Here is a 57,846-nt window from a genome sequence, read left to right as displayed (position 1 = left end):
GATATGCTCCTGGTGGTCCTTGGTCCCATCGTATCTCATGTCCGTCGGCTTGTCGAAGTTTCTCGGGAGCCGGACCTTGAGGATTGAGGGGTGGAAGGGGGTGACTCCCATGATAATGGGATCTTGTTGTCTCCTGGGTTTCCTTTTCGGGGATTCCCAACGGCTTTCCGACTCGCCTTGGGTGTGCGCCTCTTCGTGCCTTCTTATGCTTCTTCCTTGGCTGTCGTGTGCCCAGGAGGGGATCGGGTGCAGGCGTGGGACCGGCTGACGCCGCCGTGCAAGTGGCTGACATCTTCGTGGGATCGGTCCCTTGTCGCCAGCTCCCGCTCAAGGTTTTGTACTCTATGCCTGAGTTCTTGCATGATCTTGGCGCTGTCGGCTCCCATCCCCCCGAAGGGGCGCCTTTCAGGGGTCTTGGTATACATTTGTTGGTTGGGTTGAACGGAGGATCTCGGTTGTTCGGCAGCGCGGGCTATCGAACTCGCCCTGCTCAAACGGGCCCCACCTCCTTCGCGGAGCTCCTCCGAAGTGATGGTCGCTCCATGTCTGCGCCTAGGTCCCCACAGACGGCGCCAATGTTCGTCACCTGGTGTTTTCGGATAGTCGGGTGGTGATGAGTAGGAGAGAGGGAGAGACCCGGGCGGATGTGGAACAAGGGCTGAGGTGTGCTAGCGACGCCGGAGGTTGGACGGAACGTGCGGGGGAGTGACCACCTGCAAGGACACTCCGACGATCAAGTCAGAGTCCGTACCAAAGGATAGCCGAATTAGGTAAGGGTGTGACGTACCTTGGGGGGAGAGCTGTCCTCTCCCCTTATATACTATGTTGTGGGTGGGCCTAGTGATGGTCTAGCCCATTGGTAGAGGAGCTGTGAGCTGTCGTACTCCACGTGGCAGATCGTCCCGAACTTCGGATCGGGATGTCGGGCGCCGCCCCGAGGACACCGACCCGGGCGGTAGCACGCTTTGGGTGGTAGGTTGGTCGAGTCCTGGGTCGAGTGTTAAGGACCGACCCGTTAAACTCCTGTGCTGGAGTTTTGGGCCTGGGCGGGGCGATGCCCCGACCCAGCGACTTCTTGAGCTGAACTTGGCAGTCCGTAACAATAATATATGCATGAAATAACTTATAAAACATAAATCTTGCGAATACAACTAAAATAGACTATTATATATATAATAGAAATTTAGAGAAATTCTGTTCACAATTTATTTTTTGTTTTTAAAATATCCTCCTCATCGTGTATTTTTTTTTTTTTTTAAATTGCTACTTTTAGCGTTTGAACTCAAATCTTTTGGGTCAAAGTATAAATTAAAGTACTTATCATCTTAATAATTCCATATATATTAAATTATACATATTTTATAAATTAAAAAGGTGAATTAGTATCTATTAGTAACTAGTAACATATATACTTTAATTCCATATATTTTGTTATTATTAATATATATACTTTAACTGCATTAACTGCATTATCCCAGATGTCGCATTCATAATAGTAGTAATTAAATTGAACTGATTATTGATTAATTAAATTATTAAATTATAGGATAAAGTATATATTTTTTATAAAATTTGTGTCAAAAAATTTTTAAAATATCTATAAATTTTATTTCGTTTTAATTTATTTGTCCTGAAATTTTTTATTTACATAAAATATATCCCTAATAACTAAATTTTCACAAAATTTAGAACCAATCTAATAATAATGCATGACGTATATATATGTCTATCTAGTTTGTTTATGTTAAAGATTGTTCTTGTAAAATTGTTGCTAAATTAATCTTAAACTTTTAAAAAAATTAGCATGTCAAGAATATATTTGATGAAATTAAAAACTTTTAGAACAAAATTAAAATAAAATAAAACCTAAAGATATTTTTAAAATTTTAAATAAATTTTAAAAACAAAAAATATACTTTATCCTAAATATATTTTAAACAAAAAAATTTATGTCTTTTTGACTTTTTACGAACAAAAATACCCTCCATCACCACTAACTTTACCACCACCACCACCTCTCTTATTCCCACCAAATACCAATAATTAGATTCAATAACACAATATTCAACACTAACAATAACACATTATTCAAATTCATAAACAACAACATCAAATTCAACAACAAAATCAACACAGAACAACAATGAAATCAGAAAAATAACAAATCAAAATCAGAATCAAAAGTAGAAGCAGATGCAGAAACAAAAGCAGAATCGAAAACAGAAGCAAAAGCCAAATCGAAAACAAAAGTTGAAGCAGAAGCCGAATTGAAAGCAGAAGCAGAATCGGCGAGGTGTAGCGGCGAGGACGCGAAGTGGCAGTGAGGTCAATAGCAGCAGCAGCAATGGCGGAGTGCGACGGCGAGCTCTCTCCCTGGCTCGCGTCTCCTCTCTCCCTCGCGAGCTCTCTCTCCCTCTAGTTTTGATTCCCGACGGTGACGGCGACTCCAAGCTTCGCTGGCACCGTCCCCCCTTCCCCTCATCTTCCCTTTCTCGGTTCCCTTCCCCCTTTCCCCCTCTTCCTTTCCCCTCTTCCTTCCCTCCCCCTCTCGTTCTTTCCTTTATTTTTTAATTTTATAATTTTTTTTATTAGAAATAATTTAGTAATAAAATTAAAAATTTTATTAAAAAGGACGATTTTAATACCAAATAAAAGGTTGGAGACGATTTTAAATTCAAAATAACATTGGGACGAATTTGATTTTGATCCTAAACCTTAGGGATCAAAACATTACTTATTCCTTAATGGTACTGATGAGTTTGGAAAACTCTAAATTAAAATTAGTGATGACTAAACATTATTAAAACAATTAATTTCAAAATTATTAATTTGATTTCAATTCATATATGTTAATTAAAATAATTTTGCTGTGCAGGTTTTGATTGGGCCGAAAAGAAAAGAAAAATTGTTGCAAGCCCAAATATGAATTTTACTTTTAGCCTTGGTTAAATTATTTGGCTAAATCAATATTTTGTTAATGGGCCAGATTCTATTAACATTAATATTAGCCCAACTTAAATTTTAGTTGGAAAACCCAAGGCTTGGTCCGAAACCAATTTTGAGAGAAAGCAAATGTTTTGCTTCATGCTTCCAACGGATCTCATTTATATCATGTGGTGGATTTCAAATTCAATTAACTTGAATTAACTTGCATTGGGAACTATGAGAGAGAAATTGCTATTGATTTGATTGATTGTCTTAATGAGGCACGCTACCTAAAGCAAAGAGAAGTAAATTAATTCATTTTAATTTATCAAATCCATTGAATGCTTTCCTTTTTACTCTCTCTTCTATCTCATCTCTCTTCTTTCTTCGGTCATATCACAGCAACTATGGAGAAAATTTTGAGCTACCACCTGAGAGAAGAAGAAGCAAGCAACAAGACCATTGCAATGATGGCAAGAAAAAAAAAGTATGTTGTGACTGAAATCTTCCCCAAAGGAGGTAAGATTTGGTGAAGTAAGCTCAACCTCTCCATACCAAAAATGGATGAAGAAGATTTCGGTCAGAAGAAGAAGATCCTTGAGGGATGGCTCGTCTCTACTTTTGGGTTCACTCATCATAGAAGGTAGCTAGGGATGCTACGTGAAGGAGGAAGCAAAAGTGGAGCAGGAGGAGCTGTCATGCATCAAAGAACTCATCAAGGGCTAGGGATCCTTCTTGGAGTGCAAGACAAGATGGAGGGCTCGGATTGGTGGAGTTTGGTGCAAAAGGAAGACTCAGAGGTAATTGCATGTTGGTTTTAGCATTCGGTTATCTCTCTTCTCTCTCTGGCCGAACCGGTTTTGCATGAAGAAGTAGAAGTTTAGCTTGCTTCATTTGGTTTCAACCGTAGAGGCTTCTCCCTCTATATAAGGGAGAACAGCCAGGGCTTGAAGCAAGGAGTGAGAGTGCAAGGCACAGAGTTCTCATAGCTACCTAAACTAACAGAAGTTCTTCTCCTTCAATGTTTTTCATTTTGTAATTTTTCTGTTTAATTTTGTCTGTCTTAAGTCTCGTGGAAAAAGGTAAACAGTGAGGTTTGTAAGAAAAAACCATAGAGCGAAAAAAGGCAGAGAGTGCAAAATTAAAAGAAAAAGCCATAGATGTCCTTAGAGGTCCTTTTACATCTGTGTTGTGTTTCATGATTCTGTGGGAATCCTCTTGCAAGTTGGGTTAGCACTTAGCAGTTAAAAGTTTGGCAATAACCAAGTCAAGTTCAGGATTGGGGTTTAGATTCTGGACTTGTCCCGGATAGGAAGGGTAGTTCCTAGGGAGAATTGGTGTATGTAATCATGATGATTATAGTGAAATTCCATCATTGTTGTGATGGAGACTGGATGTAGGCTGCATTGCACTTTGTAGTTGAATCAGGATACATCTTGGTGTGATTCTCTCTCTTTCTTCTACTCCATTTCTGTTTCTGCTGTACAGGAGATAAAACTGAAAAAATATCTCGTGCCAGGTTACGAGATAAAAATAAAAAGTCTCGTGGCTGGGTACGAGACAAAAATAAAAAAGTCTCCAGAAGTTGTTTCAAAGACCAGCAAGTGTTATTAAATGAAAAAGGGGCTAAGATTCAACCCCCTCTTCTCTTAGCCACTGAAAATCATCAGGTACATATGAGCACGATTATTAAATTTTACTTGATGAATCAACGAAAAGACATAACATGTCTACTATTTGTTATTGTAGAGAACTTAATTAGTATTTTTATTTTTTTAAAAGCTAATTAGTCCAAAATTAAAATCGTCAATGACCTAATTATCACTTTACTCAAAAATTTATTATTTTTGGTCAATACTCTAAATAATAAGTACTAATTAAATCCTTAATTTTCAACTTTAAATCCTATAAAAAGAATAATAAGAGTGTAAGAGTAATAAAATATTATTTAGTTAGTAGATACGAGTGTAATCAAGATTCTGTCAAAGATTGACTTGGTGGTTATAAGGTTATGGTAGTTGTTAAAAGTTCCTATATCAATGGCTTGTAACCAAATTAAAGAGACAATTGAATACAAACTGTCATTCTTTCCTTCAATAATAAGTGCTTTTGGCCATGGATCGATAATAATTCTTGATACCATATACGATTTGTAGTAGTAGTAGTCACAAGTAGAAATAATAGAGTGAAAAGCAGAGCAGGAATCAATGATAGTTTGTATTGAATTGTGTATCTTTGGTTACACAACACTGATATATATAGTAAACTTTATATATATATAGTAAACTTCAGGGACTTTTAACAACTAATAGAACTTTATAATCACCAAGCCAATCTTGGATATAATCTTAATTACACTCTTATCTACTAACTAACTCAACAATATCTTAATTATTCTTGCATAGAGCGAGATTGGCTAATATTAATAAAAGTATTGGTCTCCTATTATTTTTCTTTTAAAAAATATCGCAATAGGAATTCTAATTCAATAGCTATAAGGTTTAGGTGGACATGATGGAATCTCTTTATTACGGTATTAGTTACACTTATACAAATATTTCACAAAAAACCAGTGTAACGAATTTTCCCATTCTAGCCAATTCATCCCAAAGTTTATTGAAGACTGAGTTTAGGACCGAGTCAAACCGAATTTAATTACTATGATTAAATTAACACCGTTAGAACGGTAAAAAAAAAAACAATAGAAAAAGGATTTATATCTATTTAAATTATATAGAATAATAAAATATAGAAAAATATTTATAAATATTAAGAGAATTGAAATAATAAAAACGTAATATTCTGTAATAAATATTCAGATATGCTAAATAATTTTAATGGATACTAATTGATTCTAATATATTCTAACAAATATTATTAGTTATTAATAATTTTTTTAAAATTGTTATATTATTTTTAACTACTATATATATATTATGAACGTTTAGTGCTTTTTATATTGTGTTGACAAAACAGTACAAGATTTTTTGTTTTAAGCCACACGTTTTAAGATTTTGATGTAGTCTTGTTCCGAGTCAAATTCTAGATCTCTTCAATCTCTGTTGCTACCAAGGTTCTGAGAACCGGACCGGTCATTGAACCGGTCAAGTGACTGGTTCAATGGTTCATTGGTCTGACCGGGGTCGAACCGTGGTTAAACCGGTTTAATTAAATATACAGTGAAATTATAAAAAAAATTCAATATACAAATCACAACATTGAATATAGCATTACAAAAAAAATTCAGAACCACAGAATCCAGAATCCAGAATCCAAAATATTCTATATAGTATTCAAAATAAATAAAAAACTCAAGCAGATCTTGAGTGAACATCGGATTGCAAAAGAACCTTTTGTACTTTCTGCAACAAACAAACCACACAAGCAACAATCAGCATCCATTGAAAACAATATCATTCATTCATAACAAAGTTCTGTTATAGGGTTTGGAGTTTGGACCAACAATGGGCCTGAACACACACTTTATCAATTGACATAGAAAATTATCTACCCTAGTACAAAGTATAGCAATGCTATTGCACACTAAACAAATTGAAAATTTCTGTAAAACGCAAATAAAAAATCCAAATTTCTTGTACAGCATTATGTTGTTGTTGCTGATCATTTTGTGACTGTTCCATCTAAATTGAACAGCGCAGAATTGAAAACAGAACGAAATAGAAGAACAGAGCAGAGCAAAATTCTCAAATTCAACATACATCAAATTAATTCTCAAATTCAACATGAAACAAATTTATTTAACATTTCATTAATCATATAATAATTGATATATTGAAGAAGAACAGAAGCCAGGAATAAAAACAGAATATGAACACAAGAAGTCAAGAACAGAAGCCCAGAACACAAAATGAACAGAAGAACAGAAGCCAGAAACAAAATAAAAAAATTACAGGAATATAAACGGAAGATCAGAAGCCCAGAACAAAAAATGAAAACAGCAAGAAGCCAAGAACAGAAGAAAGAGCCAGAAACCAGAACTTATTGCAAGATGAAGTAGAGAACAGAAGGCCAGAAGCTCGAGCCTCGAAATAGAGAACAGAACCGTGAGCGACGACCCGCGGCGGTGGGCGACGACCCGCGGCGGTGGGCGACGACCCGCGACGGTGACAGACTATCCGCGACAGTGACCCTCGATTCACGGTGTCAGTTCTCCTTTGCATGCAGAAGCTCCAGCTTAGAAGAGCTTAGGGTTGGGACTTTGGGAGTGGGAGTGTTCTTGCCTTCTTGGAAGAGTTTAATTGATTAGTGATTAGGGATTTAGGGTTGGCTGCAACGCAATCTTCACTCTTAGGCGTTTTTTCTTTTTTTTTTTTTTTAAAAAAAACCAAACGACGCCGTTTTTATTGACTGGGGGAAAACCGGTACTTGAAGAAACCGAACCGGTTCATTCGGTTTGCCGGTTAACCACCGGTTCGACTGGTTTTCTGACCGGTTTTTTGCAGTACGGTTTTATAGGTGGACCGGACCGGCTAGATGACCGGTTTCCGGTTAACCCGGTTGAATCGGCCGGTCCGGTCCGGTTTTCAGAACATTGGTTGCTACCATAGAATTTATCTAGCTAAACCTCATCAAACGATTCCTCAAATTAGAGAGATCGATGAATTTCTGAAAATGACCTTAACCTAGGTGGCTTATTTAACATATATATGGATAATATGAACAAGCCCAAATATTTACAAGAAAAAAAAAAGTGATTTAATTCATTCTTAGATACTTGACATTCTTCTTACATGCAAGTGGATACGTAAATCCCATGATAAATGCTTATGTGAGAGGGATCTAGAAATTTTAATTAGAAAAAGTATAAGGAACCAAGAGGTTACCAGTCAAAAACTAAACAAAATTACATTAATTTATATTAATAATTAATTTTAAATTTTTTAAATTTAAAATTTAAAAAATTTAAAATTGATTAAATAAACCTAATTAAAACCTATAAAAACCTTCATCTTCTCTCTCATATTAACCTACCCACCTCCAACAATCACACAGACAGACATCTCTCTCACCGTCCGGTCCTCTTCGCCTCCCCACCGCGACCCACTCCTCTTCTATCACCAACATCTGCCTTATCGGATTCGCCACCGTCGACAAGAACTGCTTTCCTTTCGTGAACCAGATGTGTTATCGGAGCGGCCGTTGCAGTTGGAGATAGCGGCGAAGATCTCTTCGTCCACCAGTCTTCCATCAGATCCGACGGTTACCGCACTCTCCACGAAGGCGATCGCATCCAGTTCTCTATCGCCACCAGCGACAACCACAAGACCAAGGCCGTTGATGTAACTGCTCCCGACGGCAATCCCCTACACTCTCGTCCCAAGGAATCCGGCGGATCCGGATTTAGCGCCGGATGGAGGCAAAACGGCGGTTGGAGGGTACTATGATACAGGTGATCATGTGAAATTTGGATTGCCAATGGCTTTCACAGTAGTCGCACGGTAGCAACATCATCACGATATTATTGCTCTCTGCGTTTTGGGATATTAGGTGCCGTTTTGATGATTAAAGAGACTGCAAACTATACAATTACAGAAATATAAAAAAAACATTCATTTAATATGAAAAAAAACATTATAATACTTAACAAAAGAAATATCCAGTTATATTTTAGCAAAAATAATTAAATATCTATAAAATTTAAAAAAAATATGAAATTCTTAAAGAAATAGAGACATTCACATTTGCAATATAAAAAAATTCGAAAAATATATAAAAGAACATCCATTTAATATGAAAAAGAAACATTCTGATACTTAGCAGAAGAAACATTCATATATATTAACTCCTAGAGATTTTGAAAGGTATTTTGGCTGATTTTTGGCTAATACCCTTTTGGTTCCCTAGCATTGTTCTTTTAATTAATAGAAGCAAAAATTTTACATATGGGCGCATAAATACATGCGCGCACATATAATCTAACATAATTATATATATTAATCTAAGATTTGTCATTTAATATATAAAAATATAATGATTAATCTAATTTAATTAAAAAATAAATTTATAATTAATTTTTTTACTGTTTATATTATGAAAATATTAAATAATAATTTTAATAATATTTATATAAGACCAATAATAGTATATTAAATTTATTTTTTTAGTACAATATTTAAAATATTTACTTTTTTTACTATAATAATAATAATTTTTCGCACAATTAAAGTTTTTGTATCTCATTTGAATTTAAACATAGTATATTTAACTTTTATTTTTTTTTATTATCTTTAATTCAAAGATATAATCTTTTCTTAAAAAAAATATGTAAATAGAATAAGATCATTGTAGTTTTTTAAGACACTAAAAAATATTAATCATTATATTTTTTGTTAAAACTAACTAATTAAAAAAATAAGTCACTAAAATTTATCTATAGAAATTATATTTTAAAATTTAAAATAAAAATAAATTTAAAATAATTTTAATAATGGAGATCAGACAATTAATAAAACTAATGAAAGCATCTATTATATATACTCATATATTAAGTAAAAGAATTACAAACTCTTGTGGGAGCACTTGCTCCCAGCCTCTTAAACGTGGATCCATCTGCTTGAAAGGGATATTAATTGTTAAGGAATCTCTCGTTCAACAAAATTATACAAAATACTATTAAGTATTAAGTTCTAACACCTTAATTTAAAAGCGAAATATTTAATTCGTAACATACATCAACCTTAAGACTGCGTTTGTTTTTTAAAATAGGATAAAATAAGACATTAAGAATAAAATTTAAAAGATAAAGATGTAAAATTTAGTATTCTTATATTTTGTTTGGTAATAAAGTAGAATAAATTATAAAAATATAATTTATTTTTATTTTTTTATTCAAAAAATTTTAAAAAAATATAATAATAAAAAGTATAATTACAAAAAATTAACAAGAATAATAAAAGAAAAAAATAAAAAATAGAGTAAAGTATCGTTTTTGTCCCCAAGGTTTGGGTAAGTCCCAAAGTTATCCCTAACATTTCAATCGTCCTATTTAAGTCCCTAACATTTCAAAATTGACTCAATGTTGTCCTGCAGTTAGGGATTCGTTAACAGAATTGACGGCGGGACAAAATTGAGACGATTTTGAAACGTTAGGGACTTAAATAGAACGAAAACGTTAGGGACAAAAACGATACATAAAAATAAATTTTAATTTAATTTTATCTTTCAATAATATTAATTTTTTACTGTACATAGTATTCAATTATTTTTCAATTACATCTAAATAAATTACACTTAATCACATTACTTTCATTTTAAATAAATTTATTTTTTTATAATTTTAAAGAATTTTGATACATTAGAGACAAAATGTATAATTTATATTTTATTGTATATATATTATTTTTTCTTTTTTGCAAGTTTATATGCTAGTCATTCTACAAACATTTCATGATAACTAAAAATCTTTAAGAGTAAAATTATAAAAAAATTAATTTATTTAAAATGAAAGAAATAAGATTAAGTGTAATTTACTTAGATGTAATTAAAAAATAATTGAATACTATGTATAGTAAAAAATTGATATTATTGAAGGATAAAATTAAAATTTATTTCTGTGTATCATTTTTGTCCCCAACGTTTTCGTCCTATTTAAGTCCCTAACGTTTCAAAATCGTCTCAATTTTGTCCCGCCGTCAATTCTGTTAACGGATCCCTAATGGCAGGACAACATTGAGTCAGTTTTGAAACGTTAGGGACTTAAATAGGACGATTGAAACGTTAGGGACAACTTTGGGACTTACCTCAAACGTTAGGGACAAAAACGATACTTTACTCTAAAAAATAAATTGTGTCTCTTGTTAGTTTCTCTGTATCTTTCTGTCAGGATAAACACAAAATACACTAATTCAATATCTCTGGACACAATGTCTCTATCCATATCTCATTTGTCAAACATAATTTTATATGTCTATATGTCCCTATCTCAGTGTTCCGTCTCTATAAATACACGCAGCCTAAATTCACACTATATCAAGTCTTTTTGACAACCAAATCTAATAAAGTTGGTCTAACCCCAACAAAAATCAGTTTCATTAGCGGAGCGTGAATACACGCTCCAACTACATAAACGTTCCCGCGTTTTTTTCCTCCTCCATCTTCTTCTTCTACTTTTTCGTGTTTTTCCTCCTCCTTCTTTGTAACATCCCAATTTTTTTAATCAAGTCATTTTTTTACTAACTAATTAATTAATTAAAATAGTAATGATTTAAGATTTGAATTTAAAATTTAAACATATGAAAGCACTAGTGGTACTAAATCTCTAACCGACAATAAACAACCTTTTAAAATATAGTCATAATTAATTCTACATTTATTAGATTTGAATGATATTTAGTTATATGAAAATATAAGAATACTAGCTCTATTGCTTAAGTTCAGTATAAAATTAAATTCAAATTAAATTAGGTAGATAAATAGGTTACAAGTTCATAGTAGAAAATTGCGCTCTTATCAGCCAGCCTGATATACTAACAGTATTTCAAGAATATCTCAAGTTGTGATTATCCGATTGACTTTGTTTAAGATTATTTTTAAAATTAATTCAATTATCTATAAATTTGTCTCTAATAGATATTTCCAAATTCCAAATGTAGAAAAAGTTATAGGACTCACAAAATGACGATTCAGATTGAAGATTTCACCTAAATACCTCCTAACATAATCTGTGTAAGACTCGGTTAATTAACGGCTAATTAACCCATAAATGAGAATTTATTCTAGAAAGCCAAAAATGTTATTTTTATGGCTAAATGTGATAGAGGAGATTGAGACGAGAATTTCGGTACCAATTTTATAGAAATCGGACCAAGATTGGACCGAACGGGCCAAACCGGGCCAATCGGACCCAAAGTGGGCCCTTGGCCCAACTAAACTAAACCAAAACCCTAGTTTTCAGTACTCTCTCTCCTCATTTGTTACACACACACACGCTGAAATGGAGTAAGGGAGGGGAAGAACACTCTCTCAAACTTCTATCTCTCACTTGATCTTCAAACCACCATAACTTTTGATCTAGAGCTCCGATTGCCGCACCGCTTGTGGCCACGCGTTTACCGCGGAGAGCTCTACAAAATTTATACAATCAATCTTGAGGTAAGCTACGTTTTGCTCTTCGAATTTCCAGCTTTGATTTCGAGTTTCATGAGCAAAAATGTTGAGATTGTAGCTCTTTGATGTTATAGGACCCAACCCTCTTGAAGGAGAAGGTTAATCTTGTCTCCTTGGACCTTGGGTATGGTAAGATTCTCAACCCTAGTGTAATTTGTTGTTCTATGATGTTTGGGTATTGAGATGTTGTGTATGGGTATGATGATTGTGGCTTAGGTTATGTGTATGTGAATATTGGAGCTTGATTGGCGATTTTGGAAAGCTTAGGAGAGGGTTTTGTGTGATAAAATCTGTTCTTGGAGGTGTTGATACCTTGAGAGCTTGTGGACAAGTGGTTTGGAAGTGCTCCGGTTGAGCTTGGAAAATCGGCTAAGGTATGGTCTCGGTTTCTCGTATCTAATATGTAATGTGGTAGGAAATACCTAGGCTAGAGGCCCTAAGATAGGCATTAAATTGTTGATGTTGTTGAATGGTTGAGATATATGATGTGATCATATATATGATTATGAATATTGATGCCTTGATTGTGTGATATATGAGAAAATGCATGTTGTGATATATGCTTGATGAATGATTGAGGTTAAATTGGTGGGTGGTACCATGTTGATGGTGAGTATGATGATGATTATGTATAATGATGGTTGACTGAAAATGGTATTATTGGAAATTGGGATGAGGAAGGATGTATGACATGATATTGTGTTTGTCCTTTATCCATTTGATTGAGAAGTGTTAAAATGGTTGGATGGTGATTTTAGGAATTTTGGTAAAGTGTCAATGTGTGTGAGTTGAGGATGGCTTGATGTTGATTTTGGTACATTTTGATTGATTTCAAAGAAAAGGGATGAAATTGGCATGTTTTGATTGATTTTGAAAAGAGTTGAAAGTGGCTTGTTTTGAAAATGGCACTTTGTGGTTATGTATGAAAATATGGTTTTTGGACATACTTTGATGGGACATAACTTGGACTACGGATCTCTGATTTGTGCTAAATCTATTTAGAAATGAAATTGGATCCGGGATGTCCATGCCGTTCGAAGAACGGGTGAAAAACGATTTAAAACGAGAAAGTTATGTCCGTCGGAAGATTGGGGGTTGAATCTGTGAATTCTGCAGCTTTTAACTTAGAAAATTTTTAGCAGAATGACCCTCCGCGTGTAGGCACACTTGGCACGTACGCGTCGTTCTTCAAGAAGGCACCATCCACGCATGCACGTGGTGTGCGCGGGCGCGTCGATGCGCTGCACCAAATGCCCAGCTATTTTCCCGAGGGTTGTGTCAGAGTTGTGCCAGTTTTGTGCCTGGGGCGCAAGAGCACCCACGCGTACGCGTGGCTGACGCTCGCGTGTCATTTGGCTATTTTCCAACCCGCGCGTCCGCGCGTATGACGCACGTCGATGAGTTTTTGTGGCCATCCACGCGTGCGCGTGTAGTGCGCATATGCGTGGCCCTGTTTTCATCCCAAAGTTAATTTTTGAGTTTTAAAAGCCAAATTTCATACTTCTAAGCCTCCGATATCACCACTTATGTCTTAAATAATTATGATATGCCTAGCAATGAGATAAGGAGCTAGTGAATGTGGTAACTTGCGAGTGAAGCAAGGGAAAAAATGAATGATCAATGAGGATCAAAGATGATTATGTGAGATGCGGAGGATGGCGGTGGAAGTGCTTGTTATGCCATAGGCCGAAGGGCCGTAATTGTTAATGAATTGGCTGGTTATGGATTTAACCGTGAGCCGGATGACTGGATTATTGCCGTGTTACGGCGGAGCCATGATTATGGCTAAGTATAAATGCATATATGCTGTTGAATGAATTGTGAATGTTTGCACTTCCACTATCGGAGATGAGGTTTTCCCTAGGAGGAAGCAGTGGCTAGCCACCACGTGCTCCAGGTTGAGACTCGAAGCTCTTTTGACCCTATGTCGTCAGGGTGGCCGGGCACTGTGAAAGTCCCGGATGAGCTCACCCCCATAAATATTCACCAGTGAGGGTGATGGATATGGATCATGATTATGATCAATTTATATTGAGTATAACTCGAGTCGGGGAGACACGACAGAGGGACAGTCTAATGGTTAGTTACCAGAACTTGTCGGGTTGGCTCTATAACCGACAGATGATATCATCAGCCACTAGGGACAGGCATTCATCATATGCATACTATATGAATTGTTTGAGATTGCCTATTTGACTGCATATTACTTGTTAATTGTCTAAATGGCTTATCTGTTTCTATTTGTAAATCTCTTGTCTGATATAACTGTGTTTGCTATATTATACTCCTGCTGGTGGTTGGGAGGTCTGAAGGAATTGGAAAGGAAAGTATTAGTTAGACTGAAGGATCTTTAGTCAGTTGCCACTTACGATTTAGCTTATTCATAAGCTTTGATATTATCTGGAGGAAGTTCTAGGATTGCCTTCGGCTTTCCTCTATTATTATGTATTATATATGTGGAAGCTGTTACCATGCTGGGGACCTCTGGTTCTCACCCATGCGGATTTTGTGGTTTTCAGATGCAGGACGTGAGGTTTCTCGCTAAGGCATGCTGGAGACTTCTGGATTAGCGAATATCCTTTGTTCTCGGGACTCTGTTTTGGTTTATTTGTCTTGCTTAGATACTTTTATCTCCATTAAATAATACAAACTGTGATAACTCCTCTTATAGGAGATTTTGGAGAATGGGTTCTCTGTTTTTATGTCCCTTTGGGTTTCCTTTGGGGTTTTCTTATTTTATTGTATGTATATATTGCTATGCTCGGACCGGTTATCTTCGCAACCGGATTTTGAGTCTTGATATTCCTGTTTTTGACACTCCTTTGTATATATATAATCTCGCGTTAGCTTATCCCTGTTCGTTACGTTATCGATCGAAGTGTTGCACTTTCGAGTTACGGTTTTTGTTTACCCCTTTTTCTACAAAGGCTCCTAGTTATAATCAATCATTCATACTACTATACGTACTAAATTTTTGTTTTAGAGGTCGTAATACATTGCCATCTCTAAATTATGACTTAAGCATAAGACTGTATGGTAGGGTGTTACAATCTGCACATACCTGAGAGCTATTTGATCTTTCCTTTCTCATTCTATTTTCTTTTTCTATACAAAATATTCTAGTATACACAAAGTCTAGCTATGGAACAAGTCTCTCTTCACTAACAAACCGCATCTATTTGCATCAAAACACCTATCGGAACTTTACTCGAGGTAGGGAGTTTTGTGCTAATTTTTATATGTTATATCTTAAATATTTTTGAATATATATATTAGCATTGCATGTCATGATATAATGTCTCTTTTCTTCATACATCTTATGCATTATAATAACAATCTTATGTGCATTAAAGAACTGAGGGAATGATCCTTTGGTAAGGGAAGGTGACCCCCAAAGACAAGATAATCGAGATGATCCTTCAGTAAGGGAAGGTGATCGGCAAACTTTTGGGAACCTTTGGTAAGGGAAGGAGACTCCCATTAATTTTATAATAATATATCTTGGTTGCCATAACTTCCTTCTTGTGTATGTCTAAATAACCTTGATTGTAAATTGAATTGAGGGAATGATCTTTCGGTAAGGGAAGGTGACCCCCAAAGACAAGATATCGATATAATCCTTCGATAAGGGAAGGTGATCGATCGAGATGATCCTTTGGTAAGGGAAGGTGATTGCCAAAACGTTTGGGATAAGAACCTTCGGTAAGGGAAGGGGACTCCCACTTTTTATACCGGTTTGAGCTCAATACCTTCCATAAAAGTTACGAAAAACAGTAATGAAAAGTGCAATGAAAAGTGTAATCATGATTGTTCTTCTTTTATCCTTTTTTGATTTATGATTATGTTTATTATTGCATTCAAAGATCCTTCTTTTATCCAAAGTTTCTTTTTGTTTGATTCATGATATTGGTTAAGATATTTATTTTATTCAAATATATTCTGTTTACTATTCTTCTCTTATTTATCATTTATTTTGCCTTATTTTATGGCCTATGAGAACATCAAACTAAGGTTTATGAGTTTACATGTTTTAACGCTATAGGCATTTTATTTGCATTACACATGTCATAACATAAGTAAATGAGAAGCATCTAAAAATCACACCACTCGACTAACCAAGACTTTTGAAAATAATAATTGAACAACATTGCATTATCACTGTTTTTATTTTAAAACTCGGAGTGACTGGAGATGGATACGATGACACCATATAGATAAACTACTGAGAAACTTTTGTTTCTCACCCCTCTCTCCGTACCATCTTCAGGAAGGATGCGGCACAAAGCAATACACTGCTCAGTTGAGGTGAAAAGACAAGTGCACTATTAGGAGCGAGCTATCAAGAACGTAGATACGAAACATTAAGTGTTTATCTTAAGAAGGAAGAATAGGCGATTGTTTCAGTCATATTTAAACAAATTAAGAGAATTAGGATTTCCTATGTGTCTTGTTTTATCCTTATTGACTGATTGCAATTGTAACTATGATGTTTTCTTTTTTATTTGGTATGAGTAAAGCTTATCATTGTTGTGCCTTCATAGTTTAGCACACCGATTTTTCATGTTAGTATTTTTAAATCCACTTATATTTTTCAACTAGTAACTATTCTAATAAAAACTAATTATTCAATATTTTTATCTATAAATTATTTTATATAAATATTTCACATTTGTGCTACAAGAAAAATTTCGCAAGGTTTTGAATATCAGCTACTAAATATAATCCAAATAAAACTTAATTCAGTTTAAAAGTATTAGGGTGTTACATTCTTCGCATTTCTCTTTCTTCTTCTTCGTGTTTTAATTCTCTTCTCCTTCTTCTTCGCCATCATTTTTCTTGATTTTATTTCTCTCAATAGAGTAAATCAAGAAGAATTTTGAGAAAATAAAATAAGGAGAAGATGACAAAAAAAAGACAAAAAAGAAGAAGAAGACAAAGCGGAAGATGAGGAGAAAAAATTCAAGTGAAATAGAACCAAATGAACATAAATTAAACTAAGAAATAAACCAAAATTTCTTAAGAAATAAAAAATTTGGTCAATACTTAACAGCAGCATCAAGTGAATCTTAGTTAATTCACAAATGAATCAAAATTAGTTTAGATTTGAACAAAAACTAACTAAACAATCACACATGAATAAGTTCAGCAAATTCAAGCGAAACAAAACCAAATGAACCTAAATTAAACTAAGAAATGAACCGAAATTTCTTAAGAAATAAAAAATTTGGTCAATACTTAACAACAGTATCAAGTGAACCTCGGTTAATTTACAAATGAACCGAAATTAATTCAAATTTAAACAAGCAGTAAAAAAAACTCAATCATCAACAAAAACACATAATGTTGGTGTTGTTGGTGATAACGATAATGAAAGAGAAAGAAGAAGAAGAAAAAAAAATCCTGCATGCACGAATTTAGAAGAAGAACGACGACACTAAAAATATGTCCTTGAATATAGAGCTTTATTCATATAATACCATATTACAAAATTTTATTCAAAAAAAATACCATGTAAACAATAATATACAACTACATAAAATAATAATACTAAAAAAACAATACTTAAAGTTATTTTATATTATATAACATAACATTTATAATTTTATACGTATAGCATTCATAATTATATATTTATTACATCTAAAAGTACATAATTATTCTGACAATAATTGATAAATATTAAATAAAAAAAATTACATTTTTAAATTCTATATTCAAAGTAGACATTTTCTTTTTTAGTTGTTTGCATAATATTTATTTTATTCATAGAGTTGTAAAAACTATTATGAGGTCATCTTTAAAGACAGATCTCTATAAGTGATAAATGTCCTGTAAATGGAGATATTTTGTAATTATAGAGGCCAGCTTCATAAAAGATACTTTCCCATTCTTTTTTGGTTCTCTCTTTTCCATGATGATGAATAATATGCATGCTTATATTCATAAGAAATTTGAGTCGAGTAATTTCAGTTTCATCTTGTTCTTCATTTATCACGGCCTCTAAAATGATTATTTTACCTTTATTTTTATTCCTACTTAAAGTATTAACAGCATCCTTGCAGTTTCTCAATATTTTTACACATTTGTCGTCACTCCAACAATGTAAGACTAGCTGCAAAAGAAAAAAAGAAATATAACATTATATATACTAATATTATTTCATTTTTTATTTATTAAATGTATACAAAAATAATAAAATTAAAATTAGTTAATATGATAAGTGACTTATAATCAAAGTTGTAAAAATCAAATCGGCCATAAACTAATAAAATTAAAAATTTAAAGATTTAAAGGTTAATCGAAATTCAACTAGAATTGAGTCAAATATAATAGTAATATATTTATGTATAAAATATATTATTTAAAAAAATTATATTTTATTATTTAAATCGATTAATCATTAAAAAATTATAATGGTTAGATCAATTAACCAAAATTTGTAATTCTTTAACCAATTTATTGTCAACCAATTTTTTATCATTCTCAATAAATTTAATTAAACCGACTAGTTCAATCTAATTCTCAAATGCATGCTTATAACTTAACTAGAGATCTTAATTTTAAGACTTAAAAATAGTTAAAAAAATATTTAAAATTAATTAGGGCAAACACGCTACTAATCCACTACTAATTAAATGCTTACCTTAAGTAGAATTGCATCAGCCTTAGGAATGGATTCAAACATGTCTCCACCAACAAAGCTCAAATTGTTGCATCCCTTCAAACCTTCCACAACCATTGGAAGATCAAATACTATCCATTTGAGTGCTGGAAATTTCTCACTGATAATTTGAGCTGTGGTTCCATTTCCACCACCAACATCTACAATTGTTTCCAATCCCTCAAAGATCATGTTGTGATCCTTTAGTGCCAACTTTATCATCTGAGAATCACTGGCCATAGCATCATTGAACAAGCTCAAGCTTGCAGGGTTCTTATCAAGAAACTCCCACAAAGGTTTTCCCAAGGTGATTTCATATAGAGGGCGATTTTCGTCATAAAACCACTTGTTTAAATGATGCATGGAACTTGAAAGAGTTGGATCACCGAGAAACATCTCTACCACCGGAGATATAGAAGGGTTTTCAGTGCCTTTGATCAACAGCTCTGATGCTGCTGTGAGAGCAAATGCTTCCTTTTCTTTTTCTTGATTGCTATCATCGTCACCATGAATTGTCACCTTCGTTATACAGATGGAAATACAATATTAACTCCATATGCATGGTATATGATATAGTTGCAATTATAACATTTTGTTAAGAAAACTAACATAGATAGTGCCTTATATATTAAAGAGAAAATCAACAAAAATATTCTCAAATGATCAAATTGCTGATAGAAGTGCCTTTCGAATTTTCTAACCACGAAAATATCTTTGAAATGTTGTAAAATACAATAAAAATAATTAAAGTACAATTTTTTGATAAACAGAAAATGACTTTTATATTTGGTAAATTGTCCGTGTATTTAATATGAAATTTTGTAAAAAAACATTGAATAACTATTTAAAAAGGTATAAAAATTTGAAACTAAAATTCGATTTATAGATTTTATTTTTACTTTTTAAAAATATGTTTTTTTTAATTAAAAAAATCTACTTAATGTAAAATAATGAAAATTTTAAAATAAAAATTTTTATCTTTCTAATAATACTTACAAAAAATTACTACAAAACTTCATCTCTAAAATATTTTAAGAATATATATCTAACAGTTGAGTTTTTTTTTTTAATATTTTGGAAATATTTTTATTGTTATCAAATTTGAAGAATACTTTTTTTTATCAACAATTTAATAGCTTAGCTTTGAGAGCATATTTGGTGGTTTATTCTGTATTAAACAAAAAAATGACTTAATTAAGACAATAGGATTTTTTTTCCAAAGAAATTATATAGTGAAATATAAATATTTATAATAAGACAAATTTGGCAAAGAATATGTGAGAATTATATGTGAAGTATATGTGAGAATTGTATATTCTTACTATATCAAAGAATCCATTACGTGCCATGTAGTGCATGAAAAGATCCGTGCTATCAACTTTAGCCGATGGAATTTTGAGAACCGAAACCAATTCTGAAAGAGTAATGGGTTTGCCATGGTTGTGGATTATGTTTGGTATGCGAAAGTCAACGATCCACTTGAGACACATGGAGTCTAGGATGCCATACATGTGCCTGTAAACAAGAGCTTGAGCTTTGAAGCTCTCACTTGCCGTGCGGCCATTGTTGTTTGAAGCCATAGCTCTTGTTATGAACAGTTTTTGTATGTTAAAAACTTTAAATTTAATAAAACAGAGAAAGCTAAGCCTAAGGGAGCTTTTCCTTTCTTTCTCTTTTCACAATACTAAAACAACACACTTAGCACTCTTTATATAGGCATGGATTGCTAATATAATCTGTACTTATCTTTTAAAAAAATAAATATTTTAAAATATTTATTTATTATTTTTTAAATAAAGTATTATTAATTTTTAAAAAATAAATAATTTATTTTTTAATAATTTTTTTAAAAATATATCTAAATATATTTAAAATTTAATAAATATATTTTTATTTAAATAAGTTAATCCATCCCACGCCTAGTTTGGTTTGTTTCTTTTTCTTATAGAAACTTGCAAAGTTGATAAAATATGCATGGCTATATATATATATATATATATATATATATATATATATATATATATAGCTTGATATGCTGACCTTTACTGCAAACGTAATCAGGGAAGGATCCAGAAAGTTTAATATGGAGGGGCCGAATTTTGGATAAATTTTTTTATTCCATAAAAATAATTAACATATAATTATTAGAGTTAATCTTTTAAAAGATTTATCAAAATATATATATATATAATTATAAATTTTTTTTATAATTTTATTTTTAATATGATAGTTATATAAAAGAAATATAACAATATCAATAGTACATTATAAAACTATAAAGTACCAATAATTTATAGCGTGTTTAGTTAAAAATTATCACATATCTTATTAATTAAAATTAATTCTTTAAAAAATTTTAAAAAATTTGAAAATAAATGATAAATTATTAATTATTTGAAAGATACAATATCTTTATAGAATACAAGATATAAGATATTTTTATAAAAGTTTTTCTTTCAACAACGTAAATTTAGAATAAAAATAAGTATTTTTTATAAGAAAAGAATATGTAAAGTACATAATGTGATTACCAAAATATAACTATGTAAGTTGTTATTAATATAATAATATAAATTTTAAATATGTTAATATAAAATAAATAAATAATTTTTTTAAATAAATATAGAGATTATTATATAAAAACTAATTTAAAAGTTACAAAGACTTGAGGGTATGATATTAAATTAGTTAAGTGAAAAATATTAGTGAACTAAACAATTAAGACATAAATCTATTACATAATGAAAAATAATACATATAAAAATACTAAATTATATAATATTTTTTTTAAATACATATCTCATATATAAATATAGTTTCTAAAAATTTTGGGGGGCCGAGGCCACTACTCGCCCCCCTTTAGGTTCGTCCCTGAACATAAGCACATACGTTCTTCACAGAACATAAGATGATTAATATTAGAACATTCTACTATACAAATTAAAATTATATAAAGAGAATATAAATTTTTTTATAATTATTTTTAATTATTTTATTATTATTTAAAATGTGAGTCTTAATTTTTTTAATTTTTCTTTTATTTCATAAAAAAAATTTCTAAATTTACATATTTATCATATAATTCACTTTAATATTAAGATACAGTCTCCTACGACTAGTTCTGTTGACTTATGATCTATGTGGCGTGTAATGTGTCACCATCATATCAATAAACAGTTACATCCATCTAGTATTCAACGGAATTATTGAAGCATCGTGTTTGGACTTGTGTTCAAAGTTCCAACAATGACATATAGGGGTCAGTTTTAGCATGCGCCTGCTCAGTTCAGGCGCTCAGGATGCTCATAGTTTTTTGTTGTGTTGGAATTTTGAATATTTGTCACGTGTATACCTAATTGACGTTGATGGTCAAGGACGTGTTGCTTGACCTGCACAGAGTTAGAATCGGTTTATAATATTTACAAATGTATCCATTATGTCTTAGGTGAAAACATAATATATATGTTGATGGGAGGTCAGTATTAAATATTTGTTTTCGTGTGATTTGGACCGTGAATAGACAATGGAATAATTGGGCTGTATTTATTTTTAAATTTGTAAAGGTGTGATATTGATTTTTGTGTATAATTATAAAACAATGGTAGTATATCTTTTTTTATGGCAGTATATATGTTGATTTTGAACTGGTCCCAAAAACACGTTGACTTTGGAAAAAAAAAAACACTAGCTTAATTTAAATCAATCGAAACTCAAGAAATAAGTGTGCCTATAAATGGTTAGTTTCGAAAAAAAGAATTGTTACATGTTACAAGTTATGAAGTTAATTTATAGAATTTAACGTAATAGTTAGTAATTGATAAATGTTTATGAAATGAAAATTATTGTTTATAGTATTGAATGAATTATTGGTTAGGTGGCTGTGGAATAGAAAAAAAAGAATTGACATATTGACAATTATTTTTACATTTTATTTTTTGTTAAATTTTTGGGTCTTTTGGGCCTCTATTAAAAAAATACAAATATATATTAAGAGTCTTCAAAATATTTATGCTTCAAAGTGTAGGTTCGCTTGTCTATGTTTTCATAGCTGCCACGGACATCCCAGACTAAATGCATAATTACAGCTCTTTCCGGATCTGACCTTAGATGTTGGTATAATAAAATTCCCTCTTGCGGGATATTTTTTTTTCAATCAATAGTATGAATTATGAATGAATTTTGTTTTTCATTTTTTCTTTTTTATTTTTTATTTTGTTAAAGATTTTCCTTTCTTATTTTCTCTTTTTTTTTTTACCGATAAAATTTTCTTAAAGATTAGTAGATTACCATCCGTTAAACATTTTTATTTTTCATTTTTCATTTATTTTTTTTTTCACTTTTTCTCATTCATGGAGTTCCCTTTTTGTTTTTTGTATGGTCATGAATTTAATAAAAAAAGGTTTAATAAACATTCTTGCCAAATCATGAATTGGGCTGGCTCACATGATAAAAGACATGTATTTAGTTCAATAAAATAACTCGGACTGCGTTATGTACGGAGTAAAGTCCAACCATTTATTAAATTTTATAGGTCATCTTTAGAAATACTATGTTATGCCTTTTTCAAAATCTGAATCTTTTAGGGGTCAAACGCAATTTCATGATAAATCTGAAAACCTAGCTTAAAGTGTGTCAGATTGTACGAAGCGTTCCATTAGCCTCAATTGGACAGGCGCGGGCTAAAATCCACCGTATATAGAGTAGCTCTTTAGTGACCAAGGTTATAGTGGTTAAAAGTGGCTAAGTTTTAACTGACCAATAAACACATGATACGTGGAGAGTTAGGTGAAAGTTATTTGTGTATATCATGTGGACCTTTTTTTAAGGAAAAAGATCTGTTAGTATTTTTTGAGTGGAAAATTCTAAAACTTTAATAGTTGAACTTTAGTGTAAAAATCTATTATAATGTTGGATCAATAAAAGATCATGAACTATTAATGATGAAAGTAATCTAAAAAAATAAAAACTAAATCTTGTAATATTTATGTGAGTTCTTACTATTAATATATTGTGGCACATGAATTATATAAGAGTATAAATTTATAAAGTGTTAAAATTTTATAAAAAAATATTTTTATTTTGAATAAAAATAACTATTAAACAATATTGTTGATATTATCATAGTTATTATTATTTTTGTTCTTGTTATTATTGATATTATTATTATTATTAAAAGATAAATTTTTGAACTATTAAAAAGAACTATATCATGTTATCAAAGGCAGAGTTAGAATTTTATGAAGAGGGGCCAATAAACTAATATACATAGAATATAAAAATACACACATCAATATCAATATATAGAATCATAATATATGCATGAAACAACTTATAAAACATAAATCTTGCGAACAACTAAAATAGACTATTATATAATGGAAATTTAGAGAAATTCGGTTCACCAAATTTTTTTTTTTAAAATATTCTTATCATGAATTTTTTTTTTTAAATTTCTAATTTTAGCATTTGAACCCAAATCTTTTGGGTCAAAGTATAAATTAAAGTACCTATCATCTTAATAATTTCATATATTACATTATACATATTTTATAAATTAAAAAGGTGAATTAGTATCTATTAGCAACTAGTAGTAACATATATACTTTAATTCCATATATTTTGTTATTATTAATATATACTTTAACTGAATTATCCCGTCGCATTCATAATAGTAATAATTAAATTGAACTGGTTATTGACTAATTAAATTACTAAATTATAGGATAAAGTATATATTTTTTTTTAATTTGTAAAAATTTTAAAAAGATTTATAAATTTTATTTTGTTTTAATTTTGTTCTTGAAATTTTTAATTTATATCATATATATTCCTAATAGCTAAATTTTTACAAAATTTAGAACCAATCTAATAATAATGCATGACATCTATGTCTAGTTGAATTGCTTGCGTTAAAGATTGTTTTTGTAAAATTGTTGTTGAATTGATCTTAAATCTTTTAAAAAATTAGCATGTCAATGATATATTTGATGCAATTGAAAATTTTTAGAATAAAATTAAAACAAAAAATATATTTTATCTTAAATTATATTTTTTATAATAGATTATTTTAATATAAAATAAAGATAATAAAAATCAACTAAAATTAGAGTAATTATTAAGTGTTATGAGAATAAAATAATGTACTCTTTTCAATTAATTTATGTCACATATACTAAAATAATTTTATTTTAAATATTCATTAATAATTTGTCATTTAATTAATATATCAGTGTAAGAGTTATAATTTATACCGGTAATACCTGATAATTTTTTAAAATATTATATCACAATATTTTATAAGAGTGCAACAACAATCATATTTTATCATTCAAGTAAAAATGTGAAAAATTTTACATAATTGAAATACCATATATAACTCATTTCACTAATTTTTTTAAATAATTAATTAAAAAAGATAAGTCTCATTTTTTGTACAAAACAGAATAAAATAAAATATATGAATCAAATAGGTATACTATAAACATTATAAAATTTTATTGATTAATAATCTCCTTGTACAAAGTTATTACGTATAAGACTATATTAATAATCTAAATAAATTTAGTGCTATAAAATTTATTTCAATACTTATTTTAATATCTATTCTTCTATTCTTATAATTATTAACAATAATATCCTAAAGCTTACTTCTCATTATCTATTTTAAAAGTAAATATGAACATTCTATTTTTTTAATTATTTTATAGTTTTATTTATTATTCATTTTTAATTAATTATATTAATGTGCAAATAAATTAAATTAAATAGGTTATATTTATATTAATCAACATAATTTTTTCATTTATGATTAACTTATGTTTAATTGAGTATTATTTTATGTAGAAAATGATTATTAGACAAAAAAAATAAATATATTAGACCAAAAAACTTTTTAAAGTATCAATACAAAGAAATAATATTAAAAAATCTCAAACAAAAAATAGTAAAATATAAAATAATTAAAAACAAAAACAATAAAAATTCATCTAATATTTAAGTGTATCATTTTAAACTTTTTTTTATCTAATTTTTTAATTTATTTCTTTATTTTAGTCTAAGGTATTAATTATTGTAATAAATATATGTTAAGTTTGGAAAACTAATCCAAGTGATGAACAAATATTATTATGTATTTATCAATTGTTTGTTTAATAAATTTAATTTGGTGTGCAGAAAAATAATTAATTAATCATCTAAGACCCATAGAACAAATAAACAAGTCCACATGAACTAAGAAAATGAAACAAGAAGTGTTGGTCCAACACAAGTCCACTTGGTGAGCAGAATTCATAACACTTCAACGTAAGTCACCAACACTCACACTCCAAGAAATTTGAAATCCAAATTCAATTCAATTTAATCTCTCTTGACTTTCATCGAAAGCCAAACCCTCTCTTCTCTATCCTCTCTCATTCTCTTCGGTCACATCACACATTTAACAAGAAAGAAAAAAAGAAAAAAAAAGTGCAGAAGTTATGAAGTGTTCAAAAACAAAAGCTTATTTCTAAATTTAAGCAAAAAGAAAAGGTTACAACCAAGAAGCAAGTCGCACTTTAATAAGAGTTTGTCAAAAAGCATCTTTCCTCAATTTGTGATACAGGTATGCTATACATACAAATTTTGTTAGTTTATAAGTCTTACAAATTAGCACAAACCCAACAAAACACACGTGCATTACACCCCCATATTCAAGAGTAAATACACGCACGTTACTCAACCATTTCCCATTTTCAAAGCGCGCTACTCACCATTATGAATGACTATTTTTCTTCTTCCTCGATGAAAACTACAACTGTCATTTTCTTCGCGTTTCTCCTCCTCCTCCTCTTCTTCCTTCTTCTCTTCCTTCTTTGTGTTTCTCCTCATTTTTCTTCGCGTGTTTCATCTTCATCGTCGTGTTTCTCCTCCTCCTTCTTTTGATTTTGCAACATTATGTATTTTTTTCTTCTTTGTTTGATTTTTTCCTCCCAAAAAGAATTATGAGAATATGAAATAAAAAGATAAAGAAGAAGAAGCAGCAGAAAATGAGGAGGAGGAAGAGGAAGAGTTCTGAATTATGCAGAACTCATCAGAATAAAAATATACCCAAATATCTTCGTTTTACACCCAAATATCTTCGTATTACACCCAAATATCTTCGTTTTTACACCCAAATTTGCTGCAGATATAGAAATGAGTTATTTTACGTGTACACTAAAATCAGTCACCAAAGTCAGCAAGGGCTACAAAATACACCCAAAATACACCACAGAAGAGCTGCAAAATACACCAAAATACACCATATTAAAACAAGCATAAACTATAGAATGCAAATACAACTATAAAACCATCATAAAAAATAACAAAAACCAGATTCATGAATCATAACTAAATAGAAACTAAAACAATTCAACTAAAAGAATAAGATAATTCACCCTCCATCAGATGAAAAGTCATAAACTGTAAATACATCCAAACTTTTATAAAAATACACCCAAATATTCCTGATCTACACCCGAACGTCTAATATAAAATGGACAAGATTATATTAATTCTAATCAGAACTAATACATTAGATTCAATTCAAACAAGGAAGAATTAACAACAAATTTCACAGGTAAGGTTCACGCACTGGTTCATTTGACAATCTGAAGTTGAATTATCCATTATCTTCAAAAACGATTTTAGAGCTTGATGTCAAAAAATAATGGAAATCGAGAATAACGAAGAAAGAGAACAGAGAGAGAAAATCACGTAAATGAATAAGGAAAAAGAGAAGGCGAGAAATTCGAAAAAGGAAACGGAATCCTTTCAAAAATTAAAAATCTGTTAGAGGCGCGTGAAAGATATGCGCATAACAAGCGCGTTTGAGCGTAATATCAATTAGAGGACTTGTAAGACTTGTATAGCAAAATCATTTGTATGTAGAGATTAATCCTTTGTGCTATACCAAGGAACCAAGAAAAAATCCACAAAATTACAAGCATAAATCAAGCAACCATGCAGAAATCAAAGTCAAATCTGGATAGCAGAAAATCTACGGTCCAAATCAAAACTTGGAGCCAAAGCAAAGCTCTACGGTCAAGATTGAAAAAGCTTGAAGAATAAGGATGAGAGAGAATGAGTAAGTTGCATGCAACAGATTCGGACTTCTCTCTCATCACTGCCGAAGCCGCTGCAAGCTCAGAAGAAGGAGAAGAAGACAGGATGGACCTTGAACTAGTTTCAACCTTGAAAGCTTCACTCTTCTATAATAAGGGTGAACAGGCAAGGGTTGAAGGCAAGAGTGTAAGAACTAAGCACAGAGTTCAGTTCTCATAACTTCCTAAACTTGTTGAGTTTTCTCCTTCATGGTTCTCATTTAGTAGTTTCTTTTTCTCAATTTTGTCTGTTTGAGTCTCATTGAAAAAAGTAAACATGGTGATATTTATAAGAAAAAGTCAATAAGAGGTAAAAGAAAGTGAGTTAAACTTGGAGAAAAAATTTTAAGATGTCTCAGTTTTCTTTGAACATCTTTCTGTTTTGTTTCATGATCCTGTGGGGATTCCTTTACAAGTTGGATTAGTACTTTACTGTTGAAAGTTAGATTGAAGTCTAATCAAATTCAGATTGGGTTAGAATCTGGATTTGTCTCAGATAGAATTGGGTATATCATAGGAAAAGATTGGTGTATATACCTTGTGAAAAAGATAGTAAAATTTCATCACAATTGTGATGGATGATGTAGGCTACATTGCACTTAATAGCTAAACCGAGATACTTTTGGGTGTCACTCTCTCTTCTCTGCTCTTTTACTATTTATGTAATTCAGGAGACAAAAAGAAAAGTATCTCCTAACTCAACAGGAGACAAAAACAAAATATCTCCTAAGTTCTCTTGATTAAAAGCGAAAGTTAAACTCAGCTGAAAAAAAGGCCAAGATTTAACTCCTTTTTCTTAGCCACTGATAACCATCAATATATAAAATAAATAATATATATATATTTATATATAAATATATAGTCACTGATTTTATTTTTTAAAAAAAATATTTTTGTTAACAATATGTATATGATACGATACAAACTAGGAAATGGTACCGATACAAACTACTAATTTTATTTCTAAAACAACACAAGCACTGGTTGGTGAATTAGCACTGACCAAATCAGAAACAAACGTTTCTTTTTTCTGACATAATATATGTCCGATCCCCATGGTGCACATGCATATGGCAGAAGATAGTGTCATCAATTTCTCAAGTGTTCATTGAAGTCCTCAACATGCAACCACACATATATCATAACAACAAATTATTAATCTAATCACATTCCCCTTTCCCCCTCATTTTCTTTGCAAAATGGGAACCCCTCACTTTCTTGCAATACCATTTCAAGTTTCATCACACATTAATCCCCTTTTGCAACTCTCCAATGTTCTAGCAAAACATGGTTGCAAGGTCACTTTTCTTTACACTGAATTCAACCACAAAAGAGCAAAAAATTCTGCTGCTGCTCAAGATCATGATGATGATGAGGAATCATCAAAGATGATAAAGTTTGTGACATTCCCAGATGGTTTGGGCCCTGAAGGTGATAGAAGTGACAGCATGAAAGTGCTTCAATCTATCAAAAGAACAATGCCTTCTTTGCTTCCAAAGCTCATAGAAGATATCAATGCTTTGAATTTTGAGAACAAGATCACTTGTATTCTTGTCACATTTAATATGAGTTGGGCCTTGGAAGTTGGTCACCAATTGGGAATTAAATGTGCTGCTCTGTTTCCCTTCTCAGCTACAAGTGTGGCTTCAGTTCATTTCATCCCCAAGCTCATGGAGGATGGAATTATAGATTCAGATGGTAAGAATAACTTGCATGCATACATAGCGAGTACCAAAGTTGTTATTAATGGCTAATCATTATAATAATCTAAACCTTCACAGCCATGTGGTGGATACTTTTATTTATATATTTGATAGTTCATTAGTACAGAGTAAAACTCCACTCTATATATTTTCTTAAATTTGTTTTGCCAATGCAGGAAACTCCATCAAATCACAAGAAATTCAACTTGCTCCAAATATGGCAATGATGGACTCTAAACACTTTTTATGGTGTAACTTAGGCAATGACTTCTTCAAGCACCTTGTGCAAGAAACTAAAGCTATGGAGTTATTAGCAGAGTGGTGGCTTTGCAATAGTGCCTATGATCTTGAGTCAGGAGCATTCTCCATATCTCCAAAGCTCCTACCAATTGGACCATTGATGGAAAGTAACAGCAACAACAACAACAAAAGTTCCTCATTCTGGCAAGAAGACACAACATGCTTAGAATGGTTGGATCAACAACAACCTCAATCTGTTCTATATGTTTCATTTGGTACTTTAGCAGTAATGGAATCAAACCAATTCAAAGAATTAGCACTTGCACTTGATCTCATTGACAAGCCTTTTCTTTGGGTTATAAGACCAGGTATATATATAATCAATAAATATTTCAATTTTATTCATTCATATAGATATATATAATTCTTTTCTTGGGGATTTCTTATTTTGTGAATAATTTATTAAACCAAAATATAAAATTTTCATTCTATCGGTAATAATCCTTTGATTTCTACTATATTATTTAAAAATGTACAATTTGTTAAAAAAAAATTGAAACAATTATCATAAATGCTGATAAAGATGAAACTAATACAAAAGATATATTTGTAGTACATAAAATATTAGTCACCTAATCTGTATTTGTATATATTTATATGTATTATTTTATATATTTTTAATATATATTTTATAAGAATTACTGATTTATTGGTTGATGTTTAATATATACATAACATTGTTAAATTAATATACATATTCAATTTTATTGCATTGATATTTTTTATTTTTAGGAAACTCTCATACTTACCCATTGTGTATGTCATATTATATTTATTAATACATGTGTTTGTATTTATGCATCATAACAGATAATATGGATAACAAGAGAAACAACAAATACCCAGATGAATTTCATGGAAGAAAAGGTAAAATTGTTGATTGGGTATCCCAAAAAAAGATATTAAACCACTCTGCCATTGCTTGTTTCATAAGTCATTGTGGTTGGAATTCTACTATTGAAGGTGTATATAGTGGTGTTCCTTTTCTGTGCTGGCCATTTTTCATTGACCAATTTTGGAATGAATCATATATTTGTGATATTTGGAAAGTTGGGTTGGGATTGAAAAAGGATGACAATGGATTCATATCAAAGGAAGAGATAAGTAAGAAGGTGTTGCAATTGCTTGGTGACGAAGGCATAAGAGAAAGATCTTTGAAATTGAAAGAAGTGAGTAGGAACAACCTAGCTGAAGGTGGCCAATCTACAAAGAATCTTGAAAATTTTGTCCATTGGGCAAAATAATGCATTGGAAAATAAATTTTTATTTCTTTGCCTGTGTTAGGTTGAAAATTAATTTTTATCTTCAATATAGATCTTGCTAGAATAAACATAAAGCTAAGATGATGATGATGATGATGATGTCGTTAATGAATTAAAGTTTCTTGAGTTAGAGAGACTAAGTGTATTACACTTAATAAAATTTCTCGTTTCATGAGCCGTATTATGTGGACAAAATTTAATTTACAAAAATGCTATTCGTACATTAAAATCAGTCACTAAAATCAGTCACCAATATATTTGTGTATAAATACATGTGTGGTTTAATTTATTTTTAACATATATTTGTATTCCAACATATATTTTATACGGGTGGCTGAATTTTAAACTCTAAATTCTATATTTATTCTTTTTGAATTCAATTAAGGAGCTAATATTTTTAACTAATATCAATTAATTTTTTAAAATGATTTTTTTATTTTAAATTTTAAAATTTAAATTCTAATTTTAAATTATAAATTCTCTAGAAATATGAAAATAAAAAATTACAAAAAAATTAGTTAATAATAACTAATTAAAATTTAACTTTCTGAGTTTCTATGCTTGTATTTTCTTTCTAAAGTGATATAATACATAATAGTTATGAAAGGATTGGTGTCCAAAACTGATAGAACAAGAAGAATAGAAAATTGGTAGAATATGTTTATTATTGGATTGTGTACAAGATGTCTCTGGTACGGGTTCAGAGATGGATCAAGAACTTGCGGGTTGAGGCAGATGCCGAATCACTTGACTGGAGCAATGGGGGGTGGTACCTGCAAAGATACTCCGACGCTCAAGTCAGAATAGATCTAAGAGGTAGAAGGTGTGAGGAATGAATGAATACCTGGAGGGACTTGGGTCCTCTATTTATAGGTGATGGTGAATATCTTATCTTATCTTATTTGGCTAAGATAAGGGAGACATTTGAATTATCTTATCTTATCTTACTTGATTAAGATAAGGGAGACGTTTGAATTCGAAAGTTGGTTAGGAGCTCTAGTGGGTCGGTTTCAAGCCTTCTTGAAGGGCGAAGCGGGTCGGACCTGGTAACCGGGTTCGGAGACCGTTCCGAGTATAGGATCCGTGGGCCAGATCCGTAACAGTTGCCTCCGGAGCGAGAGAGTGAGGGTGCTCGGTCTCATCGCTGGAGGAACCTTTTCCTTGCCGTTGTGGTTTGGCAAGGAGATCGTTGTTTGGTTTTTCCAGTCGAGGTCGACGATTTGGGAGTTCTTGGCCGTTTCATGGTCAGGCGAGGAGCACGTTGTTTGGGCATCTCATCACATGCCGGGTTTGATGACCGTTCCGAAGAAAGGGCCCGGAGATCGGGTCTGGAACAGTTGTCCCCGGAGCATGAGAGTATGCTTTCTTGGTCTCAATGCTAAGTCGTTGGAGAGTCCGATTCTCTGTAGTTCGGGAGACTGTGAGGGGTCTGAAAAGGGCGTGACATCATCCCGCACCAATTGGTAGAATGTTGGTCAGTCTGGCTTTCTGTGAGTTGGAAGACCATCAGCTCATGCTTGTTTTGTGTGGCCTTTTTTGGACCGTTATTGTGAACTTTTTTTTTTAAGACCTCTTGGTGGCCAGATTTCAAGACTTTGTTTATTTATCTTATTTGGATTTTCGTATCCGTTTTGTTATTTGGATATCCGTTTTATTGGCTTCGGGGTAATCGATTCTCGGGTAGCCATTTACTTATTTAGATATCCGTTTTATTATTTGGATATCCGTTTTGTTGGCCTCGGGGTGATCGATCCCTGGGTAGCCGTTTACTTATTTGGATATCCGTTCTGTTTTTTGGATATCCGTTCTGTTGGCCTCGGGGTGATCGATCCCCAGGCCGCCATTTTTTGTTATTTGGATACCCGTTTTGTTATCTGGATATCCATTTTGTTGGCTTCGGGGTAATCGATTCTCGGGTAGCCATTTACTTATTTGGATATCCGTTTTATTATTTGGATATCTGTTTTGTTGGCCTCGAAGTGATCGATCCCTGGGTAGCCGTTTACTTATTTGGATATCCGTTCTGTTTTTTGGATATCCGTTCTGTTGGCCTCGGGGTGATCGATCCCCAGGCCGCCATTTTTTGTTATTTGGATACCCGTTTTGTTATCTGGATATCCATTTTGTTGGCTTCGGGGTGATCGATTCCCAGGTAGCCGTTTGCTTATTTGGATATCCGTTTATTATTTGGATATCCGTTTTGTTGGCCTTGGGGTGATCGATTCCCAGGCCGCCATTTTTTGTTATTTGGATACCCGTTTTGTTATTTGGATATCCGTTTTATTGGCCTCGGGGTGATCGATTCCCAAGTAGCCGTTTACTTATTTGGATATCCGTTTTATTATTTGGATATCCGTTTTGTTATTTGGATATCCATTTTGTTGGCCTAGGGGTGATCGATTCCCAGGTAGCCGTTTACTTATTTGGATATCCGTTTTATTATTTGGATATCCATTTTGTTGGCTTCGAGGTGATTGATTCCCGGGTAGCCGTTTACTTATTTGGATATCCGTTTTATTATTTGGATATCCATTTTGTTGGCCTCGGGGTGATCGATCCCCAGGCCGCCATTTTTTGTTATTTGGATACCCATTTTGTTATTTGGATATCCGTTTTGTTGGCCTCAGAGTGATCGATCCCTGGGTAGCCGTTTACTTATTTGGATATCCGTTCTGTTTTTTGGATATCCGTTCTGTTGGCCTCGGGGTGATCGATCCCCAGGCCGCCATTTTTTGTTATTTGGATACCCGTTTTGTTATCTGGATATCCATTTTGTTGGCTTCGGGGTGATCGATTCCCGGGTAGCCGTTTGCTTATTTGGATATCCGTTTATTATTTGGATATCCGTTTTGTTGGCCTTGGGGTGATCGATCCCCAGGCCGCCATTTTTTGTTATTTGGATACCCGTTTTGTTATTTGGATATCCGTTTTGTTGGCCTCGGGGTGATCGATTCCCAAGTAGCCGTTTACTTATTTGGATATCCGTTTTATTATTTGGATATCCGTTTTGTGGGTCTCGGGGTGATCGATCCCTAGGTGTAGCCGCGTTTAGTTCGTGTCATCGGACGGGGCAATGCTTTTGAAATAATGAATTTTATTTGTGGTTTGGGCCTCGTTAAAACCTTTCGATGTGGGTAGGAAAGAGTGCCCAGTAAGAAAATATACGATTGAATAACTTAAGTAATAAATGAAAGTGAAGAAGGCAAAATATAAAAGGTAAAGAGATAGTCTTAAACGACCTCGATCTTATTGCTTTGGAAGGATGTTTCTACATATAGTAGCACCGTAAGTTGGTGGAATTTCAGGATCTTGGGAGCTTGGTCCCATCTGGTCTTTCGAGCTTGGAGGCTCCTTTTTCGATTACCGTCTTGATTTGGTAGGGACCTTCCTAGTTGGGCGTGAGCTTCCCTTTTCCGGGAGTGGGTAGACTGATGTTGTTTTGTCGTAAGATGAGATCTCCTGGTTCGAGGTCTCGTTGTACCGTGCTGTCATTGTACCTTAGGCTTATTCTCTATTTTAGGGCTAGCTCCCGTAGGTGTGCTATACTCCTGACCTTGTCTGCAAGGCCCTACTTTACTTCTTTGTCGTTTATGTACTTCTTTGCGACGCTCTGGATCTCGTGCATGGTCCACACCGGTCTGGTAGTGAGGTGTTTCCGGAAGTCTTCATTCATGAGCCCGTTAGTTAGGCAAAGGCTTGCGACTAAGTCCGTGAGTCCGTCGACCGTTAAACATTCATCGTTGAAGCGATCGAGGTATTTTTTCATGGACTCGTCTTGTCTCTGGGTGACTCCCAATAAGCTGATGGGGTGTTTAGCTTTGGTGATTCTGGTAGTGAATTGGGCCATGAACTTCCGTGAAATATCGTGAAAGCCAGTTATGGATCCATTGGGAAGGGCGTTGAACCATTTAATCGCTGGCCCGGCTAGGGTTACCGGGAAGGCCCTACCTCGGACCGCGTCAGCGGCCCCTTCCAGGTTCATCCTAGCCTTGAAGGCCGTTAGGTGCTCCTAGGGGTCCTTGGTTCCGTCGTACTTCATATCCGTAGGTTTGTCGAAGCCTTTAGGGAGTTTTTCTTTTAGGATTCTTTCAGTGAAGGGAGTGGCTCCCATTATCACGTGGTCACTTCTTGTGCGTTTGGCCTCTCGATGTCGTCGGTCGTCGTCCGTGTCATGTTGATGAGCCGGGTTGTGTGATACATTGCGATCATACCTTTTGCTATGTCGTCGTTCAGGCATCCTATCGTGTCCGTGGTCACGGGAGATGCTACGATTGTATCTCTTGGCATGTCGTCGTTCTAGCGATCCGCCGTGCCTGGTTTCATGGCGATATCTTGATCTGGAGGTTGCGTGACTTCCGTTTTTGGCGTTGTGCTTTTCTTTGGGTGTAACTCAGCCTTTGAGGTCTTGCACCCTGAGGCACAGCTCTTGGATTATCTGGACCGCCTTCTCTCCTAGGCCGTCGAGTGGCCGGGCTTCAGTGGGAGGACGGTTGTCCTCTCTTGGTTGTTGTTGGGTTGGGGTTGGTTGGCAATGTGCCGCGCTTATTATCCTCCCGTGGTGGGAGGAGTGTTATCTTGGAGTTCGGGAGTTGGGGCGTTGGGTGGAGGATTGCTCCTCGAGGTTCTCCATCATGCCGCCACGATTTGGCTGTCCCCTGCATCTGTGCAAGAACCTTGAGAAATTTCTTGATCTCTTGGCTCCTGAGAGGTCTGAGCTTGGCCACGGTGGTAGCGTTTAAGGAAGTCGTTCATGATGAGCTTCCTTATGAATTTTCAGTAAGGTCCGAAGGGGGATCATGGCGACAGAGTTGTCATAGGTGAGGCGGCGGATGGCAGAGGTTTGGAACCTGGTGTTGAAGGAGGTGACCTCGTGGGTTTGGAGGAAGAGCTTGAAGAGTTCAAAAGAAGAAGCAACCACGGTAGGCATGGAGACAAAATAGAGGGAGAAGATGGGGCCATGGCGCTTGGAGAGACGGATGAGGGAGTGGTGAATGAGAGGGTCCAAGAGGTGGAGGTGTCCCACTAAAGGGAGGCGAAGATGTGTTATCACTGCAAAGGTGATGCAAGTTAAGGAAACATTATTCCTTTTTGCTCTCAGTTACACGCAAGAAATCTGAGTTTGATGATTGCTCTTCTGTATTATCCGCCATGCCGCCACAACGTTGCAAAGTCCCTACAGACGGCGCCAAAGAGGGTCCAAGAGGTGGAGGTGTCCCACTAAAGGGAGGCGAAGGTGTGTTATCGCTGCAAAGGTGATACAAGTTAAGGAAACATTATTCCTTTTTGCTCTCAGTTACACGCAAGAAATCTGAGTTTGATAATTGCTCTTCTGTGTTATCCGCCATGCCGCCACAACGTTGCAAAGTCCCCACAGACGGCGCCAATGTACAAGATGTCTCTGGTACGGGTTGAGAGATGGATCAAGAATTTGCGGGTTGAGGCAGATGCCGGATCACTTGACTGGAGCAATGGGGGGTGGTACCTGCAAAGACACTCCGACGCTCAAGTCAGAATAGATCTAAGAGGTAGAAGGTGTGAGGAATGAATGAATACCTGGAGGGACTTGGGTCCTCTATTTATAGGTGATGGTGAATATCTTATCTTATCTTATTTGGCTAAGATAAGGGAGACGTTTGAATTATCTTATCTTATCTTACTTGAATAAGATAAGGGAGACGTTTGAATTCGAAAGTTGGTTAGGAGCTCTAGTGGGTCGGTTTCGGGCCTTCTGGAAGGGCGAAGCGGGTCGGATCCGGATAATCGGATTCGGGGACCGTTCCGAGTATAGGATCCGTGGGCCAGATCCATAACAGATTGAAAATAAAATCCCACTTAAAACAGATGAGTCAGTAGTGTCTTATGTGGTTAGCAGTAATGGAGTTTTGGAGGATTGCTTGAAACGCAAGGAATGCATAGAATTGTGACACAGGAGGATAGAGAAAACTGAGTTGTAGACTTGAAACTAAATAAAAGTGTGCAAAATATGTTTTAAGAGAATAAAATCCTATAAATCACAGCCTTTTACACTGAGCTGTGAAAGAGAGAGCTAAAGACTAAGTCAAACAGCAAGCTTAACAGAATCATAACTGCCACATATTGCTAAACGTTAATGTTATAGAGACAAAAAAATTAGTCCGAACTTATTTTATTTAGTATTCATTAATTGTCATAACAATTAATAAATGTTAAATAAAATAAATTATGACCGTTTTTAGCTAATTTTCTTTGATTATCAAACATTTCCATTGCTCAATTACACTATCTTGAGCTTTCTCTATTTCATTCTCATTGAGCATAACAGAAAATAACAGTCTTTTTTTTATTGTGATTGCAAAATGAGTGAAAAATTTTAACCTGCCGGTTATTTTGTGACTAAAAAAATTTGATAACAAAAAAATATGAGTAAAAACATTTATAACTTATCTTATTTAAAATTTATTAATTATTACAATAATTAATGAATATTAAATAAACAAGCTTTAACGTAACTGATTTTTTTTTAATATGATACATTATTATTATTTAATTTTTGAAAAAATTAATTTGGTTTATAGTTAAATTTTTTAAAGACAAATATGATTAACAAAATCTTTTTAAAACTAATTTAAAAAATATATTTTTTTAGGACGAATTTAAGTATTAACAATTGTTAATAGTTTTAGCAAAAGGATCCGATTAGATAACGTTAAAATTTTTTAGGAACTTCAAAGGTAAATTTAAAGCAACTTAGACATAGTCACCAAAAAAAAAAAAGCAACTTAGACATAAAGGATAAAAAATAAATTTTAAATAAAATAAAAATTATTAATTATATATGATAAAAAATAGGACAAATCACTCAATTAAGTTAAGGAGAGGAAAAAATTACAGTAATCAGCCAAATCAAAAATTGGTACATTAATCAACTAAGAGACATTTTTATATAGTTCGAATCAGCCTAATTCGAATTTTATTTTCATGTAATTCGATTCACTTGATTCGAATGACTGTGGGTGTAATATGAATCAGGTTGATTTGAATTAGTGGGTGTGTGCGTGTGTAGGTAATTCGAATTTTATAAAATACTTTTTTTTCCCATTTTTAATAGCTTATGAATATTTTTTAATAATTTTTTTAATAAATTTATTTAAATTATACCTCAAAAAATATTTTATTCTATACAAAATAATTTTAAAAAATAGTTTAAAAAATGTTAGAAGTACTATAAAAATTTGTAATGTCCTAATGACTTTGGACATTAAAGAAATACTATACATAGTCAATAATAATTTAGAAATTAAAAAAAATATACTTTTATCATGTATTTACCTAAATTACTAGAATATTACAAACTTTTATAATACTTCTAACATTTTTTAAGTCATTTTTTTTAAATTGTTTTGCATAGAATAAAAGTCATTTTAAGCCATTTTAAGCTATTTTCTTGTATAGATAAAATTATAAGTTAACAACTAACATAGCATCATTATTGATAAAATAAGATATACTAATAACATGTTAACATTAAAGTATATATTTTAGTATTATCATTTTCGTATGCAAGTGCTAAGTCCTGAGTTTTCAGCTTCATTGTCATTGCCTCCAATGATATCCATACAAAAGAAGAGGAAGAACAACGAAGAAATTAAGAGATAATAAAATAAAATAGCCAAGTCGTTTGATATGTCACTGGCATGCAGGCACCTCTCATATGTGGTCCAAGTTTCCTTACTACATGCTTGATGACATTGATTTGATGATTTCTCATTTAAATATTGCAAAAATAACCATTGTAACCACTATTATAATATCATTATATGCACACCTATAAAAGATTTTAATAAAAAAAAATATATGATTGGTTTAGTTCGAACAATATGCACAGGAAACGATACAAACTAGATACAAATTTGATTTCAAAATCACATAAACACTGGTTGGTTTAACATAAACTGACTGATTCCAAAACAAACCTTTCTCTTTCTGACATATATTTATCATATCGTCCATATCCTTTACTTGATCTTATATTATATGTCCGATCCCCATCGTGCATATGGCAGAAGATAGTGATCAATGTCTCAAGTATTCATATCCAAATTGAACTCCTCAACATGCAACCACATATACATAGTATACTATTTTAATTCATTCCCATAATATTTCTACAAGTTCTTTAATCTAAAACTATATATTTGTTTTCTTTGAAAAATGGGAATCCCTCACTTTCTTGCAATACCATTTCCAGTGCTAGGACACATTAATCCCCTTACACAACTCTCTAATGTTCTAGCCAAACATTATGGTTGCAAGGTCACATTTCTCAACTCTGAATTCAACCACAAAAGAGCAAAAATTGATGATCATGATGAGGAATCATCATCAAAGATGATTAAGTTTGTGACACTCCCTGATGGTTTGGACCATGAAGATGATAGAAGTGACCTTAGCAAGGTTCTTCATTCCATCAAAAGCACCATGCCTTCTTTGCTTCCAAAGCTCATACAAGATATCAATGCTTTGGATTTTGAGAACAAGATCACTTGTATTCTTGTGACAGTTAATATGGGTTGGGCCTTGGAAATTGGTCACCAATTGGGAATTAAAGGTGCTGCTTTTTCCCCCTTCTCTGCTACTTCTTTGGCTTCAATTCATTTCATTCCTAAGCTCATGGAGGATGGAATTATAGATTCAGATGGTAAGAATAATAATTTACGTACATACATATTTATTGGCAGTACCAAAGTTGTTATTAGTGGATATTTTTTATTAAAATATCTTTAGTTATGTGAAATAAGACACCTTAGCCCATATACTTAAATGTTTAAGAGAGAATATTTGAAGTCTTGCTCTACCTAGCTACCTTCAAAAAATTATCTATGGGGAAAAAAGGTTACCTAAGTTCATAGAATAGCTATTTATAACTTATATCTTTAGCTGAAGTAAAATTTAAACACATTTTAGATTTTTTTTTTCTGTTTTTTATAATTAAATAATATCTTTTTTGAATCTTTAATTTCTACTAAATGAATATGCTATAAAGTATACTAAAAATCAGTCACTAAATTTATTATTCGTATAAAATATATATTAAAATATAAAATATAAATACATATTAAAAATAAGACAAATAATATATATTTATTTATAAATATAAAATAACTGATTTAGTGGTTAATGTTTTTTATGCAAGAATTTATTTGAAATAATAATAATAATAACATGTTAATAAGAATTTCATACCATTTAAATTTATCATTGGAATTATTCCATTACATTCTTACTTTTTTTTTCTTGTTTAAGTCCCCCCCCCCCTTTTTTTTACTTTTTGTTTTTATATCCCTTTATTTATATACTTGAGTTATTAATTAGTACTGAGTAAAACTCTATATATTTTCTTAAATTTATTTTGCTAATGCAGGAAACCCCATCAAATCACAAGAAATTCAAATTGCCCCAAATATGCCAAAGATGAACCCTAAACATGTCTTATGGTGTAATTTAGGCAATGAGTTCTTCAAGCACCTTGTGCAAGAAATGAAAACTATGGAGTTATTAGCAGAGTGGTGGCTTTGTAATAGTGCCTATGATCTTGAGCCAGGAGCATTATCCATATCACCAAGGTTCCTATCAATTGGACCATTGATGGAAAGTGACAACAATAACAACAACAAAAGTTCTTCATTTTGGCAAGAGGACACAACATGCTTAGAATGGTTGGACCAACAACAACCTCAATCTGTTGTATATGTTTCATTTGGTAGCTTAGCTGTATTGGAATCCAACCAATTCAAAGAACTAGCACTTGCACTTGATCTCATTGACAAGCCTTTTCTTTGGGTTGTAAGACCAGGTATTAATGATGATAAAAATAATGCATTTCCAAATGAATTTCATGGAAATAAAGGTAAAATTGTTAGTTGGGTGTCACAAAAGAAAATATTGCAACATGCTGCTATTTCTTGCTTCATAAGTCACTGTGGTTGGAATTCTACTATTGAAGGTGTATATAGTGGAGTATCCTTCTTGTGTTGGCCATTTTTTATTGATCAGTTTTGGAATAAATCATATATTTGTGATGTGTGGAAAGTTGGAATGGAATTAGTCAAGGATGAAAATGGATTCATATCAAAAGAAGAGATAAGGAAGAAGGTGGAGCAATTACTTGGTGATGAAGGCATAAGAGAAAGGTCTTCAAAATTGAAGGAAGTGACTAGGAAAAACCTAGGTGAAGGTGGCCAATCTTCAAAAAATCTTGAAAAATTTGTCAATTGGGCAAAATAGTAATACAATGATATGTATAATAATTTGGAAGTTAATTTGGATTTGTTTTCAGTGTATTATTGTTTAATTTGAAAATTCATTATATTTGAATCTTTGAACACAAAATTATCTAGAACTAAACACTACTAAGATATGGTTTTGTGTGATTTTCTTGTATTATTTTTAACAAAAGTATTTTCTTGTCAAAAAAATATATTAAACATTTTTTTAGTTAAACTAAAACATAGTTATAATTATATGGAAGGTAATATGTTTAGACTCTAAAAGAATATACAGTATGCAATACACGATATGTAAAATATTTTATGTAAAAAATATACATATATAATATTTTAATACACACATAAATTAATATGCAAATTGATACACAGTATAATACCTAATTAGTGAAATCATGTAACTATGTTCCCAAATAACCAATTTGAACTTAGTTGCTAGATGACATAGGACAACTATTTTAAATTAATTTTTATAAAAAAAATTCTAAGTAAGAAGTCTTGTGCTTCGAGTCTTTGGACCAATCCCCTGTTTTCAGGGCCATGTTTTGTGCAATACATAATTTTTAATTGCATATATATATACAATGGATTCATCATAATATCATATAGCTACTCTCAACAATAGCATATACTTATTTATTCTCTCTTTCTCTAAGCAAAACATTTTTCATTTGCAAAATGGGAATCCCTCACTTTCTTGTTATACCATTTCCGGTGTTAGGACACATTAATCCCCTAACACAATTCTCTAATGTTCTAACCAAACATGGTTGCAAGGTCACTTTCCTACACACTGAGTTCAGCCACAAAAGGGCTAAAATTTCTGCTGGTTATGCAGAAGACAACAACCTCAAAGGTTGTTCAAACATAAATTTTGTGACTCTCCCAGATGGTTTGGACCCTGAAGATGATAGAAGTGATATTGTGAAATTGCTTGTCTCTATGGAAAGATCCATGCCTCTTTTGCTTCCAAAGCTCATAGAAGATATCAATACCTTGGATGTTAATAATAAAATCACTTGCATTGTTGTCACAATTAGTATGGGTTGGGCCTTGCAAGTTGCTCACAAATTTGGAATCAAAGGAGCTTTTCTCTTTCCATTCTCAGCAACTACTTCAGCCTCCCTTTATTGTATCCCAAGATTCATGCATGATGGAATTATTGATTCAGATGGTAAGAATAGTATATTTACTTATTTTTGTCACAGTAATTTTCTTTACTTTTTAGCTTGTGTTTATTTAACTTCTACCTATCATTTTTCATATCCTAAGTTTATTTTCATTTACTGTAAAATCAAACAAAAAAATTTAAGATATAATAAAAAATCAATTTGAAATAGCCTATATTCAGTTATCTTATTTTGCATTTTTTAGTTCCTGCTGAAATAATTGAGTAATATTAAATGTAACAAATATGTAATTATAGATGTTGAGTTAAATAAACTATCTTTAGATTATTGTCTCTGTATTACCATAAATTAAATGTGTGATGAGAGCTTTATAGGCTTTTTTTTTCCTTTTTCAATTGAAGGAATCCCCACCAAGAAACAAGAAATTCAACTTTCCCCAAATATGCCTATGATGGACACAAAAAATTTACCATGGGTTAGCCTAGGTAAGATTTTCTTTGATAATATTGTGCAAGATGTGATGCATAATATGGAATTAGCAGAGTGGTGGCTTTGCAATAGTGCCTATGATCTTGAGCCAGGAGCATTCTCCATATCACCAAAGTTTCTACCAATTGGACCATTGATTGAAAGTGACAACAACAACAACAACAAAAGCTCCTCATTCTGGCAAGAGGACACAACATGCTTAGAATGGTTGGATCAACAACAACCTCAATCTGTTGTATATGTTTCATTTGGTAGCTTGGCAGTTATGGAATCCAAGCAACTCAAAGAATTAGCACTTGCACTTGATCTCATTGACAAGCCTTTTCTTTGGGTTGTAAGAACAAGTAATGATGATAACAAGGGAAATAACACATACCCAAATGAATTTCATGGAAGTAAAGGTAAAATTGTTAGTTGGGCACCACAGAAAAAAGTACTGAACCATTCTGCAATTGCTTGTTTCATAAGTCATTGCGGTTGGAATTCAGTTGTTGAAAGTGTGTCCAGTGGTGTACCATTCTTGTGTTGTCCATTTTTCAGTGATCAATTTTGGAACAAGTCATACATTTGTGAGGTGTGGAAAGTTGGAATTGGATTAGACAAAGATGAAAATGGATTCATATCAAAGGAAGAGATAAGGAAGAAGGTTGAGCAATTGCTTCAAGATGAAACCATAAAGGAAAGGTCTTTGAAATTGAAGCAAGTGATAAGGAACAACTTAGTTGAAGCTGGCCAGTCTTCAAAAAATCATGAAATGTTTATCAATTGGGCAAAATGATGATAATATATACTCTATTTGATATTTGAATGAAAAAGTGACAAAATTAGAATTACAATATTATTTTCTACTAATAATAATTTTGTTGGCTATAGCTGAGACAGAAAAAGTTAAAAATATTATCCATTTAATTTCGTGCTAATCACGTAAAGTTTGGATACATATTATACACGCTAAACATCTTTTGATTGTTGCATATCTATTAAACTAGATTAATTATTTCAAAGTCCAATCAGCAAGTTTGAAATTAGATGCTAGATGACAAATGTGGCCACTGGTCACTACCTTTTTTTAAACAATGTTTTTCACATGATGATGAGTAGTTGTTTATAGCGACGGTGAAACACAACATTATATTATTGTCTAATGTATGTATAAGGAAAAAAACATACAACACATCATTTGACTGAAGTTGTTTTTCTATACATAAAAATATCCATTTTAATTTGATATTCAAATTGGATCATAAAAGAATAAGAACTAAGTGATAATCACATGTTAATGTTATTACAGAAAATAAAGCATTATCTGCCAAGCTTGACTTGTTGAGGGAGAATTTCAGAATGTTACATACTTATTACAAAATTACAGAATGATCACTCTCAAAATAAGATTAGAGTAACACACTTCTCTTACTACAAATGTTGAAACTCAACGCACCATGTTGAAATTCAGCTCAGCAAGAAGAAAAAGACACGAACAGAGTGAGAGAATCAGAAATGGAGGGTAAAACAGACATGGCAATTTCAGTTTGAGTGTTTAATCACACGAGTAAAGATCTAACCCGACTCTTATTTATTTTTACAAAGGATAACTAACTCCTTAACAAAAAAAAAAAAAAGACATTTCGAGTTTCTAACATTATTATTTTAAGACAATACAAATTTTTGGTGTAGCTAAATTCATTTTTTCAACACAGGTCTACATATACAAATCTTTTTGGCTTACAAGCTATATAAGTTGGTTCAAGTAAAAAAAAAAACACGCACACCACTCTTTTAGAATCGAGCGTCCAACGCACGCGCCTTAAGCACCCTTCCACAATACGTTCACTCTTCCTCTTCTTCCTCAATCAAAATGCAAACCGTCAAGATTCAAGCGACATTTGAAACAAACTACGATTCTGCAGAAACGTTCCAAATCCTCGCAAAGAGTAGAAGAAATCAAGAAGAAAAGATACAAATCTCCATCAAAAATCACCAGAAAAAACGAAGAAACATTATTCAAGGTACTATTTTACTGTTCTTCTAGGTTTTTTTTTAAATTGTCTGTGTCATGTGCCTCATCCTTAACCAGCAAAACATTAAAAGATTTCAAGAAGAAATATACTGTCTCTCCCTATTTTAGGTGTATTTCTTAAATCTTTTGGGTGTATTTCTGTAATTCTTTCTGTAACCGTTTGGGTGTATTTATGTAATCGTTTGGGTGTATTTCTGAAGTTCTATCATCTTCAAAACGATTTCAAGACTTGATTTCAAAAACCATGAAAATCGAAAAAAAAACGAAGCAAAGAGAGAACGCGGAGATCCAACAAATTTGACAAGAAATTCGAAAAAAAGAAATGAAAACTTTTGAAAAATGAAAGTTATATATTTGCGCATTAATTGATTTGAATTGATTTAAAAGTCTGTTAAAGAGGCACATAAAAATGTGTTTAGTGGATTTTGTTCTCTTCAGTTTTATAAAGCTTGTAATCACAAGACACTTGTATGTAGAGATTTTCTCTTTTCCATAATAATAATAATAATAATAATAATAAAATTGAGTTTGGTGTAGCCAAATTCATTTTTTCTTCTTTAGTTACACAGGCAATGCCGTGAGGAATTTTTTCATCTGACTAAACTCTCCAATAATATATTGTATAGACTTTGCTTTATATTTTGTTGGCATCAGAGGTGCGTGGCCCTATCCTCATTATAAGGGGACCAACAATTAAAAAAAAAAAACAGTATTTTTATTATTATCATTATTAGCAGATCAAATATTTTAAACACTTAAAAATAAAAAATAAAATATTTATGAACTACAAAACTCAATTTGATAATAAAATAAGGTCCATCTAGTGTACAGATACATTTTGGTACAGATTTACAGATTTTTGTTTTTATTTGGTTAAAAAGCGTATCACTAAAAGTGTTGTTTAAAGAGAAAATGTTATCCTTAATCGTTAACTTGGCTCTGATACCAATTTTACTCTTCATATTTTACTTTGAATAAGTTTATAATTTGTATAATTTGCAAAATTTTACTCTTTATATTTTACTTCAAATAAGTTTATAATTTGTATAATTTGCAAATTCATAAAAATGTTGACCATTTCTACTAGTATTTATAATTCTGATTTCATTTGTATAGTTTTTCAATCTTGTTTTAGTTTATAATATTCTTTTTTGCAAGGATTATTGTATATAAAATCTTTTATCTGTTTGTCTTTTTCTTTAATATAATTTCTCAAATCTTCAAAAACTTCTTTTATTTCTACATTTTCTGTTGTTTCTAAATATCTTTTTAATTTTTCAACCTCATTCTCCATTTTTTCTTTCAACAGCTTTAATTCTTTTAAGTCATAATATGGTTTTCCAGGCATTTATAAATTTTTTAAGTTTAACTCCAACTTGTTTATATTTATTCTTATTTCTATCCTTTTTATTATAAGGTCATCAATTTCGATCTGAAGATTATTTAATTCCCTTTTATACTCCTTTATTTTACTTTTTAATTTTTTCGCTCTTTTTCTTTTTATTTTATTTTCTGGTCTTTCAATCTTTGTATGCTTCATTATTTATTTTAGAATTTCTGCAAATTCTATCATCGCTTCATCACTATTTTCTAGATATTCTATTAATTTTTCTAGCTCTTCAACTTCTCTTTTTAACTTGTCATAGATTATTTTTAGAGCTTCAAATGCTCTTTGATTTATTTCAGAAAACTGCAAATAATTCAAACGATTTTCTCTTTCAAAGAGCTCTTGTTTCTTATCTTGATAAGTTACATATATTTCTTCTTTATTTATTGTCATAATTTAGTATTTAGGGTTTCATTTATTTTTTCGACCTTTTTTGTTAATTCTTTTATTTCAGAATTTTCTTCTTTAATCTTTAACTTAGATAAACTTAAAGGGCTATTAATTTTAGATTCTCTTATTTGAAAATTTGATGAAACCAATTTTTCTGATGGTTCTTTTAATAATAGAACTGAGTTTTCAATAGCTTTATATTTTGGTATTTCTGTTTTTACAATTTTCTGAAATAGTTCATCGACATAAATTCTTTTTCTGTTTTTAAATATTATACTATGATGGCTATTTGTTAAAGCATAATTTATTGCATATGTTATTGAAAATGGTTCATCATCTTGTTCCATTAGATTCTTTCTATGAAATTTATAAGCCAAACTTATAGATCTTCCAAGATTTTCAGTTGATAAAGGTATAGCATATCCAAGATGGGCATTAAATTTAACATTTACGTTTGCCAAATTTCCATGAACAATTCCAATTATTTGATCTATCGGGTCATCAGTAATTCTTTTGTCACAGATTGCTAAACTTATTGGTGAATTAATTCCTTTCGTATATGTAGATTTGATTAAGACTTGTATAGTACTAATATGAATCCATCCAATTTTAGATCTTTTTTGTTGATCCTTAATTTTCTCAATCTGTTTACTTAATTCTTCATTATTTATCAAAGCTATTTCAAGTTCTCCATTGGCAGATTTTATCTTTATAGGAGCTTCAAGTTGAATTTTTCCATAGTATATTATATTTTTTCTATTAAAAACTTCTTTTAAAAGATTTTGTTTATTAAAATTTTCATTTGATTTGAGATTTAATTCTGTTTTTAGAACAGCCTGTTTTTCATTATCTAATAAAGCAGTTAATCTATAATAATCAGATTCTTCTGTTAATTCTAAACTTTCTAAATAATTCATAATTAAAAGACTAGGATAAAGATGTACCTTTCTGGAGAAATACTTCCTTTATTTAGTATATTTTACATAAGGTGTTTTTATCTCCAGAAGGAAAATTGTAGATACTAACTCCAGATGGGAGTTTATAACTATTTTTCCCTAAGGGAATTCTTCTTCAGACTATAGAATCGCCTTGGCAGCTTCCTCCTTACTCTCCTAGCATATGAGTACTCTTAGCCTCCTGCTTTCTATTGTCTGATGCTTCTACAATTGCCTAAGCAACCTATTTATAATAGTTGGGTTTGATGGACAATTCCCATCCTTACCCTTCTTATGACGTCATTGCTTACGTCATTGTTTGTTCTCTTTGCACCAGCTACATTGTTGGTGCTCTATGACCTAAGTGCTTACGTCACTATGCAATAATGTTAAGAAATGCTTCAGATGCACTGTCCTCTTCTTTTATCATGTGACCCTCAGATGCATTGTCCTCTTCTTTCATCATGTGAGTTGATTCCGTTTCATTATTGCTTTCTTCAGATAACTCTGAGGCACATAGCTGGCACTTGTGGTCTTCTCTGTCTTTTATCAAATAGCAGAGATTCCTTTTTATCCCTTCAGGGAGCTTTTCTAAAAGTCCGGATAAGTTGTAAAATGCTGATTCAAATTCCACCAAGAGTCTCATCTCTCTTTCTTCAATTTCATTTCTTTTACTGGACACAAGCAAAGTATTTCTACTTTTATAATTAATCCTTGTGTGAGATTTCTTTGTTATTTTTTGAATTCTTTCAAAGACCCTTGCTAATGTGCTGGCCAGCCTTCCTTCATGATTGTAGATTGTTAAGTCTTGAATCTGATCAATTGGTTGAAAGTTTCCTGGGAAGACGGACATGAATATTACTTGTGGACATGAAAGTTTCTTCTTCTTCATTAAAAATAGGTTGACTGTTTGTAAATTTTAGGGATATATCCCTTGGATTTACATTGTCAATCATATTTTTAAATCTCTTTACTGCATCAACGAATCCTGCAGGAAACTCACTAATAATTTTTAGATCATTAAAAATTAAAATTGTATCAATTAATCCATATTGGAAAAACTGATAGGTGTCAGATGGGGAAGCATCTGGAAATATAACCAGCTTTGTTAGCTGTTCTTTGGCAATAGGATAATATCCCAAAATTACCCTTTTTTCTTCAGTCCAATTCAGGACTATGTTAAGGGTTTCTCTGAGATTTGATCTACAGACCCTTTTCTTTTTCTTAATTTCAGCCCTTGTAGGAATGTTTCTTATTATCCCTGTTCTCTGGGTTTGAATTGGAGCTTTATCTGCTCTTTTTAGGGTTTGTTCTGGATGGAGAGCTTCATATTCCTTGAAGGATTTCTTTGCCTCTTCCAGTGTTAGAAACCCTCCTTTATGAACTATCCTTGACTGGTGTGTGAATGGTGCTGCTTTTTTCCAGGCATCATATACTCCTTTCATGGGGCCATTATAAATTACATAATATTTTTTATCTTGGGTGGATTTTTTAATGATTTCAGCAATTGTTTTATTTTCTGAAATTTTTTCTTCACCTGATTTGTCCACCATGCTTAGCTGGCTGAATTCTGATGTTTCTGCTTGTTGTGTTGATTTCATTGCTTCGATGGCCTTCTTGAGGGATTGGATCTGTGTCTTTATTTGCTGACAATGCTTGCATTTTTCGAGCTCTTGCTCATATTTTTGAATTTCTTGATCTAATGCGTTGTAGACGAACTCCATTATCTTGTTAATGTATCTGCAATAATATTTTTGTCACCCTTAATATATTCAATTTTTATTGGATATTGTAACAAAAATAATTGCCATCTTACCAATCGTCCATGATTATAATCAACTTTTAAATTATATCGTATGAAACCTGTTAGGTAGCTTGAATATGTCCTTAATGTAAATTCTCTGGGTAGTAAATCAATTTTTCATTTCTTAAGAGATTTAATTGCTGCTAGAGTTTTCTTTTCATGAGTGGTATATCTCTGTTCTGTTGGAGTAAAAGTCCCTGAAATATACCTGCAAAGTAATTCCTTTAGGGAATCTTTAGAATCTAGTGATTCTTTTTCTTGTTCCAAACTTTTTATAGCTTTCTTAGCTTTTAGACATCCTGACCAGGTTATGTCTGAAGCATCTGTTTCTACTATTAAGTAGTCATTTTCTTCTGGAATATAAAGTTCTGGAAGTTTTTCACATAATTCTTTAATTCTTTGAATTTGCATACTATCTTTTTCATCCCATTTTCATTCTTTTTTAGTACTTATTTTTGGAAATAAGCTTTTAGTGTATTCTGTTATATTCTTTAAAAATCCTTGATCAGAAATATAATTTATACATCCTAAAAATCTTTGTAATTGTTTTTTATCTTCTATTTTATTAGGAAATAAATTTACCTTTTCTAGGACATTTGGTTGAAGTTTTAGCTTTCCTTGAGTAGATAGAATTAATCCAAGAAACTCTATTTCTTGTTTTGCTATTCTTGCCTTCTTTTTACTAAGAACTAATCCTTTTTCTTTACATCTTTCTAAAACTATTAATAATTTTTGAAGATGATCTTCTCTATCCTGTTTTGTAAAAATTAGTATATCATCAATATACACTAAAACAAATTCATTTAACTCTTTTAGATTTTCCTCTATAAATCTTTGGTAAATACCTGGGGCTTGTTTTAATCCGAATGGTAATACATTCCATTCATAGAGTAACACACTTGTTGATTCTTTTGTTGGACAAGTAAAAGCAGTTAATTTCTTTGTTTCTTCGTCTAAACGAAGCTGCCAATATCCTGATTTTGCATCAAGAGATGAAAACCAAGTTGCTCCTTTGATTTTTTCTAAAATAGAATCTTTTCTTGGAAGTTTATGAGCATCACCAATAGTTGCTTCATTCATCTTCTTATAGTTAATAACCATTCTTCGTTTTCCCCTTTTAATTTCATTATTGTTTTCGACATAAAAGGCTGGAGCCGCATGAGGACTTTTACTTAATCTTATAATTCCTTTTTCCAAAAGATCTCTACATTCTAATGAAAACTCTTCTCTATCTCTTGCGGAATAAGGAATTTTATTTGGAACATTTATCTCTTTTGTAGGATCTTTTAATTTAATACTTACTAATTCATTATTTGTATTTTTAACATCTAAAGGATTTTCAGCACAAATTTCATCCAAAAGTTCTTCTATCTTTATTTCAAGATTATTTTTTGGGATATTTATCTGAAAGTATAAATTTAAATAACATGTCTCTAATATAGAAAATATTTTAAATTTTAAGATCTTATCTATAGTGGTAGTTGGTATTTTTATACGTTTTGATTTTTGATTTATTGAAGAATCGTGTGGTGCTTTTAAAACTATATATGTTAATTCTTGAATGAATGGATGATATAGCTTTAAAAAATTATTTCCTATGATAAAATCCATTCCAGAGTCTAACATATATATAGATGGAACAATGAACCTATAATTTTGAATAAAAATTTCAACCATCTCTGCTTTTTGGTTAATTTTATGTATTGATTTGTCAGTTATTCTAACTCTTAATGGTTTCTTTAATTTTTTCCAATCAAGTTTTATGTTCGAACTAGCAAAGCATTGTGTTGCTCCAGAATCTATGAAAGCATTTATAAACTTTTCTGTTATTTTTATAGTAATAAATGTAGCATTATTACTCAATCTCTGAGTCTGTTTCCGAGACATATTCAAAAATATAGTCTAAGTTATCATCAGATTCTTCTAATGGTTCCATGAAACAGGACTTAGCAATTTCTATTTGTTTAGTAAGAACCTTTTTATCCTTCTTTTTCGGACATTCATTTGCATAGTGTCCTTCTTCTTGGCAATACCAACACTTACAATTTTCTTTTTTATTCGGGCAATAATCACTTTTTTGTCTTTTGTTTTTATTGTTATTTCTTTTTCTAAAATACCTCTTTTTTCTCCAGTTTGGATAGTATTTTCTTTTTCTAAATTGATATTTTCTTTTTCTTTGAAAATTTTTATTAAGACCATATTTTTGAGGTATCTCTTCATTATCCTGACAGCAAATTCTAATTATATTTGCAAATCTTTTTTGAGTTGCTTCTTGCATACAACGTTCTTTTATTTCCTCTCTTATTGCAGAGGTTGCTCCACCAAAATTATTTTTAATTGTTCCTCTATTTATTTCTCTTATAAATCTTCCCATAATAAATTCATTAGCAGGATATGGAAGTTTTGTTATATACATACTAAGATAATAATTTTTATCTTCTTCTTTTAATTTGTAATAATGTATTCTATATTCACATATATAAGACTCCACATTACATAGATCATATATCTGAATATTAGCTAAATGATTTTTTGCTTCTTGATATTCTTTATTATAGACTTCTTGTTTATGATCTATAATATTTTTTCCAAAAAATTCTTTATATAGAATCATCATTATATATAATATCTTATCATAAGTTGTTGTTTTTGTTGCTAATTCTTCTATTATTTGGTTTTCTATTGATGTCATATAATCTCTTATAACTCCTTTAGTATGAAACCCTATGTAATTCCAAATATCTCTTCCAGATAATTCATTAAGTTTTGAATTAGTAAAGGCTTCTAATAAGAAGGAATTCAACCAGTTTTCGAAAATTTCTTTTTCATTCTTTTTACAGTCTAAATCGAGCATTCTCTCTCCTTCCATTTCCTGGATTTTAGGAACGTATTTTGATGGTGTTTTTGTATATTTTGAATCTTTATTTATAAAGCCTTTTTTAAAAGCATAATTATCAAAACCTGTTTCCCATTTAAATTGAGATTGATTATCCCTAGATGTTCCAGCTTCATTTTTTACTTGTATTGGAATTGCTGGTTCTTCGTCACTTGAATAATCTAGGATGTGTTCTTCATTTTCTATATTTTCAGAATTTACTAATTCTTCTTCTATCTGAAATTCCTGTTCCATAATATTATTTTCTTGAGCCATTTTTAATTGTTTAAAAAGCATTGTAACTTCTTCTAATTTTTCTTCAATATTCATAATTTTAATGGTAGTTTTACTTTTAAATCTGTTATGTTGATTATATTTTGAAATTTTTTTTCTTTGGAATTTTCTTTTTCCTTATTTCTTTGAAATTTTATAGATACTAATATTTCTTCAAGCATATCTACTATAGAATTTAATTGTGGGTTAAAAGTATGATAAAGATGTGGGGAATCATTTCCATGGTAACATTTCTTAGAAATTCCGTGTGAAAAATAAGTTTTTTCAGATTTTTGAAGTCCTTCAATAAAACTTATAGTAAAATAAAGATTTTGAGAAAAATCATTTTGTATTGATTTTAAGAATTCGGTGTCATTACAGTTAACATTAGTTAAAATCATTAATTTTTGATCTATTAATTTTGATAACTTAATTATTTCTTCTCTTAAATCTTCTAATTTACTTTTTTCCATTAGGTGACGTTTTTCTTTGTGAAGAGCTACGGTTTTAAGTGAAAAGTGTGGCTTTAGAAAGTGTAGTTTAAGTAAGCAAATCTTTAAATCTGTACAGATTTAGATCTGTACCATATAATTTTCTTAAAATAAACACATTAAACTTCAAAATTGATAAAATGTATAGCAACCTATGAAACACGGACACTTCGCTGAGTTGTCGTGTCTGCGTGTCGGACACTTTTCGAACACGACACTCGTCAACATTCGTACGACACGCGTGTCTGCTGTGTCCAAATGTGTCTTAATAAAAAAATAAAAAATTCTTCTTCGGACAAGTCTAGACACACCTAAATACCATTACGTGTCAACGTGTCCAGTTTTATTCTTAACATATATTCTTAAAATAAATTTAGATATAGCATATATTATTATTTATTAAAACAAAAAAATATTTTAAATACTTGATATAATTAAAATAAGACATTAAAAATAATTAAAAATTTAATTTATATTTTATATCAATAAAATATCAAAATATCATTACGATTTATCTAAAAAATATTTTATATTTTATATGTATGCGTGTCCCCGTGTCATGTAAGATTTTAAAATTCGCGTGTCAGCATGTCCCGTGTCGTATTGTGTCCCGTATCCGTGTCAGTGTCCGTGTATCATAGGTTGCAGCACAAAATATAAGAGTTTTAACTATTCAAAATTCTTTTATTCTATAATAATTGTAGTCCAAATTCTTGAGACCCACGGTTTGACTAAACACAACTGATCCGACAAACATTCACGTGGTAATAAATCAAGAAGCTCCAATGAAGTGTAAAATGCACATTTTTATATCTAAGTTTAATCACAACACAAACTAAACATCAATAGTAATCCATCCATCCCTCTTAGCTTGTTCACACACAATGAGCAATAATCCACATTTTCTTGTTATGCCATATCCAATTCTAGGACACATGAATCCCCTTCTTCAGTTCTCCTATGTTTTAATCAAACATGGTTGCAGAATCACTTTTGTGATCTCAGAATTCATCCACAAGAGAGTGAAGATTCCTAGTGATGATGATGTTGGATCATCAAAGATGATAAACTTTGTGACACTCCCAGATGGGTTGGACCCTGAAGATGATAGAAGTGACCAACCAAAGGTGATTTTGTCAATGAGGAACACCATGCCTCCTAAGCTCCACAAACTCATACAAGACATCAACAATAATGGTTTGGATTGTGAGAACAAGATCAGATGTATTCTTGTTTCCAAGAACATTGGGTGGGCCTTGGAAGTTGGAAACAATTTGGGGATTAAAGGGTCATTTCTCTGGCCTGCCTCAGCAACTTCATTGGCCTCATATTATTCCATCCAAACCCTCATTGATCAAGGAATTATAGACTCTCAAACGGGTAAGGGTTATTCATATATGAGATTCACCAATTATGGCTTTGATTTATGGATTTCGCTCATCTAAATTGCATAGGTTAAATATTATTTGGTCTACTTATTAAGTGATCTGTATAATTAAAATGTTACTACTTTTATAAAGACATCTCAAATTATCAGTGCACAATAATATTTTTAGTTCTTCACTTGAAACATCTTCTTAGAAGTAACTACCTATTTAAAATTAAATAAATACTTAAATTAGTCCTCAAAAAGTTTTAAATAAAATATTGGGTAAAGTATATTTTTGTCCCTGAAATTTGGCAAAAGTTTTAAAAATATCCCTAAATTTTATTTTGTTCCAATTTTGTCCCAAAAGTTCTCGATTTGCATCAAATATACCATCGACGGCTAAATTTTCAAAAAATTTAAGACCAATCTAACAATAATAATGCATGCAAATTATGCTTGATTTGCTTGTGTTGCGGGTTTGTTCTTATTTAGTTATTGTTGAATTGGTCTTAAATTTTTTGAAAAATTAACCGTCAGGGGTATATTTGATGCAAATTGAAAACTTTTAACACAAAATTGAAACAAAATAAAACTTAAGGATATTTTTAAAATTTTTGTCAAACTTGAAGAACAAAAAGTATACTTTACCCTAAAATATTTTAGTCACAATAAATTAGGTTTTAAGAATTAATTCCTTCAGACAGATTAATCTTCCATCATTTTGAAAGAGACTAATTTATCTTATAATAATATTTTTTATACCTAATTGTCTTATAATTTATTATAAATTTATTTGTCTGGTAAAAATATTAATAATTTGATTGAAAGCAACTCCAATAAAATACTTTTGAAGATTTTTAAGAGTATAAAATTTTGCTAGGTACTACTAAAATACCCATTTTGGAATTTTTTGGGAAACTTTAACCTTTGATTACTCAACTTTTAATAAGATATTGTATCTAGTTTTTCTTAATTTTGCTTCCGGGCATTACAGGACTACCAATAAGGAAACAAGAATTTCAACTCTTACCAAATTCACCTATGATGGACACAGCAAATTTGCCATGGTGTAGCCTTGGTAAGAATTTTTTCCATCACATGGCAGAAGACACACAAACAATGAAGTTGTTGGGAGGTTGGTGGCTTTGCAACACCACTTGTGATCTTGAGCCTGGTGCACTTGAGATATCATCAAGATTCCTTCCAATTGGTCCATTAATGGAAGCTACTAATGACAGCAACAACAACAACAAAAGTTCTTCATTTTGGCAAGAAGACACAACCTGCTTAGAATGGTTGGATCAACAACAACCTCAATCTGTTGTCTATGTTTCATTTGGTAGCTTGGCAGTTATGGAATCTAACCAATTCAAAGAGTTAGCGCTCGCGCTCGATCTCATTAACAAGCCTTTTCTTTGGGTTGTAAGAACAGGTAGTAACAATGATAAGAATGGAAATAAATCAAATAATGCATACCCAGATGAATTTCAAGGAAGTAAAGGTAAGATTGTTGGTTGGTGTCCACAGAAGAAAGTACTAAACCACCCTGCAATTGCTTGTTTCGTAAGTCATTGCGGTTGGAATTCGACTGTTGAAGGTGTGTGTAGTGGGGTTCCTTTCTTGTGTTGGCCACATTTCAGTGATCAATTTGTTAACAAGGCTTATATTTGTGATTTTTGGAAGGTTGGATTGGGAGTAGAGAAGGATGATGATGAAAATGGATTAGTATTAAGGGGAGAGATAATGAAGAAGGTGGAGGAATTGGTTGGGGATGAAGAGATAAAAGCAAGATCATTGAAGCTGAAGGAAGTGACACTGAATAACTTGGTAGAAGGTGGTAGGTCTTCAAAGAATATAGACAAGTTCATCAACTGGGCTAAGGACTATTAACTAATGTGATTATTTTTGGTAACTTTAGAGTTGGAAGTTGCCTGCATTTTGAAATGTTTGGTGATAGGCAAAATGATTTCGAATAAACAAAATGAAGTTTTGTTGAAAATCTCATTGTATTTTGATCTATAAATAAGTGAAATGTAATTTTATAAGGAATTTTACTATTTAAGCACATCTTTTTTTATGAGTATTGCAGCGAATCAAAAGCGTGTTTTTTTTTTTTTTTTGGAAAAGTATAGGTAAATAATAAAAATGGTAAACAACGTAAATAATGGATATATCGGATATTCAATTCACTAGGTATGCAGATGGTTATCCTAATATTAAGATTTAAGTGGATAATTTGGAAGTGTTGTGTATTTTTATTTTATTGTGCCAATCTTAAAATTTATTGTTCACATTGTTTACAAAAGTCATTGTCTACTTATCAAAGTATTTTTTTTTTTAATAGACGGATATAAATGTTACATTAAAGAATCGATGAAAAGATAAATGATAAGTTCTGATTTTGATCGTCACAAATTATCTTGATAAAATTAAAATAATTACCACAAAATCTCTTGATAAGATATTATTGAATAAGTGGATGACATATTATTGAATAATCTATTAAATATTTATTACTTCACTATATTGAAAATAACCATTAAATATTAAAAATTTAATTACCAAAACTAAATAGAACTTCTTCCTAATTCATTAAGCATTTAAAGTTCCACTAAACATTGAAAATATAATTAAAGACCCACTAGTAGTTATATATGACTTAAGAACTTTTAAAACATTAAAACTTTTAAAATATCTACTAATCTATACGAATTTAATAATAATAATACATTTTTTTTTAATCTATACTAGAGTTAGTTGCTCTGTTTTGTGTTTGAACAGTGCTCTTACAAATAAATTGGTAGATTATTTATGAGACAAGCCTTTATTTCTAAATGTACCACTTTCTCTGCCTGGCCTCAGTTGTAGATATAGATTGGTTTTCTCTAAGCTTAGAGGATGATTGTTAGTACTCCTTAAAGTAATGCCAATATTCCTTAGTTAAGTTAGAGGGACTCTAAAGTAAATCAAATTTAATATTAAGACCCTTTATGTATAGGTTTATAAGTTTTTTTTTTTTTAATTTTTAGAATATTCTTCGTCATTGCCATCTCTCTCTTCATCTGTCCTATCATCTCTATGACCACAATCCACCACTCAAATCGCTTCAGTTTTTATATAAGCAGCAACGACAATATTACTCGTTGTACAGATAGCTTGGATGCGAGGTCGAAGCTATCTGCCAATTTGGACTTTGGAAAAGAAGGAATGAAATACTCGGGGTCTATTTCAAATGAGAATTTGCATATGATGTCGAAGGAGAATCTTCTCATGATGTTCTAATGTCCAACAATCTATATTGCTTGTCGGAGAGTGGAGAAATGCGTGC

General features: G+C 31.7%; 5 protein-coding genes across 5 annotated transcripts; 4 read left to right on the top strand and 1 right to left on the bottom strand.

The window, feature by feature from the left end:
- Positions 1–17,777: 17,777 nt before the first annotated feature.
- LOC107635399 (isoflavone 7-O-methyltransferase-like) lies at positions 17,778–20,395 on the bottom strand. Its single transcript, XM_088483879.1, has 3 exons — positions 20,035–20,395; positions 18,695–19,231; positions 17,778–18,163 (listed from the first exon to the last, which is right to left on the bottom strand). The coding sequence occupies exons 1-3, from the start codon at positions 20,290–20,292 to the stop codon at positions 17,849–17,851; spliced, it is 1,110 nt and encodes a 369-aa protein (XP_088340005.1). The 5' UTR covers positions 20,293–20,395; the 3' UTR covers positions 17,778–17,848.
- Positions 20,396–28,862: 8,467 nt separating this feature from the next.
- Positions 28,863–31,273, top strand: LOC107635392 (UDP-glycosyltransferase 83A1-like). Its single transcript, XM_016338863.3, has 3 exons — positions 28,863–29,529; positions 29,711–30,142; positions 30,645–31,273. The coding sequence occupies exons 1-3, from the start codon at positions 29,031–29,033 to the stop codon at positions 31,076–31,078; spliced, it is 1,365 nt and encodes a 454-aa protein (XP_016194349.1). The 5' UTR covers positions 28,863–29,030; the 3' UTR covers positions 31,079–31,273.
- Positions 31,274–39,202: 7,929 nt separating this feature from the next.
- Positions 39,203–41,464, top strand: LOC107635396 (UDP-glycosyltransferase 83A1). Its single transcript, XM_016338867.3, has 2 exons — positions 39,203–39,773; positions 40,497–41,464. The coding sequence occupies exons 1-2, from the start codon at positions 39,287–39,289 to the stop codon at positions 41,357–41,359; spliced, it is 1,350 nt and encodes a 449-aa protein (XP_016194353.1). The 5' UTR covers positions 39,203–39,286; the 3' UTR covers positions 41,360–41,464.
- Positions 41,465–41,601: 137 nt separating this feature from the next.
- Positions 41,602–43,897, top strand: LOC107635393 (UDP-glycosyltransferase 83A1). Its single transcript, XM_016338864.3, has 2 exons — positions 41,602–42,532; positions 42,890–43,897. Exons 1-2 carry the CDS (start codon positions 42,037–42,039, stop codon positions 43,753–43,755), a joined length of 1,362 nt encoding a protein of 453 aa, XP_016194350.1. The 5' UTR covers positions 41,602–42,036; the 3' UTR covers positions 43,756–43,897.
- Positions 43,898–53,933: 10,036 nt separating this feature from the next.
- Positions 53,934–56,599, top strand: LOC107635390 (UDP-glycosyltransferase 83A1). Its single transcript, XM_016338862.3, has 2 exons — positions 53,934–54,529; positions 55,513–56,599. The coding sequence occupies exons 1-2, from the start codon at positions 54,034–54,036 to the stop codon at positions 56,406–56,408; spliced, it is 1,392 nt and encodes a 463-aa protein (XP_016194348.1). The 5' UTR covers positions 53,934–54,033; the 3' UTR covers positions 56,409–56,599.
- The last annotated feature ends 1,247 nt before the right edge of the window (positions 56,600–57,846 follow it).

This window comes from Arachis ipaensis, chromosome B4 (assembly GCF_059453495.1).
Source record: "Arachis ipaensis isolate K30076 ecotype BB chromosome B4, ASM5945349v1, whole genome shotgun sequence".
Taxonomy (NCBI): domain Eukaryota; kingdom Viridiplantae; phylum Streptophyta; class Magnoliopsida; order Fabales; family Fabaceae; genus Arachis; species Arachis ipaensis.
This window is presented reverse-complemented; position numbering and strand designations above follow the sequence as displayed.

Coding starts and splice junctions, on each gene's coding strand:
- LOC107635399 (XM_088483879.1), bottom strand. CDS start 20,292: ATGGCTTCAAACAACAATGGCCGCACGGCAAGTGAGAGCTTCAAAGCT. Junction 19,232..20,034: donor GTAATGGATTCTTTGATATA/GTAAGAATATAC, acceptor TGTATAACGAAG/GTGACAATTCATGGTGACGA. Junction 18,164..18,694: donor CTGATGCAATTCTACTTAAG/GTAAGCATTTAA, acceptor TTTCTTTTGCAG/CTAGTCTTACATTGTTGGAG.
- LOC107635392 (XM_016338863.3), top strand. CDS start 29,031: ATGGGAACCCCTCACTTTCTTGCAATACCATTTCAAGTTTCATCACAC. Junction 29,530..29,710: donor TGGAATTATAGATTCAGATG/GTAAGAATAACT, acceptor TTGCCAATGCAG/GAAACTCCATCAAATCACAA. Junction 30,143..30,644: donor TCTTTGGGTTATAAGACCAG/GTATATATATAA, acceptor GCATCATAACAG/ATAATATGGATAACAAGAGA.
- LOC107635396 (XM_016338867.3), top strand. CDS start 39,287: ATGGGAATCCCTCACTTTCTTGCAATACCATTTCCAGTGCTAGGACAC. Junction 39,774..40,496: donor TGGAATTATAGATTCAGATG/GTAAGAATAATA, acceptor TTGCTAATGCAG/GAAACCCCATCAAATCACAA.
- LOC107635393 (XM_016338864.3), top strand. CDS start 42,037: ATGGGAATCCCTCACTTTCTTGTTATACCATTTCCGGTGTTAGGACAC. Junction 42,533..42,889: donor TGGAATTATTGATTCAGATG/GTAAGAATAGTA, acceptor TTTCAATTGAAG/GAATCCCCACCAAGAAACAA.
- LOC107635390 (XM_016338862.3), top strand. CDS start 54,034: ATGAGCAATAATCCACATTTTCTTGTTATGCCATATCCAATTCTAGGA. Junction 54,530..55,512: donor AATTATAGACTCTCAAACGG/GTAAGGGTTATT, acceptor CGGGCATTACAG/GACTACCAATAAGGAAACAA.